The 70,776-nt window shown below is 43.2% G+C and overlaps 6 protein-coding genes across 6 annotated transcripts in view; 5 read left to right on the top strand and 1 right to left on the bottom strand.

The window, feature by feature from the left end:
- LOC124702984 (T-complex protein 1 subunit zeta 1) overlaps window positions 1-1,916 on the top strand; it is a 5,255-nt gene extending 3,339 nt beyond the window's left edge. Inside the window, exons 10-15 of the mRNA XM_047235181.1 lie at window positions 64-268; window positions 349-443; window positions 996-1,064; window positions 1,142-1,249; window positions 1,420-1,538; window positions 1,623-1,916. Coding sequence (XP_047091137.1) covers window positions 64-268; window positions 349-443; window positions 996-1,064; window positions 1,142-1,249; window positions 1,420-1,538; window positions 1,623-1,698 — 672 coding nt within the window. The 3' untranslated portion in view covers window positions 1,699-1,916. The remainder of the gene's footprint in view (window positions 1-63; window positions 269-348; window positions 444-995; window positions 1,065-1,141; window positions 1,250-1,419; window positions 1,539-1,622) is intronic.
- Window positions 1,917-4,542: 2,626 nt separating this feature from the next.
- Window positions 4,543-6,480, top strand: LOC124696048. Its single transcript, XM_047228832.1, has 2 exons — window positions 4,543-4,581; window positions 5,246-6,480. Exon 2 carries the CDS (start codon window positions 5,377-5,379, stop codon window positions 6,478-6,480), a length of 1,104 nt encoding a protein of 367 aa, XP_047084788.1. The 5' UTR covers window positions 4,543-4,581; window positions 5,246-5,376.
- A 473-nt stretch (window positions 6,481-6,953) lies between these two features.
- On the top strand, window positions 6,954-10,228 carry LOC124698959. The gene is made up of 5 exons (XM_047231339.1): window positions 6,954-8,617; window positions 8,754-8,802; window positions 8,886-9,112; window positions 9,338-9,445; window positions 9,531-10,228. Exons 1-5 carry the CDS (start codon window positions 7,002-7,004, stop codon window positions 9,766-9,768), a joined length of 2,238 nt encoding a protein of 745 aa, XP_047087295.1. The 5' UTR covers window positions 6,954-7,001; the 3' UTR covers window positions 9,769-10,228.
- Window positions 10,229-42,408: 32,180 nt separating this feature from the next.
- On the top strand, window positions 42,409-47,423 carry LOC124702983. Its single transcript, XM_047235180.1, has 7 exons — window positions 42,409-42,679; window positions 42,791-42,876; window positions 45,629-45,775; window positions 45,860-45,968; window positions 46,419-46,542; window positions 46,635-46,908; window positions 46,994-47,423. The coding sequence occupies exons 1-7, from the start codon at window positions 42,550-42,552 to the stop codon at window positions 47,093-47,095; spliced, it is 972 nt and encodes a 323-aa protein (XP_047091136.1). The 5' UTR covers window positions 42,409-42,549; the 3' UTR covers window positions 47,096-47,423.
- Window positions 47,424-48,735: 1,312 nt separating this feature from the next.
- On the top strand, window positions 48,736-51,572 carry LOC124698958 (thioredoxin domain-containing protein PLP3B-like). The gene is made up of 8 exons (XM_047231338.1): window positions 48,736-48,964; window positions 50,258-50,332; window positions 50,447-50,494; window positions 50,578-50,720; window positions 50,801-50,873; window positions 50,956-51,017; window positions 51,117-51,214; window positions 51,291-51,572. Exons 1-8 carry the CDS (start codon window positions 48,881-48,883, stop codon window positions 51,398-51,400), a joined length of 693 nt encoding a protein of 230 aa, XP_047087294.1. The 5' UTR covers window positions 48,736-48,880; the 3' UTR covers window positions 51,401-51,572.
- A 222-nt stretch (window positions 51,573-51,794) lies between these two features.
- On the bottom strand, window positions 51,795-56,356 carry LOC124702982 (acyl-coenzyme A oxidase 2, peroxisomal-like). Its single transcript, XM_047235179.1, has 7 exons — window positions 55,891-56,356; window positions 54,622-54,737; window positions 53,545-54,428; window positions 53,224-53,403; window positions 52,980-53,146; window positions 52,294-52,417; window positions 51,795-52,178 (listed from the first exon to the last, which is right to left on the bottom strand). Exons 1-7 carry the CDS (start codon window positions 56,352-56,354, stop codon window positions 52,023-52,025), a joined length of 2,091 nt encoding a protein of 696 aa, XP_047091135.1. The 5' UTR covers window positions 56,355-56,356; the 3' UTR covers window positions 51,795-52,022.
- Window positions 56,357-70,776: the final 14,420 nt, after the last annotated feature.

The raw sequence follows: 70,776 nt of genomic DNA, 5'->3' as shown, positions 1-70,776 counted from the left end.
CGGTGACAAGTCTTTGCATGGGAACCTTGTTACATTTTAAGCTCAAGAATTTGCGTGCTGCAGATTATTGCTCTCCGAAGAGCGAAGAGGAGGAACATGGAGAGACTTGTGCTAGCATGTGGAGGTGAAGCCATCAATTCAGTCGATGACTTGACTGAAGACTGTCTTGGCTGGGCTGGGCTTGTCTATGAGCATGTTCTTGGAGAAGAGAAGTACACATTTGTGGAGAATGTAAAAAATCCGCACTCTTGTACTATATTGATTAAAGGTTAGCTCATTCTCGACAAACAGTATGATCTTCTCCAATACTACCTGTGTTGTAAACTCACTATAAATCAACATTTGCAGGACCTAATGACCACACCATTGCACAAATTAAGGATGCTGTTCGAGATGGTCTTAGATCTGTTAAGAACACAGTTGAGGATGAAGCTGTTGTGCTGGTATGATTTGTATCCCCAAGAAAGCATCCAAATAAATGTTTGGCTAAATATGCACATTTGAATATTGATTAGCAGAGGTTCTGCCAAATATATGCGGGTCTGGATTTTCTGAAGGTCATTTACTCTGATTAGGATCTCCTAGTTTTCACGTGGTGCGGGGGTCTTCATGATATACTTCAGCATAGTAATTCTATTATATACATGCACTTTGGGTGTTATCCTAGTGCATTCAACTTGACTTATTTTTTCTCAAAGAAAAACTTGGGGACTTATTTTGAGGTATTCCTTGAGTTGTTTATGGGGTCAGTTATTACGTAATTCATACAGAGATAATAGTTTTGATGTTAGTCTAGATTTTCTGTTACTCTTAATTTATTTTCTGTTGGGCATAGGTGCTATTCCACCGGTTCCTTAAAACATCTTTTTTTATTATTCTTGTGGTCTGTCTTATTTCTTGAGGAGCTTGCTTATTTGCTTTGGATCTTGGTTGACCGTCGGCCAGTTGAGAACACATTCTCATCTTATATTTTCTATTTCATTTGTCAACTGTAGGGTGCTGGAGCGTTTGAGATGGCTGCTAGGAAGCATCTCATGGACAATGTGAAGAAAACCGTTAAAGGAGTAAGTGACAATTTACATGCTCTTTTGTACTGTGGAAACATCAGTATGCTGCTAACTTGGAATGCTAATAACAACAGCGAGCCCAACTTGGGGTGAAGGCATTTGCCGATGCTCTCCTTGTTATACCCAAGACGCTAGCAGAGAATTCGGGTTTAGATACCCAAGACGTCATTGTCGCTCTTGAGGTATGCACTTTCTCTGTTCTGTCTATCTAGAAATGACAAGAGATGCTGACGTGGATGCACTATTCTATTTGGAAATTCGCTAGTAATTCACTAGTTTTATTACAGATGTTCGTCGCTACCTTCTCTTTTTCAAAACTTACAAGTGTAGTAATATCTGATGTTTCGGACAGAACGAGCATGATCGTGGATTGGTTGTGGGACTGAACCATAACTCTGGAGAACCAGTCGACCCCGAGATGGAAGGCATCTACGACAACTACATCGTGAAACGCCAGATCATCAATTCCGGGTATGTGACCAGGCTTATTCTTGAAAAAGAGTGTATAATTGTTTTGTGCTGTGTGTTGACCTTACAAATTTTCTTCCGATGTAGACCCATCATTGCCTCGCAGCTATTGCTTGTGGACGAAGTGATCAGGGCAGGCCGCAACATGAGGAAACCAACCTAACCTAATGCTAGACATTTTTGTTTGTTTGCTTATTTCGGTCCCGTATCACTAGTTTGTCCCATGTACGAGTGACTCTGGGTGGAATGCTTGGGTTGTGGTAGCTGAAAGAGACTGTACTTGTATCGTTCGTTGCGACTGTGTACCCCCTTGGCGATGTGTTTCTGTGCTCATATTTGTATGCGGAGGAATGTTGTCATTGCGATATTTTCCTTTTTTTTTTTCTGCCCTGCCGTCTCTTCTTGATGTAAATTTGTTGGTTCAAGTTTTTTCCAGACTTAAAATGTACTTTTTTGTTTGAGGATGGTGATTGTTTTTATTTGCCGTAGATTCCACAGAACGTGGTGTGTAACTGCAGTTTATAGAAAGCATGTAACTGTAATTTTGTCTTTACTTATGCGAGGTTTGTAGAAAGATTTTCAAGGATGGCCTTGCCAATGCGGAACAGCACACTGAGGCCGTAGGGGATGGAGATGTAGTTCCTGGCAAGAAACATAACCAACAAATTGCTTGGCTTAAGTTTAGTGGACATGCTGAGGAAGGGACAAAGGTGGGGTGCGGGCAATGGCTGTTCCATTCCACTGGCCGGACTGCCGGAGTAGGGTGGTGGCTTGGGTGGCCGGAGATTGAGGTGGTGGTGGCTTGCGTGGTCGGAGATTGAGGTGGTGGTGGCAGATCTAACTCCTTCCTTCGCCGGTGCTGCCTCCTTAGTTGTAAGCTGAGCTCTGAATCTAGAATGGGAAAAATCGGGCGAGTTTTTTTGGTAGTAGAATCTGATCCAGCGGCGTGTCTATAATCAGCCCCAGAAGTAGTAATATAAAGAAAATAAAAATATTGATTTAGATTTAGATTTAGATATACATTTTTTTCTATGATCGTTGACACCCAGGCCAAATTTGGATTTCGATTTGCTTTCTATGATCCTTGACACCAATCCCACATTTTGATTTAGGTTTACAATCTTTTTTTTTTATTTTACCTTGTAATGTTTCCTCGGCTGGCCTACATAAAGCCCCCCGCTGCTGCAGTGCTGCACCAGCATTACAATAGACAAGCACTTCACTACTTCATGGTTCACACCAAGAATACCGTTCGGCTTTCGTGAGTCGCGTAGTACTCGTAGGCGAAGCACCACCGTGTAGAGCAAGAGGCTCCGGTGGCGGAGCAGGCGCCTTCGGTGACGTAGGAGGAGCACTTCGTTTGGTTTCTTTGATGACGACGAAAGAAATATGAAGGGCGACGAAGACGTGGCGACTACGAGACTACGAGCGACGAACACGAGTCGCCGCAGCTACAATGGTGAGAGGTGTTAGAGCGATAGGCAAGGACGAGGAGGAGTTTCTCGAGGAGCAGGAGGTGCTCATGGCGTACTTCGCGTACAAGCACGAGGAAGATAGAGAGCGCACGGAGATAGCCGCCGCTGCCGACATCGTCGTCATCACCGGCGAAGGCGAGTAGATTTACGATCTAAATATATATGTAAATGTATGAATTGTCCTTTTGGTGTCTTATAATTTGTAAATTTATATATATTTAGAAGAACATTTCAATCGTGTGCGATTTTCCTGTTATTTACAGTTTGCGAATATTATCACATCGCACACGCTTTCCAATGGTCAAAATGTGTGTGAAAATATCGCAAACGGTTTCTCCTTTGTGAATGCCGCACACGGTTTTGTCTCAATCCCGTGTGCGATGTTCAGGGCCCGTGACGGCCCAGTTTGTGGAACCCTACCTTATAAAAGGGGACTAGCGATCTCCAGACCACACCACACTCCCCACAACAGCCGCCACTTCCTTTTTTGTGCTTGCTGGCTATACCAAAAGACGGATCTGTTTGGAGCTAACGCCGGCGATGTGTTGAATCGCCGGTGCGATGTACATCCACGTCGGCGACGCGCTGCATCTGTGACATCACGTCTTGTTCATCGACGCATGTGGAGATGCACGGCCTCCCGATCTAGTAGGTACCGGCGCCGCCGCTGCTCCCTCGCAAATCAGGTTGTTAAATCAATCATTCGTCTTTCTTAAATCCTTCAAGTGAATCGGCTGATTTGTTAATTTGTTAGATTTATCCATGTACGGGTTGATTTGTTATTTGTTTTGTAGTTTAGATCTGGCTATGCAGTATATGTGTTGAATATGGTATTTTTTAATTACTTCACATCTATGAATTATTTGTTAACTGAACATAGTTTTGTATGGTTGTGTTAGATCCACATATGAATTAGGCCGACCGTGTATTACCATCTATAATAATGTCTTCCATTCTAAACTTGTATAATAAGGATCTTATTTTGATCTTTTTTATCTCCGTGTTATGCCGATATGTTCCCTAACCATATAACTGTAGATTACAAGATGAAAAATATAAAATAAGCTTTCTCACATTCATGATAATTATGTGCTGAAAGATGAACACACTTTGCGCCACCCTTATTTACCCTTTGGTCGGCTGCCCATGTCTAAGCCGTGACAGGCGCTCGCGCCCCTCCCCGACGTCGTCGCCTCCTTCATCTCTCCACTCTCCCCTTTCTTTTTTCAAGATCTGAAACAAAACTAGAGCAGAAACTGACGAGGAAACAGAGTACTCAGAAATAGAGAATAGTTTGGGCCCGGCCCAGTACGGCCCACGGCCCGGCCCCACACCGCTTAGTGGTCCTCTGCTTTCCGAGCATTGAAAAGTCAAAGCGCACGCTCCCACTTCACTCCGCCTCCTGCTACCTCTGTCGGCCGCTCGGACGCAGCCACCTCTTTCACTCTCCAGCTCCAAAACCCTAGCTCGGGAGCTACCTCCGCCGCGGGGAGCTCGCGGAGGGGCTTCACGCAGCGCCGCCGCTTCGCACCCCGGCCTCCGCCCGCCGCCACCGGTGTCGCCATTGATTGGTAAACCCTATTCCTCCCTAAACCTTACGGTTTCTCGTTTAAGCTTGCGTGGGCGCTCATTTGAGCAGGTTGGCTCTCGGGAGTAGAGATAGGTGGTTAGGTGTGGGTTCTGAAATGCTGAGTTGGGTGGGTGGCGTTAAATCACTCGGCGCGTCTGTATTAGCTCAGGCGGTCGGTCTCTTAGGGTTTTAATTAAGTAGATGCTCGGTTCTTAGCTGCAGCTTCAAGTACCACCTTGCACTTACACTTATGGTTTTGAAATGGTATTCGACTGTGAACTTACTTTTGGTTTTACTGGCTCGCATCATGCATGCTGATTCTTGTTGGTGATAATGGGTAACTGAGTCATGGTCAGTGTAGGAGTGCAAGTATTTTCTAATAAGATACTGAATTCTATCTAGTAACTAATTAGTCCAAATGACCCGATTCAGTTTGGTCCGTATGCTTTTTGCGATGATGATTTAAGTGTGATGTACTGCATGCCGTTGAGGTATGTCCTGGTTGCCGATTTGTGCGTGTACAAATCAACCAAGCTATTGAAATGTTAATAGTTTCAAGGGAAGAAAGCTTATATAAATGCTTTTTATGAAGGGAAACAGATAGTGTTGAACTATGCACCCTCATTTGACCTCAACTAAGATTTGTCTCATGCTTAATGTTTCAGCTGTAGGTACACAATTTCAGGCTCTAAAATTCGACAACACTACTGTCGAGTGGGCACGATAAGTTCTCAACTTGCCGTACGTGTTCACCAGCTAATCAGGCAACCAGTGGTTAATCAGTCAACCAGTGAAGATGCAGTTCCAGTCTAGCAATTCTGCCGAAATGCCGGCTAAAGTAGATGGGTCTGGTGCAAAAGATTTGCCAGTTGACCCAAGTGCATTTGGTTTTCCACAAAATGCAAATCAGGAATATTATAACCGGGCTTTACAGTATGGTTATTCAGTTTCAAGGCAGGGTTTTGAAGATAAAGGTTTTTTACCAAGTGGTCCAAATTTTGTTCTGAATAATGCTTCTGCTCCACTGGGAGAATATCAACAGTTTGACCACTTTTCTAGACCTCTTCAGCCTGCAGAATCTGATGGAATGCAGGTGCAAAATAATCGCACCAGTATCACACATCGCAGTAGACCTTCTGATGTATCCTGCCTTGATCATCTTGAAGAAACAACTTCTCACGATACTGATGGTTATGATGATAGAGCTATCTCATTCGGAAGTAGTTGTAGCACAGGGATTTTGTGTTATCCATATAGCAGCCCTTTGCAAAGTGATAACTGCATTGCTGACAAGCAGGATGGGACTTGGGCTGCGCTTATGCAAATGCAAGAGGCTTTGGAAGCACCTAATGAAGAGTGCAGTGACTTGACTTTCAACAATACAGAACTTTCAGGTGGGAACACCATGCAGCACCAAGTTGTTTGGGACAATGGCTGTTTAGCAAGTCCATCTTTCACCTCAAACTTTTTACCCTTCCCTGGAGAGGCTGAAGCCACTGTCACAAATACCAGCAGAATTTGTAACTTACAAAACTCTGTTGATCTCCCGTATGATAATGATGAAGGCATATCCTCTTTTGGGCTTAATGTGCCTGAATATAACAGGGCAACTCTCTGTGAACGTCGAGATGAAATGCATTCTGCTGACTTGAGGACATATCCTGTCCATGGTGAATCTTTTGATTTGATGCCAGTAACCCAGGGCAGACAGAATGATAAATCACATGAACAGTTCAGTTCATTTGCAAACAGTGTAGATGGATATGTAGATAGTGGAATGAAAAAGTTGCATGGCTTTTATGATTGTGAAGAGCAAATGGAAATTGATTCACTACTTAATTCATTTGGGGCATCAAGTGATACATTTCCACAGACATATGAATTATTTCAGAAAGGGTAAGCTGAAAGCTGCCATCTCATTATATAATTGCTGTGAATAAGTTTTGATGGCACTCTCTTTTTTAAGTTCCAACTAGAAGTTGTTGCACAGAATTGTAGTTGTTGTAGTGATTATATATCCTGAAACTCTTGCTACATGAATATACAGTTATGTGTTCAGTTATTGATGCTCAATTACTAATGCTAGTGCTTGTGGCTCTGCTGGGCAGAAGTAGCAAAATGATTCCTGCAAACACCTAATAACTTACTTAACAAAAAAATTAAGATTTATTTTCATCATACTTTTCTGGTTATGGCATTTTAGATTGGTTTAGTATACTCTGCTAGGAGCACTAGATCAACCAGCAAAATGTTCAAAGTCTATATCTATTATTGAAGTATTTAAAAAGACGGCACATATTTTTTATTTATATTTCTGAATTTATAATATAATTGAATGTGATGAAATGCAGTGAAAACATTATTGACCTTGATAAAAAGGTTATATTAGAGGAAAGCATTTCTGCTACATTCGCCAGCACTATGGCCTCGTATACTGCACAAGCTGAGGCCACTGAGTCAGCTGTATATGATGGATCATCTTGTCAACAGTATCAGTCTACTTCCCAGTCATGTGGTTTGTTATATTCCCCAGCCTGTCAATGGAAAAGCATGCCAAGTTCTGTTTTCCCTTTAGGAGGGTGTCAAAATGGTGTTAGTGTGTCCAATCCAATGACTGCCTTGGGGACTAATGGAAAAGAACTCGGGTTGTACTCTGGCCATTTTTCAGTTCAGCAGCAACAAAATGTATCTAGTGATGCTAAATTGGAATTGGTTGACAATGTTGCTAACCCTTATCAAGAGTTTGCGATGGGTATGGATGGTCAATTTTGTTCGAAAAGGACCAATCCATATCAAAATGAAGTACTGGCAACCCAAGGTATATGGGGGCCTCAACGTGATATGATGATAAATTTTTCAAATCCTACTGGACAATCGGATATGCAGCTGCTCATGATACAGACTCCTCCTGGCCATCTGCCTGCTCCAAGCTTTTTCAAGTACCCCAACTCATCATTTATTGAAGCAGAGCTTAGTAAGGTTGACCAACATCATTCAGATATGCAGCTTCCCATGACAGAGACTTGTCAGGTTCAGCTGTCTGCTACGAGCTTGTCCAAGGACCCTGACACGTCATTAATTGAAGGAACAGAGCTTAAGAAAGTTGAAAAACATGATTCAGATATACAGCTTCCCATGACACAGACTAGTCATGTTCAGCTACCTGCTACGAGCTTGTCCAAGGACCCCAACTCATCTTTACTTGGACGAACAAAGCTTACAAAAGTTGAACAACATGATTCAGATATGCAGCTTCCCGTGACACAGACTAGTCATGCTCATCTGCCTGCTCCGAGCTTGTCCAAGGACCCTGACTCAGCATCTCTTGGAGGAACAGGGCTTAAGAAAGTTGACCAACATGATTCAGATATGCAGCTTCCCATGACATGGACTAGCCATGCTCAGCTGCCTGCTACGAGCTTGTCCAAGGACCCCAACTCACCATTAATTGGACAAACAGAGCTTAAGAAAGCTGAGCAGCATGATTCAGATATGCAGCTTCCCATGACACAAGCAAGTCATGCTCAGCTGCCTGCTCCAAGCTTGTCCAAGGACCCGGACTCAGCATCTCTTGGAGGAATAGAGCTTAAGAAAGTTGACAAGCATGATTCAGATATGCAGCTTCCCCTGGCACATACCAGCCACGTTCAGCTGCCTGCTATGAGCCTGTCGAAGGGCCCCAACTCATCATTAATTGGACGAACAGAGCTTAAGAAAGTTGGGCAACATGATTTAGATATGCAGGTGCCCATGACACAGACTAGTCGTGCTCAGCTGCCTCCTCCAAGCTTGTCCAAGGACCCCGACTCAGCATCTCTTGGAGGAACAGAGCTTAAGAAGGTTGACCAACTTGATGATTATAGCCAGCAAAGTATCCTACTCTCAGCAACCAAACCTTCAAATTCAAGCGGTTCACCAATTAACAAGTTAGATGGCGAGGTGGTTTCGCGACCAATAAAACGGAAAAGATCAACAGCGTATGTTTTAACATCGCATGAACAAGTCATGTCTCGGGGTGGGAAAATGCAATGTCTAAGGTGATTACTTTGAGATAGAAATCGTCTTTATACAAAATCATGGATTTGAGCTCTTCTGTCCGACTTGCTTCTTTGTGTGCTTCTGCACTCTACATTTTAAAGTGCGTAATGCATGTTCTGTCTTTTCTCAATGCAGCGGCCCTGAGTTGGATTGTGCTAACGCCACTGAAAGATTGCCTGAGAAGGTTGTATACCTCATATTGCATGAAAACCGTTCCTATTGCCACATCAATTTCATATAGACTGACAAGCTTACCATTCATAACAGGTAGATGGTGAAAATGCAACTTTTGCGGAGAATAGTACCGTCGTTTCTCGAGCTCAGAGAAGACTTGATTTAACGACTAGCTTGATTCAGTATGTCCTTCCTGTTCCGCCAGCGAGACTTCTTGCAGCAAATGTCACGAATTCCAGTGAAACTGTTGTGTACCACATTTCTAAATTGGTGGTTAGTGATATGTATCGCACGGATAATGCCATGCAAAGTGAATACATGTAAGCACATTTTAATTTTTGAATGTTACCCATATTTAGCATACCAGCTAACCTCCTAACTCTAAGTACCTTAGGAGTAGGCTATGCTGCAATCTGGGTGATAAAAAAACCCGAGTTCATCAAAGTGCTATAACTATTTCATAACCAGATAGTTTCTTCCTGTTGTCTATGGAGCGTTATATTGTGTTGGCCTTGATAGTCTTCATCTTGTGTGTATTTGGTCAGGCCACCGAACGAGACCAGCACCTCTGGAAAGGAAGACAATAATATTGTATCTGAAGTTCTGGAAACCTTTAATACGAGGTTTGACGAGCTGGAACGCTCCGTGTCAAGGTATGATATTCCAGTTACAGCTCAGAATCAATACCATGAACTGTTTCGAAAAATTCTGTTTTAACGCCCTTCCTTTGCATTTCAGAGCTGAAAAGGCACTCACTTTCCAAGATTTCGCATCCGAGGTCCGGGACATCGAGCGGTGGTCCATTCTCCATCGTTTCGTGAAGCTGCGGATGTTGCAGGAGTACAGGAGACTGCATGCGGGTGGCAGCTTGGATTCTACGCCGCACCCCTTCAGCACAAGCATCTTGAAGCATCATGAAGATCCATCCATGCCGTTAGACTCGCTGAACAGGGTCCGGTGTCGCCTGCTGAAGTAGTTGCTTCCTCGGTCAAGAAGAAAGTAGAATTGCCCAGTGATTAGAGAATATATGTAGCCGTACTAATGTAGTGATTAGAGAATATATGTAGCCGTACTAATGTACTGGTGTCGCCTTGTGCTAGTAGCCTAGTAGGAGAGTAGGTGTTCACTTATTCTCCTTATTTTACTCTATCCGTCCCAAGAAGTATGTCTCAGCTTTGTCTAGATTTGTATGTATGTACACACTAAAATATGTTCTAGATGCATTGATATCTAAATAAAGCTGAGACATCAGAGGGAGTAATATATTTTAGGCAAAGTTGAGACAACAGCGGGAGTAGTATATTTTAGGATGAGGTGCTGGGAGGGACGTGTAGATTTTTGCAGACACAGCAATAATATGTGCTTTGGAACTGTATGCATGGGCGGAGCCAGCACCCGGCAACCAAAACCGATATTTAAGAAATCGTTAATTTTAACTTATCTATCATTATTTATCAGTCTTAAAATAAAGATTAATCGTTTACCGACCGATTAATTTATTTTATCGATCTGCCATTTATCAATTTTTTTTTTATAAATCCTAATTTTCGACACTAAATTTTCTATTATATGTTATGCAAAAAATAATATTAGAGTATTGCACAAGTATTACCTTGATTTCTTGCATTTGAATCAATAAAAAATGGAAAATTTGAGCTAATTCTACGAAACCATAGGATGAAAATATCGACTGCCATAAAAATTTTCATTGAAATTTTCACTGATAATTGGCCGAAATATCAGCCATGAGAGTGAAAATCAGGCGAAATATCGGCCATGAGAGTGAAAATCGGGCGAAATATCGGTGACGCGATAAATTAGTCGATATGATGAAATCTTATCGGTTACCACCCGATTCACGATAAATCGGCATGTCGGCCAATTATTTGAACAGTGACCAAAACATAGTCAGAACCAGCGAAGATTGGCGGGGAAAACTCCATCGGGGCCACCTTTGGAGGGATCTCCACCTTCTCCAAAATCTACACCATCATCACCATGATAAAGAGGGAGTAGTCCACCATGATGAAGAGGAAGTAGTCCACCTCTAAACTATGGGTTTGTGGAAGTAGCTTGATCTATTTCTTTCATGTTTTTCATAGATGTAGTATCATATGAGCTGGCCAACATGATTATAGTCATATATGTAATTCTTATGTGGTGGATCTTTATTCTATGATATTGATATATGAGATTGAAACCTATTATGTGTAAGATGCATTGATAGATGTATATCATGTACCCTGTTCTTAAGTACTTGTTCTGATCCAACTTGTATGCAAGACCATGTGTGGGAAGAAGTGTGTATCATATGGAGTAGCATGGTGGTAGTAATGGATTAGTTACAACAAATTCAAGATCTACTATGGTATTTACCTTTCTTTGCTGCCCCACTAGGGACAAAGTGAATAAATGTGCTATAATTATCATGCGACAATGTGATAATCTTGTTTATCAAGGTAACATATCTGATATTCAAACATTATATCCAATTACTTAAGGCTATACTCTGTTGATTCTTAATTCAAGATTGCTTGGAGTTTTCCCTTTCTTGAGGAGTATAAGAGAGATGTGTTGCATCATCTCTATGTTAGGATGTAATGCCCATGTGAATGCTTATCAAACACATGTTGAACTTCCACCAATATTATTTCATTGATGAATTGTTTGTGTTCACTACAACTTAAAAGGAGATTAGACAAGTGAACCAATGGACCCGGTCCATTTTGAATCATTAGAAACACTTTTATAACACTATCACCACACTTTACATTCATTGTTATTATTTAATCTGAAAATACCAAAATGCTTTCTCCACATACACATCCACAAAACCCAAATACCATTAGCCTTAATTTATTTGTTTTTATTTAGTTTGCTTAGTTTTTTTACTTTACTGTTTACTTGTATTTTCTATTACTAATACGAAATCTTGTGCTTGACAACCACATAGTGAAGTTGGGGTCACAAGGAAAGAACTTTATTTTGCAGGTTGCTAGAAGAAGAGAGGAAGAATTTAGCTTCTAATCCAATTCCCGAGAGTTCTATATAAACCCTCGAGTCATCCTTATGGAGAAAAGACGCTTGCTATAACACTTTGCACTTGGAGTCCCAACGAGTTGGTACACACATAGTTGTTACCATCAGTTATCATGTAAAAGCTTCGAATGTGCATATATGTTAGAGGAGAACATTAGGCCGCCAACTGAAGCCATGCCTAATCATGGTGGAAGTTTGCGGCATGTACATCCCCAATCATCTTTCATAAGTTAAAAGTACTATTCATGCAGGACAAATGACTTAAGAGTCATGAAATCCTAAACCCTCAAGTTGGATTTACATTCAAGATTATAAAGTATTATGATTCCTTGTCTTATTAAGTAAAGGTGTTATTTAATACTCTTCCAAAGAAGAAATGAAAAATTCATTAAAGACATCAAGCTCGATTTGTCGTTTTGAAAAATTTAAAGGGTTGACTACATTTATGTAGCGTTGCTTGAGTCATAAGGATTTAACTGGCAATGATTTCAATTATGAGAATTGATGAAAGATTAATAAAACTGCATCTCCTTCGAATACTTGAATTCAAGAAGAGTTGTAAATGTACAACTAGCAGATTTTGTAAATCATATGAATGCTAGTATATCGTAGAAGAAATTCTCCATTTGATGATCGATCAAATGATTTTGGAATTAACCGAAATAAAGAGAAGACCTGTAGTTGCATAAAATTGAGTGGGAGATTAAATAGATTTCTTAGGTCTCATATGTGATGACATATTTTGAGTGGGAGCTATATGTAGAACCTCCGTCATATATGAGTTGACATGTTTTGAGTGGGAGCTTAAACAAAATGCTTTAATATGTAGATGCCATATTGTGAGCATAAGGTACCATAATTATTTAAGAAAATAAATGATGTTGAAACGTATTAAAACATCGAAGGGGTCTATCAATAGATCTAATATGTTTAAAAATCATTAAGTCAGAATTACCGTCCTAAATAAGATTCTGAAGAAGTTCGTTAAACTTGAGAAGCCACCGTGATGGAAGCTAGCCTGATCTTGTTGCGACTTGCTACGCGATTTGACGTACATGAGTCTACCGCTTTTTGGAGAATCTGGTGCTTAAAAAACCTGTTTGGTTTAGATACTACGGTGGTAACCCGTAAGTCGGTTCCATAAGCTCAACCAAACACACCCTAATTTTACATTTTTTTGGTCAATTTTATATAGTTCATTGTTTGAATTGTTAGGTCTGCATGGTCACTGGAGATAACCTTCAAACTTCCAGAGCCATGGCCTTTAAATGTGGAATACTTATTGATCCCACGGTATTGGAGACAATCATGATTAAATGAAAGACATTTCGGGCCTTGTCAGCTTTAGAGACGGAGGAAGCTGCTGAAAAAATTTGTGTACATGTATTCTCCTTGACTTACTGGATTATGTTGATCAAAACTTATTTTGAGTGAATATGGACGTAGACACTAATGTTTTGGTCTATAATATGTATATAACCTATGAAATATTATACCAATCCAGAACTTTTCGGTCATGTAGAAAAAACCAAAGAGTATTGTGTGTTGTTTGTAAAGTTTCTTGTTCTCTATGACTCACTACTAGAAAACAATGCTTATGTTTGGAGCTGCCCGGAACATTAGCACTAATTTGGCTACGAACCCAGACTAAAGGGTGCATTAGCACTGGTTCGAGGGGCTAGGATGTTGCAGGAAACCCGCAGGGCTTTAGCACCGGTTTGAGCCTAGTGGCAGGCGCAAACCCTTTAGCACCGGTTCGTGGCTCAAACCGGTGCTAAAGGTCCTCATTTTTGCACCGGTTCGTGGATCAAACCGGGACTAAAAGGTAGTGAACTTTAGTAGGTTCGTGCCTCCTTTTTCCTTTGACAAAATAAACAAAAATGATAAAAACTTCAAATTTCAAAATCCTTTGACATGCATGTACACCACGCAACCATATTTTAGAGAAAATTTGAATTTTAATATTTTTTGCAAAAAAAGTTTGTTCCAAATTAAAAAGGCTATAGCTTTTGCGTACGGACTAAAAAAACTGTAATATATAAGAAACTATGTACGCAAAATATTACAGCCGATTTCAACCTCCGTAGGCTGTTTGCACAAAATATTGCTTCTCAAAATTCCAAAGACAAATATGAAAGCAGGAAGATTTTAGATTTTATCAAAAAACAAGAAAATTTTATTTTTTAAAATTTTGGAATTTATTTTGTTGATTATATAAGTTTTTAATTATTTTTGAATGTTTCACATTATTTTTGAATTTTTTTGAATTTTTATTTTTTTGAAATATTTCGAGTTTTTAATTAATAATTGAATTATGCATAAAGATTATTTGAAATCCATTGTTGCTTATTATTACTTAATCATTGTTTCTTATTTTTAAAATTATTTGGAATTCAAAAAATAAAATCATGTGTTATCAAAGTCTAAGGGTTAATACAATCCATAGCATACTATTATCAGGGAGTTTCGAGCGCACTATTAGAAGCGTGTAGGGAAGAATGGAGAAGTTAAGCGTGCTAAGGGTGGAGCAGTGTGAGGATGGGTGGGAAGTTTGACCATAAGTATGTACTGTGACATGAGAATAGAGAATAGAGTGGAAACGGTCAAACAATTCAAATATCAAAAAATAGAGAAATAAAAAAATCCATTTTTTAAAAAAAATTTCTATCGAAAATTTTACTGAACCTTTAGTATCGCTTCATGGCTCAAACCGGTGCTAAAGGGTCCTCCAGACGCAGGACATGACCCGGGCCACGTGAAACCCCTTTAGCACCGGTTCGCAGCATAACCGGGTGCTAAATAGGAAGGCTTTAGTGCCGATTCCTTTACACCGGTTGGACAACCGGTGCAAAATGGGACTAACAAACTGGCTAATGCCCCACTTTCTACTAGTGATGATAGTTGGACATGGAAGGAGAGATGTGTGAAACCAAATGCCAAGGAAAATGATCCAAGCGGTATCAGGTAGTGCAGATGGCCCTAAATAATTTTCTCTTCGCTTATAAATTTGGCACAAATTATCAACTTACGACGCTGTTAAGAAAAGGAATACATGAGTTAAAGTGGAACAAAATAATCTAGCCAAAGCAAAAAAAAAATTTAACTGTTGTTTCCTTTCTTCCCGTGATAACTCTCATTTTGTTTATAAATCTCGGTGATAATTCTCTCTCCGTTTATGAATGTGGCATAGATACTGCTTACCAACTTACGCTGTTGCTAACACTAGTTAGCTAGAAAAATGCAAAAAGTTTATACAAAATCTGGTGTATATGGGATTTGTTCCCACTGCACACCCGGAGATGAACTAGGGCCTAGGCCTCTAGGGCCTCTTCGCTTATAAATCTGGCACAAATTATCAGCCTACGATGTTGCAAAAAAAAAACATGAGTCAAGGTGGAACAAAATAATCTGGCCAACGAAAATGCAATTCTTTAAATTCAAACTGTTGTTTCCTTCCTTCCCGTGATAATTGTTTTTATAAATCTTCGTTTAAATATGTGGCATATATATTGCTTACAAACCTACGCTGTTGCTAATTCGCAGAAAAAAAATACCCTACACTGTTGCTAAAAAAAGGAAAACATTAGTCAGCTGAAACAATGCAAAATGTTTTATACATATTAACTAGATGAACCTATTTATTAAATTGTTGTTTCCTTCCCGTAATAATTTAGCTGTTGCTAAAAAAACATTAAGTGAGCTGGAAAAATTGCTGTTGCTAAAACAAAGAAAACATTTAGTCAGCTGAGAAAATTCAAACTGTTGTTTCCTTCCTTCCCGTGATAATTGTTTTTATAAATCTTCGTTTAAATATGTGGCATATATATTGCTTACAAACCTACGCTGTTGCTAATTCGCGAGAAAAAAATACCCTACACTGTTGCTAAAAAAGGAAAACATTAGTCAGCTGAAACAATGCAAAATGTTTTATACATATTAACTAGATGAACCTATTTATTAAATTGTTGTTTCCTTCCCGTAATAATTTAGCTGTTGCTAAAAAAACATTAAGTGAGCTGGAAAAATTGCTGTTGCTAAAACAAAGAAAACATTTAGTCAGCTGAGAAAATTCAAACTGTTGTTTCCTTCCTTCCCGTGATAATTGTTTTTATAAATCTTCGTTTAAATATGTGGCATATATATTGCTTACAAACCTACGCTGTTGCTAATTCGCAGAAAAAAAATACCCTACACTGTTGCTAAAAAAGGAAAACATTAGTCAGCTGAAACAATGCAAAATGTTTTATACATATTAACTAGATGAACCTATTTATTAAATTGTTGTTTCCTTCCCGTAATAATTTAGCTGTTGCTAAAAAACATTAAGTGAGCTGGAAAAATTGCTGTTGCTAAAACAAAGAAAACATTTAGTCAGCTGAGAAAATTCAAACTGTTGTTTCCTTCCTTCCCGTGATAATTGTTTTTATAAATCTTCGTTTAAATATGTGGCATATATATTGCTTACAAACCTACGCTGTTGCTAATTCGCAGAAAAAAAATACCCTACACTGTTGCTAAAAAAAGGAAAACATTAGTCAGCTGAAACAATGCAAAATGTTTTATACATATTAACTAGATGAACCTATTTATTAAATTGTTGTTTCCTTCCCGTAATAATTTAGCTGTTGCTAAAAAAACATTAAGTGAGCTGGAAAAATTGCTGTTGCTAAAACAAAGAAAACATTTAGTCAGCTGAGAAAATTCAAACTGTTGTTTCCTTCCTTCCCGTGATAATTGTTTTTATAAATCTTTGTTTAAATATGTGGCATATATATTGCTTACAAACCCTACACTGTTGCTAAAAAAAGGAAAAATTAGTCAGCTGAAAAAATGCAAAATGTTTCATACATATTAACTAGATGAATCCATTTATTAAATTGCTATTTCCTTCCTTCCCCTAATAATTTTGATGTTACTAAAAATAATAATAAGTGAGCTGGAAAAATTCGCTGTTGCTAAAACAAAGAAAACATTTAGTCAGCTAACTGAGAAAATGCAAAAAGTTTAATGCAGAATCTGGTGTATATGGATTTAGTTCCCACTGCACACCCGAAGATGAACTAGGGTTACAGGACGGCGCGACTGGACCCAACAAACCCCACCAGATTCTGCCCACGGTCTCGGGCTACCGAGCTTGCGAGAGCGAACAAGGGCGTGGAGTATATAAATCACTTCCCGCGCGTGTCGGTTGCCGAGGTGGGACTAAACGACTCCACTCCGTTGCTCTCTGCGCGCCGACCGAGCTAGCACAGCCTCGTGCGCGCACCCAATTTCCTCGTTCCTCTCCTCTCCCCGCACGCCGTACTCCATGGCGGCCGCCGCGTCGTCCTCCCCGGCGTTCAGCTCCACAGCAGATCTCCTCCGTGCCCACATCCTTCCACGGCTGGACTCGTGTCGGGGTTCATCTCGGAGGTATTCGGCGTCGACCCCGCCGACCTCTTGCTCCGGCGGCTTCGAGCGCGGGCCCTCGCCGCACGGAGGCCTCGTCCTCCGCCCTCCCTCGGATCACAGAGCTGATCAAAGACCATCTGCTGCCTCGCCTTTTGCTTCCGGTCAGAGGCCGCTGGCCGGATTCCTTCATCCATGACGCGGACGTGTACGACGACGTCCCAGCCGAGCTCACCACCAAGTTTATTGCTCGAGCGGGAGGGAAAGATTGGTACTTTTTCTCACCACTGCACTGCACCGCAAGGATTCTGGCAAGAGGAGGAAGAGGACCTTGTCAATGTCAGATGGATGGTGGCACTCTGATCACCCTCCCAAGCAGGTCACCATGCGGGGACGGGGCCACATAGAGGTAGTGATCAGGTACGAGCAGACACTGGCGTTTTGCACCAGGAACACTGATGGCAAAGTGGAGCGCTTCGGGTGGCTACTCAAGGAGCTGACTGCTGATCCGGGACGGTGTGGCCAATGTGGCGATTTGCAAGTTACATAAACAGGCTGCAAGGAGGAGGCCAGCAGAGGGTGGAACTTCATAGAGGAGGAGACAATGAGAAGCGGCGAGCCAAGAGTGGTGGAGGATGTCTGCAGGCCAAGAGAGGTGGAGGGTATGGAGGTGAACCCCAATGCCAAGCACTTGATGCATGCTGGCTTCTTCCCTAAATTTTGATTTCCATGCACAACCCACGGATGCAGAGCTGATCACAGACTACCTAGGACCTCGAGCATCATCGGGCTCACCTTTGCATAATGTCCATTTCATCCATGAAGTTCCAGACATCTACCGCACCCATCCACAGATCATGTGCTCGAGTTTTGCATCGGCGTTTTCAGCCGAATGGAAATGATATTTGGTATTTCTTCAATACTTCGAAGAAGATGGGGAAAACAGGGAGAAGGAAAGATAAAAGCATATCTTCTCGTCAACAGCACTGGAAATCCAATACTGGATTAACTAAGATATGCAAAGATACAGTTATACCATCGGGCATCGCCAGCTCTTCACTTCATGGAAAGTAGAGGCAAAGAGAGAAACAGTTGGCGAATGGTAAAGTTCACCTTACATCAGGGGCAAGGAGGGGGCATAGGGGCCTCAGCCGATGAGATTGTTCTTTCTAAAGTTCATTGCAAAAGCACGAAAAGAGCTGATGGGAGAGAAAGGGCAGGGGCAGCCAAGGGCGTTTGCTCACGGTGCGGCCTTGGCGTGATGATGGCTAAGGCTGAGGCAGGTGAAGACGAGACACGAGAGTACTGGGAGGGTGCACGCTACATTTGGGGAACAAACTGAGGAGTTACTCACAGCATCGACACGCCTACCGGCTATTTAGACATGTGAACGTGCATGCTGATGTACTTCCGTCGTCGCCGATGGAAAGACAACCTAAATGGAATTCAAGATAGTCATGCATGCTCATTCAAGCTTGATGAAGCCTTGAGCTTTGCCATGATAGTTGGCATCAACATACTATGATTACTACTATTAATTAATCAAATCAAACAGTAATTAAACAAAAAGAATGAGGCTAAAACCTAGCGCCGACAAAGGTAATAGGGGCACTAATTTTGTGCCGTGCACGTAGTTGCATAGGAATACACAACTAATAGTGCCGGTCCACATACACAAGGCACGACACGTATGGTGTGCCGCCTGACATTTTGTGCCGTACATGCGCTAGCTCGGCATATCACGAAATGAGGAGCGAGAAAAAGTATTGGCTCTGTAGTTTTTCGGGAGCAATTATCTGTGACAGCTTTGCTTTGCCGAGCTAGCACGAGTGCGGCAATTACGGGTGGGCCTCAACGTTAAAGCTGTCGTGGCCCGTATGTCGTGTTGTGGTGTTTCTAAATTGTTTACTCGTATAACTTGATTTTCTTTAATGAAATATGCGGTTTCTCTAAAAAAAGACTCTAGTGGATGGAGCAAGATGCTCTAACTTAGAGCATCTCCACTCGTTGGCGCTCCCCAGACCGAAATCCGGCGCTAATTGGCGTCGGATGGATGAATTTTCGGCCTAGGGAGGCCCAGATTCCCAGTGGCGTGCCTAGGGATACGTGGCAATTTTTTTGAAATGCTAACGAAATTTGAAAGAACATAACAAAATTAGGCTAAATTTGTACATATTAGCCGAGTTCGAAGTTTTTTCGTCGAATTCTTATATACATATGAATTTGACGTGCATACGATAGATAAAAACGAAACAAAAAAGCGGCATCTACATGCCAAAATGGCGCTAGAACGCCGTGTAGTCGCCGCCGCCGTCCTTCGGCGGTGACGCCTGCGGCTGCTGCTCTAGCCTAGGGCCCAGACGCGTCGAGGCGGAAGCGACGACACTCCCCCGTCCTCGTCGCTGTCGTCGGGGACGACTAGGCGGCGGGCGCGGCGTCTGAAAGGACACGGATGTCGCCTAGAGGGGTGAATAGGCGGTTTAAAACTTTTACGAGATGAGCTTAACAAATACAGAATAAAACTAGCGTTTACTTTGTCAAGCCCAAAACCTATATATTATGCTTCGCTTATGTGCGCTAAGCAAAACAAGCAACTATGTGATGGCAAGATATATATAACTTCAAGCACGAAGGCTATCACAAAGTAAAGTGCATAAGTAAAGAGCTCGGGTATAGAGATAACTGGGGCACGCAGGAGACGGTGATTTATCCCAAAGTTCACACTCTTGCGAGTGCTAATCTCTGTTGGAGAGGTGCGGTGGCTTAGTGCTCCCGAACACCACAAGAGGCCTCACCTTAAGGTGTGGTTGCTCGATGCACACCAACGCCACAAAGACCTCACCCAAAGATGCAGTAGTCACACCACACACCAAGCGCCACGAAGGCCTCACCTTATTCTCCGGTGACCCTCACCACAAAGGCCTAGGTCATGGTTCCACTAAGGGATTTCATTCGAGGCTCCCAAGAAATCGCCACAAAGGCCTAAAAGTCTTCTAGGGTTCCAAGAACCCAAGAGTAACAAGCTCCTCACTTCCACTTCCACGAATCACCGTGGAAAGCTCAAACCGATGCACCAAAAGCAATGGAAAGAACATCACAAAGATGCTCCAATCCTTCACTCTCAAATTCCAACAAAGCTACTAAAGCTATTGGGGGAATAAGAGATGAAGAATAAATGAAATACACAAAAAAACTCCAAATTTCTCCAAGATCTAGATCTAGGTAGTTCCTCTCACAAAGAGAGGGATTTGATTGGTGAAGATATAGATCTAGATCTCCTCTATCTTTTCTCTCAAATGGATGCAACATTCATTGGGGGAGAGGGAGATAGCAAGCTCAAAGAAGGTCAACAATTAGGGCAAAAACGAGCTCAAAAGTCCTTTGGGGAAGAAGACGTGCCTGACCGGCAATGTTGGGGTGCTCTTGGCGGCAGTGCCGGGGTGGGTGCACCCAGCGGCAGTACCGGCGTCCCTGAGAAAACCCAAACACCCGATACGAAAACTTAAGAACTTTTGTGTCCGGACTCCGATTTTGATGATCTTGGGCTCGCTGAAATCACAACAACAAGCCCTAAAACAATATGCATAGAAACATCATAGTCCAGAAATGGAGGATAAAAACAAATGAATAAAGTTTTTACCTATCTATAAAAGACAAACCGGTAAAATCTCCAATATGAAAAATGCAACAACTTGAGTTAGGAAACTCGGATTTAGGTGAAACCAATTTTGTTGTAAAGAGGATGACAAGAGCTACCCCCACAAAGAGAGAAAAACTTATGAACAAGTGGGGTATATTTTTATATGTATTTTAGAGTGAAACCTCTCAATACGAGAAACTGAGAAAAACTCCAATATCGAAAATGCAACAAGTGATTTATGCAAAATCCATTTTTGATGGATTAGAGCTTTCTATGGAAATAACCACAAGCTCTAAATCACCAAATGAATAAGATCCAAATAACAACCAAGAAAGATGATGCAAGAATGCAAATGTTTGAGCTCGCTCCGAACATACGATCGAGTTACTCACTCGAGAGCCCTCTTAATAGTACGGTAACAAACCTATAATCCGGTCTACCAACTAAACCACGAGACCAGTAAGAAAGAAAACCTATCAAGGAAAAAACCTTAACCTTGCGCATTCCACTTGAGCTCGATGATCACAATGTTGACCGTGGAAAGATGGAACGCATTTCTTGATTGTGCTTGCTTGATGAAGTCTTGCGGATTGCTCCCCTATACACCACTAAGGGAGAGCTTCTTCTTCAGCGCATCTTCACATATCCATGATCACCATATGGATGCAATCTTAAAGCATATGATATCTTTGAGTTGGCTCATCTTGAACTTGCACTTCATTTCTTCATCCTTCATCATGTTGATGTCTTGAAGTTAAACTTGAGGGCTCACTTCATCTTCATCTTCAATACATACTTGACACTTGATATTCTCCATCAATTTCTTTGTATTGCAACCTTGAAGCCAACATATGGTTGAAGCATTTCCTATGGACAACTCCTACAAATATAACTCAATGCAAACATTGGTCCATATGGATTGTCATTAATTACCAAAACCACACATGGGGCTCCATGCACTTTCAATATCCCCCATTTTGGTAATTGATGACAATCTCTTTGAGAGGGTTTATACAAGGAATTTAAGTAACAAACAAGTTGAATACATAGAGCAAATTCCCCCATAATATATGCATGTGTGAATGAACTTGAATTTCATTGCATACATTGGCATTCAAAGCCTAGTGGAGTTTCCTCTAATTATTCAACTATGAAAAGCAACAAGATGCAATGCAAGAAAGGCACATGCTTAAGCACAAAGCAAAGACATAACCAAATTCCCTTAAACCCTCCAAACTTCTCCCCCATTGGCACCAATTGCCGAAATGGGTGAAAAATTTAGAAGGCCAATATAGTGAGAGTTCCTCCATACTATGTACATCTCTCATAATTTGAGTGGAATCAAATGCACGTATCCAATGACGAATATTCCGAAGGAACCACACTATAGAGAGGATCAAAGATTGCAAAAAGATAACAAAGTCAAGAAGCTTGAACAAATGAAGCAAGCAACCAAATGAACCACAAAGAAGATACCAAAATAAAGATAGATATTATGATAAGATCAAGAAGATTTCTCTAAATAATATGAGGAAGCTCCCCAAGGTTTGTGCACAAAACTAGACAATTTGCATTGGAGTATAAAGTGCACAAACATGGAATCATCACTCCCATAATATCATTCAAACGAAAGATACCAAGTGAATTAAACTCTAATGATGACCATAAAATAGTACTTTAAATAAAATGAGGAAGCTCCCCAAGGAACATGCATAAATTAAAATGTTGCATTTGAATACAATATTCATAACATGGAATCCTCACTCCTCATTACCATTTTAAAGCACAAACACTTGCAATAGATCATAGATAGAAAATTAAGCGTAACACTTGCAACAAACAAATGGTTGAGCAAAGATGCACCATAATAAAAGGCTCAACCAAGAGGATATGTGAAAGGCATGACAAAACATATTATAAGACTATTACAAGGATGAGCAAAAAGCATCATCATAGTCTTTAATGAATTATATTTCTTAGCATGACCAATCAACACACAACAAATAAATAAGATATCAAATGGAGATGTATCATATCTTATGTGTATACGTTTCTATAAGTGGGCAATATCACGAAGATGTTTATCCACAATGAAACATGTGCACACAAAATAGATACACAAGAAATATAGCATGATATCCAAGATGAAGTCATGCAATATACCAATAAGATTTTTTGCTTAATAGCATGGCCAAAGGCTCAATTTTATCTTATTGTATATTCATAAACTTCAACCACAAACACATAAAATACATCAGAAATATCAAAAAGGTATAGAAGATAGTTGGGATGATTTGAGAAAGGCAACAAGTATCACAAACGAGGATACCAAGAGAAATAGCTCAATTTTCACTTTCATCTATATTGCACATGTGAGAGGCTTGAGGAATTGATATGCAATAAAATTGCTAGATAGGCATAGTTGGGATGGATGAATCATGAGCATGATTTTATATACTTCCCAACATATGTACTCATCTCAATTTACTCACATTTGCAATAAAGAGGTTTCATTAAAATCTTTGCAAGAACCATAATATTTGCAAATCAAGAGATTCGTGCCAAGATGCAACCAAATGATTGGATGCTAGAAAAATATGCATGAGAAGATACTTGTTACCAAGATAGCATTGGTGTGGATGTATTAGATATGAGTTCGTTGACCATCCTAGCTTGCCTCAAATTACCATTGAGTCACTAATTCTTCCTAAGAGTGAGACAAGCATCGAATGCATCTCCATTGTACCTAACACAAAGATAAGTAAAATATGGTCCCCAAACTAATTGGTTCCGAAGTAGTTAGACACACTACAACATATAGGACAAACTCCACATAACTATGTACATATAGATATCAAATTGAATTTCATGCACATCTTAGCTATATTAGGATTTGATGGAGTTTGCCCAATATATTGGATCAAAGAAAGTAACACATGTCATAAGATATACATATATTAAATATGCGTGCACAATACTTTCAAGAATCAAAGAAAGATACTATTTGGACAAAACATCGATTAAATCAAGAAACAATGGTTGTCCAAATTATATCAAAGAATCAAATTAACACAAGATTGACTCCAAAAACTTATCTCATTATAAGAAGCTAATTAAACTCAAAAACAAAGGAATGTGATAACCAACTCCCAAGAGAGCAAGGTTCCAACAAATAAACCGAACCCTCAACACTTTTTATAATGGCGCAAAGTACCAAAAAAGAAAAGGTTTGTCTTACAATATCAATTACTTGATAATGATCAAGAGATGTTAAGAATTCTAACAAATATAGGAGAGATCCCCCAAGATTAGTGCATTATCTAGGATTTTGCATTTGAATACAAAATGTACAAAACTTGGATCATCACGCTACCTATATCTACTAAAACACTAAGAAAGTTTAAATAGACAAATTAGATCCATAAGATGCAAGGAAGACAAATGGGAGTCAAAGTACAACAAATTCATGGAAATAAATAAAGAAATTAAACACAAGAGCCAATGTAAATAAGATCCATCTAGCGATAATTAATGGACATTAGAATTTGAATTTCTCATGAGGATGACATACCACATAGACACTAGATAATCTTGCAATATCAATGCTAAGTGGCATTCCTCATGTACACACATTCTTAGGGATGCAAAGGAATATCACTCCACCAAAATAGGATAGACCATTAATCATTCACAAGAGCAATATAAGATACAACAAGATGCAAAGAGGCTCCAACACAAACACAAATACATGGTGTGCAACCCAACATACATAGACTTGATTTCTCAAGAAAGGCAAGTAGGAAGCACAACATATACAAATACATGCTAGGAACAAAACTAACACATGCAAAGGGGCGAGTAACTTTCAATATAAATGAGTTGAGCACATGTTACCGCAAGGAGGAACATTGGATATATGATAGAAGCAAGATAACCAAAAGACTTGGCTCGAGATAATATAAATGATGAAGATACCTTAATTCTTCATGATGTATCCAAGTCTCCAATGCCCTCAAACAACCACCTACTGATCAAGTTTTGGCTTGTTGGTCCCCAACCAAGTTGGGTCCTAAGAGGTTAGTCACAATAGGCTTGGCAACCCAAATGGTTCTTTTCTTGACACCACTTGGAGCACCAACATATTTGGCAAACACATTGCCAACATCATCCTTGCGAAGAGAATAAACATCATCAATGATGGTAGGGTTGGATGAGGTACCAATAGTGCACAAGGAGGAGATGTGGTCGTTCTCACAACATATGTAGCACGTTCTTCTCTTCTCCTTCTTCTCACTAGATTTCTCCACAATGGAAGCATTGGCTTGATTCTTCTTGGGAAGTGGCCTTTCTTAAACTTGAGGTTGAGTATGAGTTTGAGCTTGAAGCCGCTTCCATTTTTTGCTTCTTATTCAAAAGGAAAGATCTAACACGATGCCCTTCAATTTTGCACTTGAAGCAAACAATCTTGGCCGGGTCTTTGAGTTGTAATTGGCCTTTCTTATTCTTATTGTTCTTGGACTTGTTCTTGTTGTTGGAGTTGAATCAAGTCCACTCTTGTCATTGGGGGATTGTTGCACGCTCAACATCTTGTCAAGTTTGCATTTTCCTTCATGACTCTTTACCAAGTCGTTCTTCAAAGAAGTTAATTGGGCCTTGAGCTCTTTGATTTCCTCTACATGGTTAGTAACAACACAAGTACTAGAGGAAGTAGAACCTTCTTTGTTAAAACAACAGGGCAAGGAAGATAATTCATCACAAGATTTAGCAATACTATGAGTGGATGAATTACTAGGACTAGCACATGACAATGTAGCATTCTGAGTAGTAGTGCTAGTGTCCACACGAGGCTCACAAGATTTTACCTTTGACATAAAAACCTCATGAGCTAACATTAGCCTATCGTGGGAAGCTAGAAGATCCCGATGGGAGTGAGAAAGCTTTCCATTATTTTCTTCCAATTTCTCATAATTTCTAGTTAGCAATTAAAGTTGAGCCCTTAGCTTAACATTCTCCTTCAAAATCGATGCTTCACAAGAGGTAGAGTTAGTAGCACAAGCATCATCATTAATAGAAATAGGAGAAGTCAAGTTGGAATGCTCTTTTAGATAAGAAGCTTTAAGTTGCTCATGCGACTCAGTGAGTTTGGTGAGCGCGCTCTCAATGACCCTTGAGCCCTTTTTGAGTTGCTAAAAATCCTCAAGGAGTTTAGCATTAACAAACACAAGCTTATCATTCTTTAGCTTTAGCTCATTTGCCACCTCAAGAGCTCTATCATGGTTTTCCTTTTCTCTAGACAATTCTAGAGGAAAGGTCTCCTCATGAGCTTCCTTGGTGGTTTGTTCTTTTTCAAGTTCATCATTTAGGGATGCCACATCATTGGCATACTCACGTTCAAGAGCAATTTTATCAATGGTGTTCTCACGCATCCAAATTAGTTTTTGGCTCTCAATGGCAATAGTCAAGATTTCAAAGAAGTGAGAGCAAGCAATTTTATCTTTGCGAAGAACACTATAGACGAGCTTACCCTTATCCCGTAGAGAGGCAACCCAATCCTCTTCTTCATAATCATCCTCATCCTTATCAACACGAGGGATATTAAGATACCGTGGAACCATTGGCGATAAGGCATATATGAGAACCGTGAGATAAAAATGAAGAGTTACTTGAGGCTCGAATCAAGATCTTGTCGAATCTTCAGTTTCCTCTACATTGTTAGTCTCAACAACTAGAGGAAATAGAAGCATTTTTTATCATGGCCACAAGACAAAGCAAGCATATCATCATGAGATTTGTTCAAGCAATTTACACATGGTATGCAAGGACTATCAACACAAGCATGTATGCCATTTGTAGTGCTAGAAGTGTTTAAGTCCGAAAATGAAGCATTGCAATGAGATAGATATGAAGGATCATCAATGGTAAGCTCAATATCAACATTGAAATTTTCATCACCACTCAACATATCATTACCTTGTGTCTTGCCACACATTGTGGTATTCTCCTTTGATGATTTATTGCGTTGACTTGGTGCATGCTTATAACATGTTATGACTATAACCAGTCAACTAAAGCCTCTATGATCATTTATTTTTTGATTTGTAATATCACTTTATGCTTTTATTGATAATGTTTTGTGGCTATGCATGATTATGACCATTATTGCTCTCTTAGTTGGTCGCTTCCAGTCTTTTTGCTAGCCATCACTTGTACTGAGTATGAGCTCTACTCGTGCATCCAACCACCAAAAACCAAAGTTGCCAATTGTGTCCACCATATCTACCTATATGTGGTATTTCACCGCCACTCCAAAGTAAATTGCTTGTGTGCTACCTTTAAACCTTCAAAAATAATCACATGTTTTGTGTAAATTATAGCTCATGGGAAAGTTGTCTAAAAACTATTGTGACAAGTATTATGTCTTATGCATTTTTAGTTCTTATAAGTTCCTTGTTGTGTGATAACCATGTTGTCATGGGGAACACCATCAATATGCTTTTGTTGAATATCATGTGAATTACTATGCATGCTCATCTTGTTTGAAGTAAGGGAGATTTACCATGAGTTGCAAAGATTTGAGTATGCATATTGTTAGAGAGGAACATTGGGCCGCCAACTAAAGCCATGTTCACATGGTGGAAGTTTCAGCTGGACAAAAGTCCAAATATCTGTTGTCCTTACTTTCCCGGTATGGATGTCCAAAAAAGTTGAGATTCATAAAAATTGAGAAATCAAATGATATCCATCTCCTAAGGACCTTTGTACAGGAGGCAAGGAGGTACCCCTTTGTGAAACTTGGTTAAAACATATGTATGCGATGAAAATCCATGGAAGTCCAAGCTAATTAGGACAAGGTGTGAGCACTATTAGTATATTATGCATGAGGCAAGCAAAGTTATAGGAAGTAATTATGCATAAGTCATACTATTTATCACTACCGTTGACATAAGTAGCACCTTTCAAAATAAATATTTTCAACACTCCTATTGCTTTCAAAATAAAAAGCTCTAGCACATGGGTAATCCATGCTTCCCTCTACGAAGGGCCTTTCTTTTACTTTTATGTTGAGTCTTCATCTTGTACCTTATGCACCGATTAAGAGAGCATAGTTGTCATTTTTAGTGCAATGTGCATAGTCCCAAAATTATTATTGATTGATTCATGATTGTGCTATTGCTTGCTCTCAAATTACTTGTATCTAGTCACCCTTTGAACTTTGAAGGTGTCCTTGCATTTATGTTTTGCTATTCCATAAGGACATGTTGAGTACCACTTTATTATGTTTACTCTATAATCATAAACACACAATTGCTTTTAATGCACTATTATTCATGATCCTTTGTTTGAATTACTATTCTTGTTATAACATAGTTGCTAAGTTCAATTGAATTATATCTATCATGCTTATGTTAGAGTACTTAGATCCCAGCTCACAATGCTTTACATGCTTGATCAATATTGTATTGGCTTCATGTCACCTCAAAAATTATTTTGTTATCACTTACCTACTCGAGGACGAGCGGGAGTTAAGCTTGGGGATGCTGATACGTCTCAAACGTATCTATATTTTTTGATGCTCCATGATTGTTTTACACCAATTCATATGTGTTTTGTTTACACTTCGTTGCACTTTTACATGATTTCCGACACTAACCTATTAACAAGATGCCACAGTGCCAGTTCCTGTTTTCTGCTGTTTTTGTATTTCAGAAAAGTTGTACATGAAATATTCTCGAAATTGGACGAAACAAAAGCCAAAGTCAATATTTTACCGAAACAAAGACGAAGTTCGGAGGGGGGACGAAGAGGCGCACTAGGGCGCCCACACCACCCCCAGGCGCGGCCTATGGCTGGCCCGCGCCTAGGGTAGGTGTGGGGCCCACAGATGCCCCACCGACCTGAATCCTCCGCCTATTTATACATCTTCTCGGGAAAACCCTAGATACCCGAGCCTCCATCCATGAAAAGTTCTGTCGCGGCCGCCATCGCCGAACCCATCTCGGGGGTTATGAAGCTCTTCCCAGCACCCTGTCGGAGGGGGAAATCATCACCGGAGGCATCTACATCACCGTGCTCGCCTCCGAAGTGATGCGTGAGTAGTTCATCCCTGGACTATGGGTCCATAGTAGTAGCTAGATGGTTGTCTTCTCCACCATGTGCTTCATGTATCAATCCTGCGAGCTACCCTACATGATCAAGATCATCTTTATGTAATCCTCTATGTTTGGTTTGCTGGGATCCGATGAATATTGTGTACTATGTTGAGACTGATTATATATTAATGTCATATGGTATTTGTGATCTTGCATGCTCTCCGTAGCTAGTAGAAACTCTAGCCAAGTGGACACTTGTGACTCCAAGAGGGGGTATTTATGCTCGATAGTAGGGTCATGCCTCTAGTTTTTGGGAGAGTGACTTTATAACTTCTAAGGTTGTAGATGTGTTATTGCTACTACGGATAACCCAACAATGTTTTATCCAAGGGTAATTCTATTGTTTAGTTTACACACATTGCTTAATGTGATAGTCTGTTGCTTGCAACTTTATACTGGAAGGGGTGCGGACGCTAACCTGAAGGTGGATTATTAGTCATAGACGCAGTTGGATTACGGTCTATGTATTATGTTCTAATGCCCAATACCAAATTATCGTAGTAATCATCTTGTCATGCATCGATCGATATTATGTCAGTTGCCCAGCTGTAATTTGTTCACCCAACATGCTATTTCTTTATGGAGTGACACCTCGAGTGAACTGTGGACCCCGGTCCTATTTCCTTTACTGATAAATTCAACTCCAATCCTGTTCTGTTTACTTTCTGCAAACATCTCCTTCCATTTGATACACCTAATCCTTTGTGTTCAGCAAACTGGTGAGATTGACAACCTCACTGTAAGGTGGGGCAAAGTACTTTGGTTGTGTTGTGTGCAGGTTCCACGTTGTTGCTGATGCCGGTTGTGCGCCCTGCCATTAGTCAGCTAGCAACACCTTCAGAAGTCACGCCTTTCTCCTACTGATCGATTAAACCTTGGTTTTGTACTGAGGGAAAACTTATTGTTGTGCTTATCACACCTTTCTTTTGGGGTTCCCAACAGCGTGTCTGCATACGACAAGCACACGCCATCAACCGGCAGTGCCGGGGTGCGGTGCACCCAGCGGCAGTGCCGGCGTCCTTGAGAAAACCTAGACACCCGTTACGAAAAACTTAAGAACTTTTGCGTTTGGAATCCGATTTCGGTGATCTTCCGCTCGTTCAAATCACAACAACAAGATCTACAACAATATGCATAGAAAAATCATAGTACATAAATGGAGGATAGAAACGATTTAATAAAGGTTTTACCTATCTATAAAAGACAAACCGGTAAGACCTCTAATACAGAAAATGCAACAACTTGAGTTAGGAAACTCGGATTTAGGTGAAACTAATTTTGTTGTAAAGAGGATGACAAGAGATACCCCATAAAGAGAGAAAAACTTAAGAACAAGTAGGTTAAATTTTTCTATGGATTTTAGAGTGAAATCTCTCAATACGAGAAACCGAGAAAAACTCCAATATCGAAATGCAACAAGTGATTTATGTGGAATACGTTTTCGATGAACTAGAGCTTGTTATGCCACAAGCTCTAAATCACCACATGGATAAGATCCAAATAACAACCAAGAAATATGATGCAATGATGTAAAGGTTTGAGCTCTCTCCGAACGATATGATCGAGTTTCTCACTCGAGAGCCCTCTTGATAGTACGGTAAGTAACCTATAATTCGGTCTCCCAACTAAACCATGAGACCGGTAAGAAAAAAAACCTATCAATGAAAAACCTTAACCTTGCGCATTCCACTTGAGCTCGATGATGAAAACGTTGACCGCGGCAAGATGGAACGCATTTCTTGATTGTGCTTGCTTGATGAAGTCTTGCGGATTGCTCCCCCATACACCACTATGGGAAAGCTTCTTCTTCGGCCCATCTTCACGTATCCATGATCACCATATAGATGGCAAGCTTCACGCATATGATCTCTTCGAGTTGGCTCATCTTGAACTTGCACTTCATTTCTTCATTCTTCACCATGTTGACGTCTTAAAGTTAAACTTGAGGGTTCACTTCATCTGCATCTTCAAGACATACTGGACACTTGATATTCTTCATCAATTTCTTCTTATTGCAACCTTGAAGCCAACAGATGGTTCAAGCATTGCCTATGGACAACACCTACAAATATAACTCAAAGCAAACAATAGTCCGTAGGAATTGTCATTAATTACCAAAACCACACATGGGGTCCATGCACTTTCAGCGCCGCGCGGCCTCCTCGAGCAGCCGCTGCTGGCGCTCCGATCTCCCACTCCGCCTTGGACCATTAATGGCCGTGTGGCGCGCAGAAGACGAGGAGACGACGATAACTCCACCGTGTGTCCACTCACCTGCCGCTCCGGCAAGTAATGGCGAGCAGAAGCCGAGGAGACGATGATAACTCCGCCGCATGTCCACTGGCATGCCGCTCCGGCGAGTAACGCTGTGTGTCGCTGACCGAACGGGGCCACTGGCAGGGCGGGATTTTTCGCACGTCTTCTCGTCTCTTCGTGCCCTATTCTCTCCACCCGGCGCTCGCATGCGCTCCCTGGGTAGTTGGGTTCGGTCGAAGATCTTCGGATGAATAAACGGCCCAATCCAGCAAATTTTAGGCTCCTATGACCGCGGCTGGGAGATTTAGGTCCATCTGGCGATGAAATTCGGCCTGGGGAAGGGGTGCTGCGGAGCTGAGTGGAGGTGTTGTTAGCTCATACCAAGTCAGGAGCCTAATTTAGTCAATATCGACCGCTCAAAACTCATCCAAGGACTCTTATGTACTAAGTAGACAAGTCTGAATACATTTTCAATGTCTGACAGAACTTAGCAATCCAGTAAACCAAAGTAGTTAAACAAAATGCCACCTTCAAAAATTAAAATAATTTGTTTCAAATAAATAAATCCAAATAGTTGCATCGCTGCTTGGAAAATCTGCCACAGGTATAGATGTTCATCGAGAAAAAATCAGAGAAAAAAGGCAGAAAAGAACAGTGAAGTTGAATGACTTCAACACTAATAAAAGACGGAAAAACGATACAGAGCAAACTTTAGAGGAAGAAAACTTATGCAAATTTCACTGCTGAGCCCTTCATTGGAGAACATATAATCTAATCAAGTAAACCATGAAGCTATTTTGTTTAACTTTTTGTATACTTGTTGCTGATTTTCCAAGCAGCAATGAAGCCATTTTAATTTCTAAATTGTTTATTTTTTAACTATCTTGCTTCACTGGACTTTAGTCCAGTCAGTCTTCGAGAATGCATTCAGGCTTGTCTTTACATTTGCACTGCGTTTAGATGCACAAAATTTGGCCGTAGAATTGGAATTTGGAGAGAATAGGCACAATTTGACTATTTGGGCGGCCTTAGAACATCTTCAGCCACGTCCCACAAAGCGTTCCCCAAAGGGATCTGGGGCGCGCCGAACAAAAAAAACGTTCCCAGCCGCGTGTCCCAAAGCCTCTTTTTTCCGGCGCGACCCAATATGGTGTTCGGCGTCCCGAGCCCGTCCCCGCTACACATGGAACGCTTCGGGCATGCCGGACACAACGAAAAGCGAGACGAGGCGTGGCGGGACCGACACGTCAGCGACACATTCAAGTTTGAACCTAACCGTCGCATACCTCGCAACGGAAGTTATTGGCGCGCTGTAACACACGAACGAAGCGTCGCAACATTGCCTTAATGGCGACGGAGGGGCAGGCGAGAAGTCTCGTCGGTGCTGCACATCCTCCACGCGTTGCCGGCGTTCGCACGTCACCGCGCGTTCCCGCGCTTTCTTCCTGCCGCTTCTGGCCTCTTCCCGCGCTATCTTCCCACCAGCGTCTATAAAAGCCCCCCACCCCCCCGGCTCAATGGCAGCCATCACAGCCGCCAGCACCCCTTTTTCCGCCGCAAGCACAACCCTCGTTGCTCCACCACTGCGCAATGATGAACCGTCCCGGCGCCGGCCAGTTCCCTCCACCACCGTCTCCACCACCACCTCCACCACCGGAAGCACCGCAGTTCGACATCGACGCCGCCGCGGAGGAAGAGTCGCGGCGGCGCCGAGCGGAGCGGTGGCGTGCAGAGCGGCGGCATCGGCGGGAGGCAATCGAGCAGCGGGAGTGTCAGCAGCGGGAGACCCCGAAGCTGAGGAGAACGTGGCGTGGGAGGAGGCGGCGCTGGCGGACACCATTGCAGCGTTCGACACCGCCACGGCGAAAGAGGCATGGCGGCACTGGACGGAGGAGATGGCCGAGCGGTGGTGTGCAAAGCGGCAGCGCCAGCGCATGGAGCGGGAGCTCCAGTACCGTGAACGGAGGGAGGCGATCGAGCGGCGGCGTCGGGAGGCAGTGGAGCGTCAGCAGTGGCAGGCGGCGGAGGAGCGTCAGCAGCGGGAGGCGGCGCTGGCGGCAACGGAGGCGGCCTGGGGGGTGCAGGTGGATGTGTTTGTCGCGGAGGCCGATGCATTGGCGGCGCAACTGGAGGCGCAAATTGAGGAGGAGGAGGACGAGGCGGAGCAGGAGGACAAGGACGACGACGACAACTTCGAGTGGTCCGACGACGACGGGCCACACCCGGACGAGGCGGCGGATCAGCAACGAGCGCTCGTGCCCGCGGATATGCGCAGATTCGCCGTGCCGTCGAGCTCTCCCTCTAGGTGGCGTAGCAGGGGAGGGCAGACGACGACGCGCTGCTGAAGCAGCGGCGTCTGGCCTCCGCCCTACGCATGGAGAGGCGGCGCGCGCAGCAGGAGCTGCGGCGGAGGGGAGGCGACGACGGGGTGGGGCCGTCGAACGCACCGCCGGGCGGCCAGTAGGCAAGGGTTTAGATGAAATCTAGCCGTTTTCATTCAAATTTTGTAATATATAATCAAATTTGAATGAAAACCTTTATTGTCGTGCACTTATATTTATTTGGGGTGGGTGTTTGGGGGACGTGGCTGGAGAGCGACGTCCCCCAAACGCGGCACGAATGAAACACGTCTCCCAAATGCTCGGTCCAGCGCCGTTTGGGGGATACTTTGGGGGACGCGGCTGGAGATGCTCTTAAAATTGAGGCTTTTCCGCGAGCGTACCGTTTCACTTGGACAATTTCCGAGCTCATGGCCTTAGAAAGGCGTGGAATCGCATACCCCTTCGTCACCGTGCGACAGAGCACATGACGCTCGGGAGCTCGGCCTACACTGCCCGCCAGTGATGCGTACGTTCCCGACGGCGGCGTCTTCGGCTCCGGTAAGCCACGCTACCCTCACTCATTTTGCGCCCTCCTCACCCCATCTCGCCCCCACGTGAACTCCTTCTGGATATACGTTGTACGGCTCCATTGCATCAATTACATCATGGCCTCGACTCGGCTATGCCGCCAAATTCTGCTAGACTAAACTACTGCGGAAACTAGCCAAGTGAAGAAGAATTGATTAGAAGATTTGCCACCAAGTTGATTACCTGTTGCTTTGCATGAATCAAAGGAAACACATTAATTCCTGAGAAGGATATAATGAGCTGCTACGTCTCATACCAGCAAGAATCATTCGAGTATTATTTCACAAAAAAAGAAGTTTGGTCATGGGAAGCTTTACTACACTACCGTTCAAGCCAAGGAGGAAAGAGAAAACAACAATATGAAGGCCGAGTCGCATGTCTCCTCGCATGAATTTAGGGGCCAACATGCTAGTTGCATGCATAAGCGTCAACTAAAGTGCTACCACGGTATCGTACAAAGAGAAGGAAAAAGCAATCAGCAAAGCTAATCTCTATGGACCATGGAGCAGTCATTCATTAAGGAGAAGTTGGGTCACGGCAAGCTATGCTGATTCACCATGCATGGATGCTCAATGTCGACTCTTCCCTAGTGCCTCAGGGAGCCACGCACGTTTCTCGAGACAAGGTCGCACACCACAAGTTTTTGATTGTAAGCACTAGTTGTTACTACTTCACGAGCAAAGGAAACAACAGAGAATCTATCAAGCTACTTTCAAGCAACCTTTGTCTTTGTTGCGACTGCCAAACGATTTCAAGTGCGGGCAACTTCATCACCATCAACTTCATAGAAGTCGACAACGCCTTCGACTCTGGCAAGATCGACATTGTCATTAGCCAATGAGGCAGCATCCTCTCTGCAAAACGAGTCAGAATTGACTCGGGGGCTCGACGACGACTTTGTTCTTGGTCATAATTGCAATAGGATGTCTAAGCAGTGATTACGACATCGCCCCAATAACACTCGGGGGCTCGGCGGATTCTTCATCAATGACTTGGCGGCCTTCACATACGTTACTTGCAGTTTCTAGTTCGACACTAATTCTTTGTTGTGCCCGACAACTTCATCGACTCCGCCATAGCAATTGCGTCTGCCGCATCGACCGCATTTTCCGCATGATCTGCTTCTTCATCGACTCTGTCGTATCCAATAAGGTAAGTATTCCTCTAGCCACAATGGATTATTATTTACTTTAGCCGTACCCGACACTCGGGGGCAGCGCTAAATAACTCACCCTACACATCTTCGACTCAAAGCGTTTATCACTTCACCCGATGATAATTTTCTTCAAAGAAAAAATACGACAAAATAGAGATGGAAAAATCTTTGAGTCGGCAGACTTATCATTTATTCCTATCAAGAGCGATGATCACGTACTCGACGAATCACAAAAAAAATAATGAGATGGAAAAATCTTCTGGTCCATTGCATCGTCATTTATTCCCATCGAAAGCACCGGCGGTGTACCCGACAACAATATAAAAGAACTCAATACATTCGGCTATCGCATCACGCCCGAGAAAAATATAGAAGAACCCGAAAAATGGGTCGTTCCATCAGTCGAACAAAGGCACTCGACAATATATTCTCAAAGCGCGTCCACCGCGGTAAAAACTCTGAATGTTGTGACTTGTAAAAGGGTCACGAAGGTAAGACCCCAGGATCAGTCCTGTGTGGCATGGTCACCACACCTGAATGCGCCCTACCACTTGTATCCATATCAACGATGTGAAGAAAAATCCTAGCGGACACGTTAGGTAACCCGATAACTTAGTTGGAATTCAGTTTCGGTTTGTTCTAAAGCGGCACATTCTGAATTACGCAAGTATCTCGAATTCGAGTCTAGGGATTCGGGTTTGAAGTAGGTTTATCCGGATTTGCCACAAGAGCAATTAACTGATTCCTGATCCGCTAGAAGCACCAACCCCATTTACCAATATCCATGTACAATATGGATGTCGAATAAAAATAGCAATGGCCTGGAGTCAAAAAAATCAAGAAGAAAAGTCAGGGTTCAGAGATTCAACCCGATTCTGTGATCCAATATCTCCATCGTAAATAAATCAAGGTTTGTAGACTCAACTCGACTCTGCGACTCAAGTGGAGCCTACTCCCATCGGGAGCATATGGATTTCATCAAGTCCTCAAACATGACTCGACAATTATATCAAGTCCTCCAGCAGGAGTCGATAAAAAGGGGGGCTGCGCCAGGAATATTGTCAAGTTCTTCATCGAGTAGTACAACTTGAGTCTATGCCCAGGTGCAAACACCTTCCCATAGACTCGGGGCCTACTCCCATCGGAAGCGCTAGTCGCACAACCGATAGAAAAATAACTTCGAAAATCATCGACAGCGTATACGCTACACATGATGTACCACATTAACCTGATGTATTTCCGTATCAATGGTCTCTCCTTGTATTTCTTCGACTTCGGAGATGATTATGATTGGAATCTCTACGCAAATCTGCGACTTCCCTAGACACTCAGGGGCTACTCTCATGGGCTACCATTCGGGTACCAATTATTACCATATCCGGCTCGGCTCAATTTGGAGAAGGCCTAAGAAGGCAACCCGAAGACGTAGTCGACTAGGACTCTTGTAAAACGCTAGGCTGATTGCATATATAAAGCCAGCCAGGGCACCCATATAGAAGGGGGAACAATATAGAGAAGATAGACAACATATTCCGTCTATGGCGCCCCCTGTAACATACTTGTGATCATATACTAGATTGCTAGCGGCACGTAGGGATCCTCCACCGAGGGGCCCGAAGCTAGGTATATCGTGTGCCCAATCTCGCTCCCGGAATCTTCATCGTCGCTCTTACCCGAAACCCAAGTCTAAAATATGTAGGCATTGGCGAGGTGATCCCTCGTCATTGGCCAACTCCTCTTTGGACCTAATTGCTTTTTTTCCTTTTTATGTGTAAGGGGTTATTTGTAAAATTTGTGTTCCTTCTCAAATTTGGCAATCCAATTATACGAGGGGTCCCAAAGCATAATTTGACTTGGATTGCCAAACCTTCTCTCTCCCTTTTTTTTTTTGAAAAAAACAACCTTCTCTCTCCTCTTGCTAACCAGTTTTTAGCAATTCACTAGGACACGTGCCCGTGCGTTGCACTGGGAGTGACAATTTCAACTACAATTTGTTCAGTGCCGGTGATGGTGAATTTGGCCGGAACAAAGCTCACCCCCAACGATTTGATTCGTGTCGATGTTGGAGATTTTGGCCGGAACCAAGCTCACACTACGGAACACAGCCAAATCGGGGATCGAGCCTGGAGGGCAGCAGTTGGCTGCTCGCTATTTCCTCCCGCTGCCAAAGGGCGGCAGGCACCGCGGCTCAAGCCCAGGAAAGGAGCCTGGAAATCACTCGGGGAGGGGAGAAACAGAAAGAAGGAACCTATACGGTCGCAGTTTGCAGTATAATGTAATTTGGTGGAAGGGCAAAACGGTTCAAAAAAAGTGGTGATGAATTTTTTTGACAGAAATTTTAACTCCTTTATTATTAGGTATAGATAGGAAAAATGCCCGTGCGTTGCACCGGAAGATCGAAAAAATAGCATCGTGAAAGAAAGTTTTCTTATTGATTTGAAATTGCTTAGGTGCAAACTTGGTTCAGCACCTAGAGAAAAAAATCAAAGTAAACCTGCTAGGGGGCTTCTTCTGCGGGAGCCAAGGAGGTTGTGCTTGTCAGGTCCAGGGGTGTGCCAGGTCGCAATCATGCTTAATCTGCTCCACGTGTAGCAATATTTCACCTACCACGGCATTCCGGGGTGCACAAGCTCTATGCTATGAAGCACATGATGAAAATATTTATTTCTTTACCTATCATACTCGGCAGTCTGCACTGTTTTCATCTACTACCGAACTATAGTTGTATGAGATTAGAACAATGCGAGGTAATCTGCTTAAAAAATGCAGAATTTGTAGAGTTGAACTAAGACGACGGTGATATGGCAAAACCAACTAACCCGATTCATGGCCGGCATCTTATGCTAAGCTGCGTGAGATAGCCGGTGATGTTCCCTCTGGCGATGGCTGCCCCTTCCACCGCTGGCACACGCAGCCCCATGATCCTATTAGTGACACCGTCCATGGCAAACTTGTCGCCAGACCTGCACTCCCGATCCGAGCGTCCGAGGCGTCGACGGTTGCCTTGATCTGGACCTGATAATCATATTCCTAGATATATAGACCTTAGATCAATAATTCAAGTCAGGCTCTACTCTAAACCGACGGAAATAATTGGACACTAACGTAGTAGTTATACACTAATCAAGGAAACTAATTAACTTGTACCTAATCAAAGTAGCAGCTGCTGGAACCGGCTAAGCAAATTTTAAATCCTCTCATGTCAAGTGGTGCCCAAGCTTTTGCTGGATGAGAAGTTTGAGAAGGTTATTTCTGATGACCAGATATTTGCAAGTGTAGAATTCACTGCTGCATTACGTTTTCCGAGCAGAGTCCAAGCAGAATGAGGTAAAAGCTCCAAACTCCATCTTATCCTCAAAGTTCCGTGGAGCACTCTCTAATCAATAATCAGCCAGATAATTTCAGAAATAAATTGCAAGTGTAGAATTCACTGCTGCATTACGTTTTCCCAACAGATTCCAAGCAGAATGAGGTAAAAGCTCCAAACTCCATCTTGTCCTCAAAGTTCCGTGGAGCACTCTCTAATCAATAATCAGCCAGATAATTTCAGAAATAAATGGCATGGGATGCTAAACACGAGTATGGTGCTATGGGCACGAGCTAATACTGTGATACTGAACATAGAACGCTGGGTGTTTCTGAACCATTGCCCTGCTTGAGATTCTCTTGCTCTCGCTGGGAGATTCTCTAGAATCCATCGACGAAAGAGCAGCAACAAGCACTCTCTTCTTCTTCACTTAGTTCCTCGCGAAAATCACCACGAACAGGGCATCCATCACCATGCTCTCTTCGTACGCAGAGACCTGACTGCCCAGCTCCATCCCCATCGTCTCCCACATCAGCTTGCTGCACGGCCACCTCTCTCCTTCAGCAAGACGACGGCCGCCGCTGCTTACCCTTGCCACGCCAGCACGCCCGCCTCTCTCCCTCCCTTGCATCAAAAGTAGCATCTGGCCGTTGCCGGCGGCGCACAGCTCTCTGAATTAATTTCTCCCCGGCGACGGGAGAGTGGGCAAACTGGGAATCCAGGGTAACGATTCTTGGTGGCGCGGGCTAGATGTTGAACTCAGAGCAAGGGTGGTCTGGACTCTGGAGTTCCCCGACTTTCTCCGGATTATGGCCGGAGATGAGGGATCAGCGCCGCTTTCCGCGTCTTCCTCGATAGTCATTGTCTTCCGGGGAGGTGCGGTACAACGACGTCGAGAGGAGCTCCTCCGGCAGGCGCTCTGGGGATTTTCGTGAGGAGAGGGTAAGAAATCTGGATCTCGATTTAGGGTTCGAGTTTGGCATGAACTGTTCTTGTTTGACTGCGGGATGGCTGGACGAACGCTCGTATGAATCGGTAGGATGGCATTGGTGCGTTGTATTTATTTTGGTGGGAGGGCAAAACAGTCATAGAAAAAGTTGGACGAAAATTTTGGCAGAAACCTTAGCTCCTTTATTATTAGGTATAGATATAGATTACAAAGGCTGTTGGAGATGGACTCTAACCACTAGCAGCCGATTTGGAAGCTTCCAAGTCAATTTCCACCGAGCGCTGCTATACACACGACGTTTTACGTCCGATATTCGTACGATCTGGACGACCCTGTGTACCTACAAATCCAGGCAAGGACAAATCCAAATATCATAGCCTAAGACAAAATCCATCTTCTCCATCTGCATTTCTTCTCGTTGCGACTCTAAGGGCATCTCCAACAGGTGACGCATTTCAGCATCCGAAAATGTTCGCGCATATCCGTTTGCATCGGCTTAAATGGTCGAAATCGACCGCGCGTTCGTTTGCATCAGGGTGGCTCCAGCGGCACGACACATTTTTTTCTCGATTTTTCATTTTTTATAACATGAAAACATAATTTATATAGTAAAAAAAGGAAAATAAAAACCCTAAGAACGTATGCGCCTACTGGTTCTTATCGTCGCTGTCGATCACAATGAGCTTCGGTACCACCCACGGCCAGATGGAAAGCAGCGGAACATACGCCGGTACCGCCAACGGTGGTGGAGGTGGCGGAGCCTAGGCCGATGGTGGAGGTGGAGGGGCCCACGCCCATTGAAGGCGGCGCAGAAGCCCAGCCGCCGCCCGCCAGTGCGCACGCAGAAGAGACAGCCACGACATTGATGGTGAAGGCCGCGACACACACGCGGAAGCGCTGACCGTGGAAGCGATGGCCGCGGAAGCGCTGACCGTGGAAGCGATGGCCGCGGAAGCGACGCCCTCGATACAGCCTCGCTACCAGGCGAGCCCGGTGGAGAAACGAGCGGTCACTTAGGGCGTCCGCGCAACATCCGCCGCGACGCCATTCCAGGCGCAAATATGCACCGGGTTTGCGTCGCTGCGGACGGTCCGGTCACGATGCGTCGCCCGGCTGAAGCATGTTCCTGACGCATTTTCGGCCCGGACGGACGCAACGGTCGCTCAACATCCATTTGTGTCGCCCCGTTGGAGATGCCCTAAAGACATCTCCAGCGGTCCCATGTATTCTAGATGCTAAAAATGACCGCGCGCATCCGTTTGCATCAAATAGCGGACGCGGAAATAGTTTTCGGACTACGATTTTTCCGTTTGTGTCTAGAGGTGCTCCGAGCGGTCCGGCGTATTTTTTTTTATTATTTTTCATTGATGAGATAAAGATACATAACGGTCTGAAGTATTTATTTTTTATTTTTTATTGATTAGATAGAGATGCAAAGTGTGCAAAAAACATACCAAATCTAATAACACAACGAAGTCTACACGAGTCTAGTCGTCACTGGTGAGGTCGATGGCCTCCGTCATCTCCCATGGCATGTGGGACACTAGTGGTCGCCGGCCTCCTCGTTGCCGACGAGAGCCTAGAAGAGTTACTGGCGTGCCTTACCTTCAATGCTCTGGCGCAAAAGCCGTAGCGTTGCCGGCAGAGCGCCACCGGCCGGAATGGGCGCCTACCAGCCCGGAGTTGCGCCGCGTCTTCCAGGAGGAGCACGATGTCAAGGTCGCTAGGTCCGGCGGCCCTGACGCTGACGTAGAACCTGGTGGGATGACCGCGACGTCGACGGGACACTCGCGGCGTACGGCTACCGCCCACGGATCTACGGCGTCGACCCACCTCGCTGGCCCGTCTACTTACCGCAGGCGCAACACATGCCGTCGCCGCCGCCTATGCACGCACCGAGACATGCGGCGTCGGGAAGCTCACGCTCCGGTTCCGGGATCCGGTGGCTGGTAGGTCTCCGTGCCGTACGCGAGGCCATCCGGCGGCGTTGTCATCCGCGACGGACCGTGAGGCGTGAGGCAGCTCCTCCGCACCGACCCTGAAGGATGGTGCCGGTGAAGAAGGAGGTTAAGAAGGAAGCGCCGGGCTCGCTTCCTCGCAGGCGCCTCTACCTTCGCCGCCCCAAGGTGGAATCACGTGGGAGGCGGAGTTGTGGTCCGCCAAGGACTACATCAATTTTGTTGACCTCGCCGCTCCTTCTCTGCCACCGGCGCCAAAAGAGGCGGAGGAGGACTAGGAGTTCTCCGGGGTTAGCGACGGCGCGGACAACCTTCCCCAAATAGAGGAAGGCGTGTCGGTGGCCCCGATAGTGCACTGCCGGCGGTAGTACCTACACCTATTTGAGAGGCGCCGATGAAGGTGCTCTGAAAGATTATATTCCATGAGAAGTCGATACCTTAAATCCATCAGCTTTGTGCAGAACTGCAGATCAAAGAACTCAGCGGAAATAACGTTGGATCATACTTGTGAGCCTTGATAGATGTAGTGATGCTGAAGAAGCCAACGCTAGTACTTGTATATGGCAGCGGCTGATGGGATGATTAGTTAGTGGTGGTGGATCCAGTGGAAAATTAGCACTGTGAAAAAGCATTGTCGGACAGAGATCGTACAAAGATTGTCGTGTGTGGAGCACTTCCGATTTCCACCCGCACTGACCTACCCACCTACCCTACCGTGCTGCCTGCGCCGGGGCCCGCGCCCCATAGACCAGCTCGTACGCACGCACACGTCTCGTTGCAAAAGTTTGCGGGCCCACGTATACCTCGCTTCAGTTCTTCGCTTCGCACCTAGTCTAGTCTAGTCTATTCCCCCAACAACTCGACTCCAACCTCCGTCCTCCTCCTCCTCGCCCCCGTCGAATCCATCGAGGTGAGGAAAAACAGGAGAGGCTGTTAGGGTTCCGGATGGACGGGCCCAGAACCTTCTAGAACCGCAGTCTTGCTCGGGGTGCGGCGCGGCGGGCGATGGAGGACGAGAAGGCGAGGGGGCTGTCCTCGGCGGCGTCGCCGCTCATCCCGCCAAAGTCCTCCGAGATCGACCTCGAGGCCGGCGCCGGGGACCAGCTCCAGTGCCGGATCTGCCTCGAGACCGACGGTACGTGCGCCCGGATCCGCCACGCCGCGAGCTGTTGCTGCCGCTGCACGCCGTTATCCTTGGGTTCTATTTTGGCAGGGGTTGACTGCCTCTCTCCGTGTCCGTGTGCAGGGAGGGACTTCATCGCGCCCTGCAAGTGCAAGGGCACCTCCAAGTACGTGCACCGCGACTGCCTCGACCACTGGAGAGCCGTCAAGGTACGCCGCTTTCACTACTCTCTCTTGATGCATGCTCCGCTCAAATGTTGATTGTCTCATGGATCCATTCACGGTTACAGGCAGCTATTGTTTTCTTAGCTTGTTATAATCGCTGAATGACTGGAAGCTGTACCTCGTGCCTGATTGTTATGCTTAGATGTAGTAATTGTAGCCATTTTAGGCATGATTCACTTCCATTCTAGCGGTCAACCAATTCATAGATCATCTAGAGTTGAATAGAAATGGGAGACCCAGTAAGTTCCCTTTTCTCCATGGATATCTTCTTATGTTTATGCGCCACGTGTAACCAACTAATCTGCCCAAGTTGAATATGGCGGTTATAGTAAGTCACCATTTCAAATTCAGCCCTATTTCGCGGGCTTGGAAAGTGCATTTGGATGACAACCTCCCAATTAATTGCCTAGCCTTTGAGTACCTGTTTGGAATGCTCGCGCCAAAGAATTTGGCTCGCCAATGATCCTGGCCGTCCAGTCCACCCGTTTAAATCTGGCCAATCTGAGGGCGAGTCCAGGGCGCGCGAAACCCCAAGCCCAAAAAAATTGGCGTCGCGACACCCTCCCTCTCTCTAGGTGGGTCCCATGTGTTTTTTTTTCCAATTGTTTCTTAGTGGGTGCAGGCAGTTGTTTTAATTCTTGGCTAGTAATTTGTCGGTCCTACACGATTACCAAGTGAGTGCACCACACTATTGCGCGCGTGTATCAAATATTTTGGGCAAGTGAGTGCACCACACTATTGCGCGCGTGTATCAAATATTTTGGGCAAGTGAGTGCACCAGCATGTTAGTATTCTTCTACTTATCCTCTCAAATTTAGATGATAGATGTGTCAAATTTTTTCAATACTATTGTACTTCAGTTGGTTACAAACCAAATGCGGGATTATTTTGCCAAAATTTTGGGCAGTACAACGGCTACAATCCAAACAACAACACCTTACCAAAAGTTTGGTCATGCTAAAATTATGGTGAGGCTTGTTGGAGCTCAACATACGCGAATTAGCTGCTGAGTTGCTAGCGGAGTCGATATGAATATGTTCCTATGTTTGGTCCATGTCTGAAAAACTGCAGCTGTATTTTCATTCCCATTGGAATTATCATGCGTGAAATTTATTCAAGGTGCATTGCATATTGGCATGGTTTTACTGCTACCTAACCTCTGAAAGACAAAAGTTAATTTTGTGTTGAGCCCAATTGACAGAATGCTAGCAGTTGTATTTGATTCATCGGGTTGCTATTTCGATGGATTTTCTTGCAACATTGTTTGGCTGTCTGATACATGTCATCAATTGTATCTGTGATTTGTGGACTATGAGTACTATGATCAACAACCTCAGTTTTCAAAAACAATATCAGTCCACCTTCTCTTTCTTTTCTATTTTGTTAAAGATCTTCTCTATCGATTAGTGCTTCCTGTGACAGCCCTGTTTTTTGTGCATGACAACCCTGTTTGTGTTTACTCTATGCCAATTCACGATCGTTATGTAGAGACGAAAGAGCATTCATATGTGACTACAGTTCTACACATACAAGTTAACACTAGAGCATTCATGTGTGACTAGGTCCATACATAGCAAATTTATCAAAAATTACAGGTCAACTTTGTTGGGAGACTTAACAGTATTATTTAAAAAAAACTTGTACAATCATTTTTTAAAGAAATTGCACAATCATTTTGAACCACAATTGACATGACATTGCTTAAGTTGTGAAAAGAGACATGTTATTTTTAGATGCATTCATCAAGTCTTGTATTGCTTGAATGCCAGTAAATACCACCTGTAACCGTAAGCACTCCATCTTCATTAAATATAGAGAAAAGTCCACTTTACATTGTACAACCCTAAAGGTGGGAGTTCACTTTCAAACCCTAAATTCTAAAGCCGTTTGAATTGCAGCCTCAGAATACTGAAATAGCCCAGTTTCAAACCCTAAATTCCAAAGCTGTTTTAACTGAAAGTTTGAGGCGCAAACGGTTGCAGAAATGGGTTTTAAGTTTAACTGAAAGTGGGCAATTTCGTAAAAGAGTAAAATTGGATGGCATGCACCGATGTGGCATTGAGATGACATCTTTGTGGCTTCCACATCAGTTAAAACCACTTCTGCAACAGCTTGAGCTTGAAAAGTGGACATGTTGAAAGGTGCACTGTTTGAGTGTTTCAGTAGTGAACTTTGGCCATAGTTCAGGGTTTAAAAGTGGACTGCTCACCCTCCCCCTTTCCTTGATTGAATCTTCAAATTTAGTTGCAGTGGTAGGTGAGATTACTTTCCTTGGATAACAATGTACTCTTCCTTTGACTTTACTTAGAATATGGGTGTTCCAGTTTGTTGGGCAGATGTTCCCAGGTCCAGTTTTGGTAGTTAGTATTGGAAAATCTGCTTTCTGTTAGGATGTTGGGATGTCTGCATCAAAATGAAGTTTTGCTGTTTGGTAAGGGTAGATGGAAGCTGAGTTGGTGTTGGAGGTTCAGATTACGACATAAAGCGTATTGCTTCTGAGGATGGATCCAATAGATTAGAGTAGAAATGATGTATGGTACATATTATTTTCTCTTTTGACTCAGAAATATGAATTCTCTTTCTTCAGCAAAAAGTAAAAACAAAAAATCCTGTTGCAGTGGTCTGACTCTTTGCATTTTGTTGCCTACTTGTCTTAGCTATTAGAAGTTTGCCTTTGTAATGAAGCTGTGTCTTTCTTGCTTAAAACTGACAGCGTTTGATGCTTTGTCATATACAGGAGGGATTTGCATTTTCTCATTGCACCACCTGCAAGGCTCCTTATTACTTGAGGGTTCATGTCCACACTGACAGGAAATGGCGAACAATGAAGTTTCGTTTCTTTGTTACTAGAGATATATTATTCATCTTTGCTCTAGTCCAGTTTGTAAGTCTTCAAGAATCCGTGTCATTTTTCTTTTGTGTATATGTTGCGTTGAGTGATAAGAGTATATCTTACTCGTTTGTTCAGGTCATCTCTGCATTGGCTTATTTGGTACATTTTATTGATGGGTACCAGCAATATTGGTTGAGGACGTCCTGGGGTTTTGATAATGAAGTTAGTTTTTATTATATATGTGGTAAGCTACTTAATCATTTGCACCTTCTGTTATCACCTGTATGGTGTACCTGTATTTGCATGATTTCTATATTTGAATTTATACCTTATGCCCTTGTCTAATCCCTGCTTACGCAAGTCTGTTCATCCTCAACATTAGTTGTATGGGATCTGTACCTTATACAAATTGAAATAGGCAATTAGTGTGTATTCTGTCCGGTCAGCCTCTCCTATACAAGAGTGCAGTAGTGTAGAAAAGAAAACACGAGAGGAAATGTATTTTGTTTTCGACATCAGAGGAATGAACGTTGAATAGAAAACAGTTAGTTTTATTTCCCAATTACATATTTGTAATAGCAATGATTAAAGTTGTTTTTTCCTTCCTGCGGGATGCATTCATTCATCTCTGTGTTTATGCTGAACATATGGTTTAAGTTCTGAACTGAGTCGAACATCTTTATTCTATTTACAGGAGCTTTGTTGTTCTTTGCTTTGCTTGGGTTATCGGGATGCTTCATAACGTGTTATGACCGAAGAGTACGGAGTGACTTGGCTCAGCCTTGTCGAGAACTTTGTCTCTGTTGCTGCCAACCAGGGTAGACATTCAGTGACTTAATTGGTTAAGTTGTTAATGCTACATTCTTGGTTCATCTGTATGCTGTACACTCACTGTTTGGTCTTGTTTCAGGATGTGTGCAGATTGTCATCTTCCTGGCACCCTTTGCATGTGGACCGACTGCACCACATGCTTTGAAGGCTGTGCAACAACAGCTGGGGAGTGCGGCGGTTGCTTGGGAGGCGCAGGGGAAGCAGGGCTACCATTGCTCCTCATAATGGGAGTGATCGTGCTGGGGCTGTTCACAGTCGTCGGCATCTTCTACAGCGTACTGGTGGCAACTATGGTAGGGCAGAGGATCTGGCAAAGGCACTACCACATCCTCGCCAAACGAATGCTAACAAAGGTGAGCATTTCTCTTCACTCATCCTTTAGAACTTATCGGTCATGGTGCTTCCTCCTGTTTATAACCCCAATTTGGTGTTCTCCAGGAATATGTTGTGGAAGATGTTGACGGTGAACGCGCAGATTGGTCTCCGCCACCGCTCCCTGCTGAGCATGTCCAGCAGCTCAAGTCCCTGGGACTCCTATAGCCCATGCCATCGAGTTGATGGCTGTTGACGATGACCTAAGTTCAGGACCAGCGCGGCGCGACACTGCCCCAGCTGTACAGGAAGCAAATACCAAGCTGATGGCAGGGCGTTTCTTGTATCCGCACTTCCGCAGCCCAACGTGGCGTGTGATACCGTCGGTCTTTTTTGTACATTGTAACAGGGAAAATGACAACACCTTGATTTTATACAAATGAGTGGTTTACTCAACTGAGTTCAGATCATGCATGTCTTGCATAAAAGCTACTGCGTTTAGTGATTCATCGTGCTGCAGCTCTCAATCATTTTATCTGTTTATCCTTTTGATCTATCCCATATTCAAGTACATAAAACTTGCAATTTAGCAGGCAATACTCTCTCTGGATGTTTTCCCAAGTATTAAAGTTGTAACCTTCATTCGAAAATGTAAGCCTTTTTAGAAAGCTAAGGTAATACTATAATTTTATACTTCGGTTAACTTTGTGTTTTCGTTGCACAAGATTTTTTGTCTAACAAACAATCTCGTGAGTTATTGCGTGCACCATCACCCCTTTTCACAGCCTTAGGCTGCTCATAGTGGGGAGTAACATAAGGTAGTGTCATGCATAAGTTACTAGTTCATGTTACTACCTTTATAGTGGAAAGTAACTTAGAGATGGTATCATGCAAAGTCTCATTTATTAGTTTGTAGACTCATTTTATCTTGGGGTGTGTGATGTTATGGTAACATAGCTAGTTACCACCTCCCTCTGTTTCTTCATTTATTGCTATGCCATGTCACCAAAACACCTTGAAATGTGTGATGTTACTACTCCCTCCGTCCCAGTTCGCAAGGCAACGTTTTTAAATATCTTGGCCCAAGGTGAATTCTCATTGGCTCTAAATTTCCAAGTAAAAACATTAACATCGGCGCTGCAATTAATTGGGAAATTAAAAAGAACTTTATTTTCTACCCTTTAATTCATTTTTACTCCCACATTAAATGCAAATGGTGCATGCAAAGTACTAATGAGCCTCGTTTCACACAGTGGAATACGAAAGGAGGAGTCTTTTGCATGCAATAATGAATCAGTTTTACTCCCACCTTAAATACATATGTGCCTAGGAGGTGAGGCATTTTGGGACAAATATTTTTTGGAACTTTGCCTTGCGAACTGGGACGGAGGGAGTACCTAAGTTACTCCCACTATGAGCAGTCTTAACCACTCCGAACTAACCACTAACAAAAAAAATTCTGCCTACTGTGAACAAAGCACATTGTGTTTAAATCAGAGGCGAATGCATAACTTGGTGAACTCATTCATATGTGCAAATTAAGCTGCCCAAATCGATTATGCCATTGCTGAAGTTGGCATCACCAGACACCAGTCACCAATTATGATGCATGATGTTGTGCCAACTGATGAACTGAAGCATTATCATGCGAAATGCATGTCATTATCTTTATTCATGTGTGTTAATTATTTGAATCTTTAATTACTCATCGTGTAGCCAATGCGAAAGGGCCCCCTTTGGCTCGTTACACAAAAGTACAAAAATCTGCGAAATTTAGTACAGTACTCCAGTAGTAGGCCTGATGGGCCGTATTCCGCAGAGGAAAGTATAAATTTGTTGCTCGCTGAGGCTGCACTGCTACACAAGTACACAACACAATCGCGCTCCCTCAAAAAAGAAAGAAAAAACACTCCCCAATCGCCACCTGCACCGAAGCGGAACAAATCTCCGGCGAGCTCGAGCCGAAGCGGCGGAGGAGGAAGGCGCCGGCGCCAGTTCGAGGGCGGAGGTGAGATGGATCCGGACGAGGTGAAGTCCAAACTCCAAGGCCTGGCCTTCGGCAACGTCCTTGCCGCCGCCGCCCGCGACTACAAGAAGGTGACTCTCGCTCCGCCGCTGCGCCCCCTCCTTCCCTCTTACTAGGATTCCACGTCTTGCGCGTCGCCGTTACCGCGCCTCCGTTCTGATCTGATCGGAATCGGCCGAGGAGCTAGCGACGCCGGCGTCGTGGTCCTCCTGGATCTTGGGGCAAGTTCCTTCTCGCGGTTGCTGTTCTTCGCCTTACAACGGGTGCTAATTCGGCGAGTAGGCTATCTTATCTCTGTTCTGGGATCCAGCAAAGTAGTTACTACTGCATCTATAATGCTTGAGGGAAGTTGGGAGATGTTTATTTGGAATGCATCTTATTTTGGTTAACGGAATCCCCATTTCCACGTAACAAGAACACTCCAATCGCGCTCCTTAAGAAAAGAAACACTCCTATCGCCACCCGCACCACAAATCTCGGGCTAGCGAGAGCTGAAGTGGTGGAGGTGTAAGGTGCCGGCATGACTGGGAGGGTGGAGGACAGATGGATCCGGACGAGGTGAAGTCGAAACTCCACGGCCTGGCCGTCAACAACGTCCTGGCTGCCGCCGCCCGTGACTACAAGAAGGCGACTCTCGCTCCCGCCGCTATGCTCCATCATTCTCCACCTATAAGATTTCATGCCTTACCTGTTGCCATTATATACTGCGCTCCGGTCTGATCCGGTGGTCGGATCGCGTCATCGGCTGGCTGAGGAGCCAGCAGTGCCGGCTTCGTGGCCCTCCTAGATCTTGGGAGAAGTTCCTTCTTGTGGTTACATACAGTTATTTGCCTTGGGAATGAAACGACAGATGCTAAAAGCCTAAGATTCGGCGAGTAGTTCCCTCATGTGCAACGGGGCAGCTCTGTTCTGAGAATCTAGCAAAATCGTTTACATCTAGCTAGGAGATGTTTATTTGGAATTGATTTTATTTTTGGGCCTAGGTACCACTGTATTCCATTTCTGCATATACACCGAACCTCTAAAGATGGCTGGAGTTGCGTAAATATGGCAGGTCTGTGATCACAGTAGTGTTGGTCACTGTGTTTATCTGGATTGATTGGATTTGCAATAAACCCCTAAAAAGTGCAATTTTTTGGGTTCAAGCCGTCTGTTGCTTATGCTCGTAGAGTCGTAGGCCAGTGAACTGATTGTATTCTCACATGTAGTTTATTTTCATGACTTCCATGCTGTAAGCTGCTGGCATCTGTGTTAAGTTGATTTGAACTTGTGCTTTTATTAAATATACTGTTGGAGCAAGAATAGCACTGTTTTTTTCATTATGAGTTCTCTTTTTTGCAATACTGACACAGACACCATGTTAGGAAGTTATAGCTAAAGAGAAGGCTCACGCAGCACCTGCAATCCATGATGAAGTTGATCTTGATGAATTATTGGATGTGAGTTAAACTTTACAGCATCTCTTTATGTTCTCTTATATTTATCTTTAGTGTAAAGTACCACGAATTTTCGTATCTGTCCCACAACCATTACACTGCGGAACTGATTTCTAGGACCCAGAGCTTGAGAGATTGCATGCGGAAAGAATTGCTGCTATGAAGGTACTGATCTGAATCTTACACTTGTGAAGCTTGTGTAAGTGTCGTATCATGTACTAAGCATTTCAGTTTTCTCTATGCAACAGAGAGAGGTTGAGAAGCGTGAAGTGCTTAAGAGGCAAGGTCATGGTGAATACAGGGAAATAACTGAAGGAGACTTCCTAGCGGAGGTCACTCGCGGTGACAAGGTCATCTGTCATTTCTACCATCGTGAATTTTACCGCTGCAAGTAAGCCATGACTCCTTTTTACGGAATTGCTTAACTCTTGCTCCTGATGATTCAGTGAAGGATGTCTAATTTTTTGGTAGGATCATGGATAAGCATTTGAAGGCACTTGCGCCAGTCTATTTGGGGACTAAATTCGTCAAGCTTGATGCTGAGGTCGGTATGCTATCGCTATTAGCTTTAAGTTACTTCTGCTTTTACTGCATCGATGATGCTAATTTGTTGATGATTATTTCAGAATGCTCCCTTCTTTGTGACTAAACTGGCAATTAAAATGTTGCCATGTGTTATATTGTTCAAGTAAGTGCATAAACTGTTCACGGCTTCTACCTATTTTATATTCCAATGTCATAAGTTATTATACTAATATACTGTGTTCATGGTACTTTTCTACATCAGGAAGGGTATTGCTGTTGATCGGTTAGTTGGATTTGAAGACCTTGGAGGTAAAGATGATTTTTCTACCAGGGCATTGGAAAATATTCTGAAGAGGAAAGGTAGAGACAGCTGCTCCATACAGCATTCATTCACAATTTGGAATGACAAATATGCTAACACCCAAAAAAAATGTAGGTATCATTGAGGAAAAGAAGAAAGATGAGGACGATGAAGATGATGAGACTGACATGTCAAAAAATAGGAGGATTAGATCATCAACTGCTCGGGATTCTGATTCAGACTGACATTGAGTTTTTATGTTTTGTACTAGTCCTTAAAAGCTCTTTATGATTATGTGCATGTATTGTATTGAAACAAGAGAACTGGATATGCTGTGGCTGGATGTAGAAGTGGTTTGTTTATAGCTCCAGTTTTATGTGAGCTGGGATATATGTTTGACTAAGAGTTACTGCTGCAGTTCTTCTTTGTTGGGCATTTCAGCTGGCCTATTAATCACTGGCTTTCGTTTCATCACATCAGTGCCTTTTCACGATGGTTCCATCTATGATGTTCTCAACCTACAGATTAGTAGCCACGTCATGTTTATCACGTGAATGAAGAGATATTATTCATCGGACACTGTAATTACAGTCTGTCACGTGTGAGCTTTATTCACAGCAGTGCTGTCAAAACACAATCTGACAAAAAAATAATTCACGATGTTACCACTTATACATTGTCACTCGTCTAAAATAATTCACGATGTTACCACTTATACATTGTCCCTCGTCTATTATTTACCTTATTATACACTTTATTTGACCTGCTATTATATTGGATATATGACAGAAGTTTGTTTTCAGAGAACTTCGTCTAGTAACTGTCTGAACTTCGTAGTGGAATGCTATTCCTGTGTTGTTTATTTGTCTAGAAGCCGATACACTGCGTATACTGAGAGTAGGCCTCCGATTGCATGCCGATTGGGGCACGGATGATTTGATCTGGAATATCGAAGGCATCGACGAGTTCTCGGGCCACAAGCCTGACTTGGTAACTGAGGTAGTCTGCCAGTTTATGGATAGCCTGCAAGTATAAAGGGGAGCATCAGGTCTTAGTTCTGGTTTGAAGCTAGGAACTGAAATTGCATACTTGCAGTATTGGAGGAGGGGAAAGGGGGGCGGGATAAGCAGAAATGTACCTTCGCTTTGTTTGGCGCGACGTAGTCTACGTTCCGATATGTCCCAATGTCATTCCAGATCCTATCGAGCGCGTAAAGGTCGCACACTAGCTTCAGTACTTCACGTGTTTTTTCGTCAGGGCAACTGCATGGATGCATCATTAGTCATTGTTGTCATATTAACATTCTTACCATATGCAACTCAAAAGGGAGGCAAATAACATCTGAATGGTGAGTAGGCTTCTATGCTTTGATCGTCAACATTAATTTTTATTCATGGTTCAGCTAAAGAACAATATGAGGGCAAGGGCTCGAACACAGGAAGGAGTTCTCAGTCGCACAAGTACTATCTGTTAGTCATTTGGTGGCTCAACTACTTAAGCACCAGTAATCGTGATGGAAACTGGTAGGAGTATGCTGTCAGGGCAACAGGAATATTTTTCAATTCTTCCACAAATAGCATTTAGTTGCTGATGCCCCTTTTCAGGGGATCATGCTGGACACTGTACTTGTTTATCCCAAGTCTCAACCAAACAAATAAAATATTAAGAACTACTAAAAAGATCTACCTTCTTAAGAGCCAATCTATTAGTGAGCTTCAATTTATAAGAATTTTTTCACTAGAGAGCTTCATATTCTAAAAGAAAAACTACTAGTGAGAACCAATGGTAAGAACAGTTTAACCGAGGACGAGCACAAAACTATACCTTTTCACAGCTTCTATAAACCTAGCAAGAATGACAGACTCAATGTGTGACTCTGCAAGTGTGAGCAGATGGTTTAAACATCTGTTCCACGCACCAAACCCTCCAAGCGTCTTCATATGCTTCTGGAGTCGAGCAGCAACACTATGCAGTAATCGTGATGTTCGGTACTGATAAGAGGGTTTATCCAATCAGTGCGGGAATGTTAGCCAACTTGTACTGAGATTATTATGTAGATATGACTTACTCTGAATGCATCCAGCTGAAAGTTAGGATCCCTTAGATGATCTTCCCCTTCCCATCGAGCAGTGACGGGATTTGGCTGAGACAAGTAGGTGCTCATGGAGTCTCTCAAGTAGTTCCAGGTGACTGAGAGTGTCCCTCCCTTAAACTTTTGCTGATATTGCTTCAGGAGATCTCCAGCAACCTACAATACCATCATGATAGGAGGTACATTATTTGATGTATGAGTGACTTTATCACATTAAATGACTCGCCCAAACTTCATTTCATCAACAATATGTAATTAACTGTGTGCTCTGGCTTTGTAAAGGATGCTTATTTATACCTGCTGTAAAAGAACTGTATTGTCTCCTTCAAATGTTTGAAATATATCATGGTCATTCCGCAGACCACCAAAACGATTTACAGCAGCATACCCATGCCCACCACACGATTCTCGGCAGATGCTAATAGCTTTTGCTGTGTATGAGGTTATGTAGGATTTCAACCCAGATGAAAGCACATGGACATCGGCGCTAAGATCCTCATCTTCGGTTTTCTTCATTTCCGAGTACTTATCTACCAAATACGCTCTGGCAAAGTGAAATGCATAAGCTGATGCCAACATAGGCATTAGTTTGTGCTGGTGAGATTGGTAATCCAGAACACTGATTTCAGGCTCCTTAGGAGGACCAAATTGTTGACGCAATAGAGCATATCTTACAGCAATGGTTACTGCAACTTTCAGTACCCCCACAGAACTATATGCAAGCCCAACTCGTCCACCAACAAGCTCGCCAAGGGTTGCTGCAAATCTTCTGTTAATCGTGGGGAGGCTGCTCGTATATTTTCCATCTCGCGCCACATCACCAAATCTGTTCAGAAGATTGTCTCGGGGTATTCTAACTGAACAGAACCTCAGGGCACCATTATCTACACCATTTAGGCCAATCTTGTGCCCACAATCATTGATCTCAATTCCAGGAAGAACAGCATGGGTTTCAAGGTCCCGAATCGGGACAATAAATGCATGAATTCCCATGTCAGCAGGTTCCCCTCCTTTGCCCTGAAGTGGTAAAATTAGCCTGGCAAAAACAGTAGCGAATTTTCCATGAAGAGCTGCGTTGCCAATCCACCACTTAATGGCTCCATCATTTGGGGTATCAATAATGAACTCATCAGTAACTGGATCAAATGTAGCAGTAGTCTGTAGGGCTTGAACGTTGGATCCTGCCAAAAAGCAACAAACGAAAAGAAGATAACCTTTTAAATTATTGTGAACAGCGTTTTAGGTACTGGGTACAAGTCCCAGTGCCCATTCAAAAGATACGGAAAAAGATTGATTGAGACAGTTCAATTGCAGATCAAAGTACCAAACAGGCAATCGGAAATACTGATGAAATAAGTAAATAAACTTTCTAACCATGATGCAGTTCTGTCATAGCAAAACAGCCTGGGTATTCCAAATTGTCGATTCTGTCGAAGTACTTTTCTTTGTGCTTCTTGGTTCCTAAATTTATTATCGAACCACCCCAAAGACTGCATTAACAGCAGGCAAGTTAGTTGATCAGTAATAACAGACATATAAGGCAAAAGATAGTATATAAAGCAAGTACACAGTAACAAACTGTCAAATGTTGTGTTACTGTCCTGCTAAGATCACCAAATTACATATAAGCCACAAAATAGTTTGGCATAAGCCACTGATGGAGTTTTGCAAGAATTCAAGTACTGCTGTGCTAGAGGTTGCAGGAGCCACCAGCCAAACTCCTGATGCATATATACCCTAAACAATCCCAATTAAGACTCGAAACAGAATTGTAGTGACTAGAAAAATGGGCAAATAAAGTACCTGGCATTTCACAAACAGGTAATCATTCTTTAGGGAAGGTAATCGAACAGTACAGCTCGCAAAAAACCCATAACCAAAGCTCTTTACCCACCAACCATCGTAATCGAGAATCAATGTGGCTTCTGTTGTTATCAATAATTGTTAAATTAGGCCCACACTATTGCAGCCAAAGGTCATCATGCATTAGCAAGCAGAGCAGAATACAAAACCATGTGCATTCATACTGAAACTCTGTTTCACAGTCCCTGTCACTCATAACTCCTAAGTACTTGTCCCAAAAGAGTGCAATTGCAACCTTAGCCGTACACGGAGTAGGATGCAGTTAAGCTATCAAGAGACCCAAGCCCCACCCCCGCCCCGCCATGCTAGAATCTTCGCGAATGCAATAATCAGTATGGTAAGTAACTCAGGATCTCAAAGAGCAGGGGTGCTCACTACTCCTGATTTATGTTACAGCACTCACATTCAGAAGAGCAAAGTAAAAAATGATTTTGAGGTTAGCATGCAGACAGGTATTATCGCACTGATCCTGGAAGCGTGTTAATCCATTAAAACCATTTGCACTATCTACCCCTGCTTAGTTACTGATACGGAAAAGGATGTGAAATTACTAATTGACCCATAGATGAAGTAGTTCGCAGTTCCCATCGTATCCATTGCTCGTGCAATTATGTAAGCCCTCTCGTTAACTACCAACTAACAATCCCCATCTGAAACATATACTGGAAGTGTCAAGTTCTAGTTGCGTACTGTGCACTTTAATTGTGCAGAAATTACTACTCAATTGCAAGTTAATCAATTAAACTAATGCACGCAGTAAACCAAAAAAGGCGCACCAACCTGTACTGTACCCCGACCTTGATGGCGAGGGATATGTCGAGTCCGCCGACGGCCTCCATGACGGCGAAGTACTCGGCGGGGTCGGACGCCATGAGGGTGAGCGGCCGCACCCCGGCCTCCCGCACGAGCGCGGACATCTGCCGGAAGCAGAGCTCGCGGTGCGCGGCCGTGGGCAGCTCCACGGGCGTCTGGAGCTCCGGGCGCGCGACGTAGAACTCGTATACCCGCGCCTGCATCGCCCGGTGCCGCCCGCGCAGGTACGCCGTGAGCGCTGCGGCGTCCGCGTCCAAACCCCCCGCGCGCCGCTTCCCCGCGCACGCCGCGGCGACCAGAGAATTGGGCCCCTCGGGAGCGGGCCGATCGGAGGGCTGCAGGAGGTGGAGGGAGAGGCGCCGGAGGCGGCGCATGGCCGGCGTCGAGTCCTCGTCGTCGGGGGCGGAGCCGGAGCGGGACGTGGTGGCCATGGCGACGGCGGTGAAGGTGTTCGACGAGACGTGTTCGGGCGGGGCGGGAGTGGGAAAGCGTAGGCGAGGTTAGTTGGTGCCGTTACGTTAGGACGTTGCTTTAATGGACGGTCCGTCGGGAGGCGCATCTTACATTCGGCCCCCATTTACTTATGCATATTACTTATACCTCCCGAATCCATCTACTAGAAAAGAAATAATTGGTGTTAATTAGACACCCAAAATGTGTGCTAGCTCCATCCCACTCACAATACATGTTGAAATTCATTCTTGTTATGAATCTTATTAAGAAGAAAAGCTCAATGCAATATGCAATGTCACGGGCATATTTGGAAGAGTGGTAGTACTAATTCTTCTTTTGGCCTACTCCATAATATCAACTTTTAGTAAAAATGGGATCAGTTGCATGCCTAGTGTTTTTTCGGAACTATGCCAAGGCTTACCATGGTCACACACTATTAAAATTTCCATTTCCCTTACAACCCCCTAAATTTTTTTAGTAGTCATTATTTATTCATGAACATTTTCTTAAAGTGTGAATTTCAACTTATACCCCTACATTCAAATCTTTGATATAGATTGCCGTGTTCATGAGCTTTTCACCTAGAGTAGCTCAGTTAGCGCGGGTTTTGCTAGTTTTACCCTTTTTAATGTATTGCTAGCAATATGTCGGGTGAGTCCTAAATATCAGCTTCGTGTGGTGTGCTAGGTTGTGGTTTTTGTCCTGGTTTTTTTTATAGACATGACTTTGTTTTTCTTGTGTCTAAATGTAGGGGTATATTGACGCGCATGCTCTAACACATACCGGCCCCGAATGAGCCTTGCACCACTTCATTCGGATTGGTTTGGGCAAGGGAAGCGAGCTCGTTCATGGGCGAGCGATGGAAATTAGGAAGTGGCATGCCATGTGTATCTAAATACCAAATGTTGTAAGGTGTAAAAAACTCTCATAACCTTGAGTTGACGAGCTAGGCCGGATAATAAGTTACTAATGGAGCAAGAGTTGATATTTAGTGCACATGGGCACTAGTGATCTCGTTTTAAAAAAAAAAATCAGAAATTATATTTTTGAGTTTCAAAAAATCTTGATAAAAAACCCGCATATAGTAACTGATGTATCCCACAAACGTGCAAAATATTAATTTCACATAGTTTATTTATATTCTTAGCTACATGTCTAGCACAAAACAAAAAGAAATTCGGTTCGAGATTTTCCATGATTGTGAAATGTATCACTGCCAATCTTTAGAATTATTTTAGATTTTTTAATAACTTGTAAAATTCTTTTTATTTTTTAAACTGTCGAGAGGATTGGAACTCTAGAGCCAAAATCATTTTCCGATGGAGCAATTCATATATATAAATGTGGAAGTTGTGGGTAAAACTGAAATCCGCTTTTTTTAAAAAAAAATGTCAGGTGTTTTCTCTACTAGTAAACAAAAGTTCAAAAGGAAGTGGGCATCTATCCACCATACAGAACATCTGGTGAAGTGAAAACCATTAATTGTTGTGGATGGTATACGCTTGACACATTTTTTAGGAAGAAACGACGGTGCCATTGTTTAGCTGCAGGGCATAATTTGATACTGCAAGGAGTCAAAGGCCACATGGGCATGCAAATCTTGAAAATCGAATAAAAGAAACCTCGACGTGTGCTCAACGTTTGGTTGCGATCGTCGACTCGTCGATCGTTGTCATCAACTCGTCAAGCGAACTGTAGTTGTCCGTAATGAATGTAGGGAGTATTTGGGACTATATTCTGATTCGTGGCAAAATCCCCATATCTTTCGACCTGCAGTGTCGTGTGCCGGTGAGTGATCGTGATGTCCTCGCACGTAGACGTAGCTTTGCTGTGGAGCTTTCGTATTTAGCGGTTACGCAGGGGGGCGAGACGTGATGTTTGCTCTAGTCGGACCAGACGAGCTGGGACGGCGAGGCCGCGAAGGCAAGGAACCGGAGAAGGAGATATAGCGGTGACGTGTAAGCGACGGGACGGTGATGTGGCGATAAGGTTCGGTTGCCCTCACGTGCAAGCTTCCCCGTGCTGGCCTAGTGCCACTGACAGGTGAGGTCGGGTACTGGGCCGTGCTCCTCGGCCCCACGTGTCAGTGAGCGTAGGGGTGATGTGGCGCTAGGCAGCCTTGCTCCGTTTCTGTTATGGTGGCGACTTTTCGTAGCACCTTCTCCGACGGAGGAGATGAGGATGGTGACGCGGGAACTCCCACACCGTTCCCGTTCCGTTCTGTTCCATGCTGAGATATAATTATTGTTGTTTCAAGTGAGATTTTGTCGCGCTCCACGTGATTCTACTTCGGATGTACTCGCTCTGTTCCTGATTGCATTGCATACGCATCTCAATTTCATTAGCAACTTAGCCCGTACGTTATAGGAGTACATGCTATGAAAAATAGGTTACTCACTCTTATCTAAATTAACCCAATTTCTATTAAGTGCCTGGGCACCATCGTGTGTTAGCCAGTGCCCCCCCTTTTTCACCGTTCGATCCACGTGAGGTTGTCCATGGGAGACAGTCAGTTGGGGCCCACCACGAGCGAGTTATCTCCTCCATCTCCTCCACTTACTTTTCCCCATCTTTCCCATCGAGATAGTGGTGGTACCGACGGATCTCCACGAGGGCGCCGCCACCCTCGCGAGCGCGCCGCCGCCGGCGGCCACCACCTGCACCAGTGCCTTCGCCCGTCGGGGAAGGGACTTCGCCTCGCCGTCGGCCGCCACCTTCGCGAGCGCGCCACCGCCTGTCGCCGCCTTCGCTAGCGCGCCGCCGCCGGCCGTCACCTCCACCAGTGCACCTCGCTGTCCCTGTCGCGACCCCGGAGGTCAGGGCTAGACAAAACTAAATATCACATATGGCATAAGCCTAACCTAGATCTCTAGGGCCTACAGGGTGAGAATCGGTAACACAACAGTGACTCTACGACTGAAAGCAAATATATTACAACTCTTAGCAGAGTTAAGATCCAAATTTATTACACGCAGAGGTCACTGACCATAATTCAACAAGCAACGGAAAGTAAATTATGTTATCTAGATAACAAGACTGCAAAGGGCCTAAGAGACCATAACATAAGGCGACGTCCCAGCCCATAAGTCTCAGGCTGCCGCCTGAGGAACTCCGAACTACTCGTCAACGTCAAGGTAGAAGCCACCATCAGTTGGAAGGACTTCGTCTGAAACAAAGCATGCAAGGCTTAGTACAGGGACTCAGCAAGACTTAGTACAACCTTTTAGCAAAGCGGGTATGCGAGGCTTTATGTGGAGCTTATTTTGCGGAAAGCCAGTTTTTCTTTGTAAACAGGAGGGAGTAGAAGTTTGTCTATTCAGACCATTTTCAAAAGGGATAAGAGAGCGATATCAACTCTAGCTCTAAGATCATCATGTTGAATCCACCGAATCTTCATCATCACCTGAACCTATCACCTAGGATCACCCCCTCGACAACCTGATAAGGGATCCTTATTCACACATAGATATCAAGTTTTACGATCGGATTCAAGTTGTCTATGATCACACGTTCTTTCCCAAGTCGTCCTTAACCGTGGACACGGCTTTTCGAAAAGATTTACCCTGCAGGGGTGTACAACTTTACCCACACGCGCCGACCGACTCTTAATGCCACTATAGATTAACACACTTCCTTGGTGTGCTGGCATAGGGTGGTCGACCAAAACCTTTCCCTTACTTCGCCTATTCCATGAGTCAAGCTAACTGGGGAGCTCCGTCATCGTAGGTAGCCATTCTCCGAGGCGGTCCCGGTTATTGTGTGCAGGGGATCCAGTTCAATGCCTCCAACATCCTTCACCCCGGCCACGCCCTGTATGGTGCACTTTGAAAACCTTTTCAACCTTTCCCTCATGCGTATGGCAAATGGAACTCGCAAACTAATTGACTCATGGGTAAGCTAGGCAAGTTCAGGCCAAGGGGTTCCCATGGGCCCCGTGTGGTTGTACGCTCAGTCTTGGTTCCGAAGGCGAGAACTCAGGTCCTAGTATCGACGAGAACGAGTCAAAACACCACATCCCCATGTGGCGGCCCATCCAAGCCTTTAGCATGTTTATTAACATCATCACTGATCTTACCACGTCATCTTGTCAAACTAGGTTCATTCATAGCTCTGATTCATCAACCGGATGGATCAGACTTCAACAGCCTAAGCATGGCTAAGCATAACACATATACGGCTCTAGCGATGCGAACAAGCTCGGACCTAGTTTTGTTGGGAGCGGTGGATCGATAACTCCGGGCTACAAGGATGGAATTATGCACACATAGGATATCTACAACTCGCCGATAAAACATATTTGAAGCGGATGCAATATGTAAGAACCAGAAGTAAAGCATTTCAAAACCATATATGAACCAGGTTAGGGCTTGCCTTGTCCCTCGTTGTTCTGGTGCTGCTCTTCGGTGGCGTTGGTCTCAGGTTCGCGTTCAGTCCCTATCGAGAAGAACCAAATACCGGAAAGGAAGAGCACAATCAATACAAGCTACAATGCAATGGACATACAGTATGATGACATGTCATATTAAAGGGGTTGGGTAAATCCTAGGTGCATTCGACAGAAATTAAAGGGGGTTCGGCATCGATCCCGACATAAGGGGGTCGATTTAGGGTTTCTACTAAGGCTCCACATTTAATTGGTTCAAGAATGTATGAAACATGGATAAACAATTAGGTAATGTTTTTCTGATCATTTTGATATCTTATTTGCATTTTTCTGATTTAAAATGAATTAGTTATGAATTTCCAAAGTTTAATTCATTTTAAATCAATTTCTGGAAATTATATAAAAATAATAAAAGTTTAACAATTTGGACCCACATGTCATAATTTTATTCTTTTCTAACTATTTCTGAAATTAATAAAATCCTGACAGATGGGGTCCACCTATCATTATTTTCTATTTACAGTACGTAAAAATAATATAAGAAAATAAGAAAAAGAATTATGGCGTCAGCATGATGTCATGCTGACGTTAGCCGGCCATGAGCTCGAAATTGAGCTCTGGTTGGCCTCCAATCGGAGGCTCCCTGGGCGGGAGGACGCGCGAGAGGGGGCAATAGACGCGGGGCGACGCGCTGGGCCGTTTGGTGGCGGCGCCGCCCGCTATTGGCCACCGGAGCACGGCCACCGGCGACGAGCGGCGGAGGCCGGGGCAGTAGCCCGTGGCGGTGATGATACAGAGGGGGAGGAGGCGAGCTGAGGGTACCCGGCGGGAGCGGAGCTCACCGCTAGCACGAGGGCTTGGTCGGTGACTGCCGGGGAGCCTCGCTGGCGCCGGAATCGGGCGGAGGCCGGCCGTTCCTGCGAGTTAGGGTTAGGTCTGAGGGAGGCGCGGGAGAGCACGGGGAAGGGGGAGAATGGGGACTAGGGTTCCAGGCCGCGGCGGCGATCTTTTGTAGGTCGCCAGGGGCGGCGGGGCACATCCTGGCCGGCCGGAGCATCGGGTGGTCGGCGTGCTGCCAGCGACCAGCTTCGGTCGGTGGGGAAGACATGCACTTTTGCACAAAACCCCCTACGGGGTGGTTGGGCTGGTGGGGTGTGGCTGTTGGGCCACTTGGGCCGAGCCAGAGAGAAAGGAAGGGGAAAAAGAGATGGGCTGCGCCCAGGGAGAGAAGAGAAGGGGTGGGTTTCTCCTTTTTTTCCATTCCTGGTTTTTTTATTTCTCTTTTCAAATTGCAAATTCAAACTATTTTGAATTTTGTTTGAAACTAAATTTTGCCAAAGAATATTAGGACATACATGACTTATTGAATAGCAACAAGTCCATGTTGCCTAATAAGAAAAACTTGAGAGATTTTGAATGGAGAAGAAACAGAGAGGGATTTGCATAATTGAAAATTATTAAACTTTGATGCAAAACTTTACTCAAATGCAAACTACATGCATGAGATGCACATGATCACTCATTTATTTATAAACACAAGGTTGGGATGTTACAACTCTACCCCCCTTACAAGAATCTCGTCCTCGAGATTCCTAGATTTTAGAAAAGAAGGAAGGGTACTCAGATCGTAAACGATCTTCTTGTTCCCAGGTTGCTTCTTGCTCATAATGATTGGACCACTAAACTTTCAGGAACTTGATGCTCTGACGTCGAGTTTTACGCTCGGCTTCATCAAGGATACGAACAGGATGTTCTCGATATGTTAGATCCTCTTGGAGGTCAAGAGTCTCGTGATCAACACCACGGATAGGATCTTTGAAGCAACGCTTGAGTTGGGACACATGGGAGTGATAACGCGTGAAGCACACGTCCGTTGGGAACCCCAAGAGGAAGGTGTGATGCGTACAGCAGCAAGTTTTCCCTCAGTAAGAAACCAAGGTTATCGAACCAGTAGGAGATGAAGGCCACATGAAGGTTGTTGGTGAAGGAGTGTAGTGCGGCGCAACACCAGGGATTCCGGCGCCAATGTGGAACCTGCACAACACAATCAAAATACTTTGCTCCAACTTAACAGTGAGGTTGTCAATCTCACCGGCTTGCTGTAAACAAAGGATTAAACGTATGGTGTGGAGAATGATGTTTGTTTGTGATACGTCTCCAACGTATCTATAATTTCTGATGTTCCATGCTAATTTTATGACAATACCTACATGTTTTGCTCACACTTTATAATGATTTTATGCATTTTCCGGAACTAACCTATTAACAAGATGCCGAAGTGCCAGTTCCTGTTTTGTGTTGTTTTTGATTTTATGCATTTTCCGGAACTAACCTATTAACAAGATGCAGAAGTGCCAGTTCCTGTTTTGTGCTGTTTTTGGTTCCAGAAAGGCTGTTCGGGCAATATTCTCGGAATTCGACGAAACAAAAGCCCAAGGCCTTATTTTCCCCGGAATGTTCCGAACACCGAAGGAGAGCCGGAGGGGGGCCAAGGGGACCCACACCATAGGGGGGCGCGGGTCCCACCCTGGCCGCACCGCCATGTGGTGAGGGAGCCCTGTTGCCCCTCCGACTCCGCCTCTTCGCCTATAAAATCCCTCGCGACGTAAAAACCCTACACCAATTGACGAAACTCCAGAAAGACTCCAGGGACGCCGCCGCCATCGCGAAACTCCGTTTCGGGGACAGAAGTCTCTGTTCCGGCACGCCGCCAGGACGGGGAATTGCCCCCGAAGTCATCTCCATCGACACCACCGCCATCTTCATCGCCATCGCTTGTCTCCCATGATGAGGAGGGAGTAGTTCTCCCCCGAGGGCCGAGGGCTCTACCGGTAGCTATGTGGTTCATCTCTCTCTCCCATGGTGTGATCTTTATGTGATCATGAGCTTTGTATCACTATTAATCTATGTGCTACTCTAGTGATGTTATTAAAGTAGTCTATTCCTCCTCCATGATGTAAAGGTGACGGTGTGTGCATCATGTAGTACTTGGCGTAGGTTATGATTGTAATCTCTTGGAGATTATGAAGTTAACTATTACTATGCACTCTAGAGGTTACTTTAATATGAACTCCGGAATTACTCTCCACGATGTGACGGTGACGAAGTGTGCGCATCGTGTGTGATTCCTTTATGAAGTTGTGGAGCTTGTTTACTCCGGCTTGAGGGTGCTCTTGTAGCCCTACACAATGAATGGTGTTTGTTATCCAACAAGAGAGTGTTTGAAAGTAGCACAAGTGAAGAGAAGTCATTTATTTATGTGATCATTGTTGAGAGTGTCCACTAGTGAAAGTATGATCCTAGGCCTTGTTTCTAAGCATTGAAACACCGTTTCCAATAAGTTCTGTTACATGTTTGTTTGCTGCCATCTTTATTTCAGATTGCAATTACTACTTACAATCATCCATATTACTTGCATTTCACTATCTCTTCGCCGAACTAGTGCACCTATACATCTGACAAGTGTATTAGGTGTGTTGGGGACACAAGAGACTTCTTGTATCGTAATTGCGGGGTTGCTTGAGAGGGATATCTTTGACCTCTACCTCCCCGAGTTCGATAAACCTTGGGTGATTCACTTAAGGGAAAGTTGGCTGCTGTTCTACAAACCTCTGCTCTTGGAGGCCCAACACTGTCTATAGGAATAGAAGCGTGCGTAGACATCAAGCTATTTTCTGGCGCCGTTGTCGGGGAGGTAAGGTAAAAGGTATTCACATCCTCCGACTACTAAGCTATTTCCTAGCATTGTTGCCGGTGTGTGAGTACTCGAAGCTATTTCCTTTAGATCCTGCAATTGCATCTTTTTGTTTCTTGTTTTCACTAGTTAGTCTTAATGGAAAACAACAAAAATATTAGAGATCTTTATTGTATTTATCTTGAGTTAGGACATGAGGTGTTTGAAGAGAGAATTAAAAAAACCCATGGAACTTTGTTTGCAAAATAGCAATGTTATTAGCATGAACTCTTTGAACACTATTATTGCTAATGCTATGGAAGAATTTAATCTTGGGGAAGCTGGTTTTGATGAGCATGATATTTTTAGTCCCCCAAGCATGGAGGAGAAATTTTCTTTGATGATACTTTGCCTCCCATTTATGATGATTATAATGATAGTGGTATTTTGGTGCCACCTACTATGGAGGATAAAGTTTATTATGATTATACTATGCCTCCTATATTTGATTATTATGGTGATGAGAATAATAATGATAGCTACTTTGTTGAATTTGCTCCCACTACAATTAATAAAATTGATTATGCTTATGTGGAGAGTAATGATACTTTTATGCATGTGAATAAGAATGTTCCAGGTGATAGTTATATTGTTGAGTTTGTTCATGATGGTACTGAAAGTTATTATGAGAGAGGGAAACATGGTTATATGCATCTTAATAATATTAAGTTTCCCCTCTTTATGTTGAGAATCTTGAAGTTGCGCTTGTGTTGCCTTCCTATGCTTGTCACTTTGCTCCTCATGAATTTATTTGTGTACAAGATTCATTTTCATAGGAAGTGGGCTAGACTTAAAAGTGTTTCTTATTTGCTCTTGATGCTCCCTTTTGCTTCAACTCTTATTACTTGCGAGAGCATCATTAAAATTACTGAGCCCATCTTAATGGCTATAAAGAAAGCACTTCTTGGGAGATAACACATGTTTTATTTTGCTACTGTTTTGTTGTGTATTGGAAGTTGTTACTACTGCAGCAACCTCTCCTTATCTTTATTTTATCGCATTGTTGTGCCAAGTAAAGTCTTTGATAGTAAGGTTGATACTAGATTTGGATTCCTGCGCTGAAACAGATTTCTTGCTGTCACGAATTTGAGTAGGCCTCTCTGTAGGTAACTCAGAAAAATCTGCCAATTTTCGTGTTTGATCCTCAGATATGTACGCAACTTTCATTCAATTTGAGCTTTTTCATCTGAGCATGTTAAGTGCCTCTAAAAAATTCGTCTTTACGGACTGTTCTGTTTTGACAGATTCTGCCTTTTATTTCGCATTGCCTCTTTTGCTATGTTCAATGGATTTCTTTGTTCCATTAACTTTCAGTAGCTTTGTGCAATGTCCAGAAGTGTTAAGAATGATTATGTCACCTCTGAATATGTGAATTTTTGATTATGCACTAAACCTCTAATGAGTTTGTTTTGAGTTTGGTGTCGAGGAAGTTTTCAAGGATCAAGAGAGGAGGATGATACAATATGATCAAGAAGAGTGAAAAGTCTAAGCTTGGGGATGCCCCCGTGGTTCATCCCTTCATATTTCAAGAAGACTCAAGCATCTAAGCTTGGAGATGCCCAAGGCATCCCCTTCTTCATCAACAACTTATCAGGTCACCTCTAGTGAAACTATATTTTTATTCCGTCACATCTTATGTGCTTTACTTGGAGCGTCTGTGTGCTTCTATTTTCGTTTTGTTATTTTCATTCTCTGAATAAATTCATGCTTGTGTGGGAGAGAGACACGCTCCGCTCGTTCATATGAACACTGGTGTTCTTAGCGTTACTTTTAATGTTCATGGCGAAGGTTGAAAACTGCTTCGTTCATTGCTATTTGGTTGGAAACAGAAAATGCTCCATGTGGTAATTGGTATATTGTCTTGAATAATTTGATACTTGGAAATTGTTTTGAGCTCTCAAATAGATAATGTTTAAGCTCTTGCATCATGTACTTTGCACCTATTAGTGGAGAATTACTGTAGAGCTTGTTGAAATTTGGTTTGCATGATTGGTCTCTCTAAAGTCTAGATATTTTCTGGTGAAGTGTTTGAACAACAAGGAAGATAGTGTAGAGTCTTATAATGCTTGCAATATGTTCTTATGTAAGTTTTGCTGCACCGGTTCATACTTGTGTTTGCTTCAAACAACCTTGCTAGCCAAAGCCTTGTACTGAGAGGGAATTCTTCTTGTGCATCCAAATCCTTGAGCCAAAACCTATGCCATTTGTGTCCACCATACCTACCTACTATGTAGTATTTCTCTGCCATTCCAAAGTAAATTACTTGAGTGCTACCTTTAAAATTTCATTCTTTGTCTTTGCAATACATAGCTCATGGGAAAATAGCTTAAAAACTATTGTGGTAAAGAATATGTAGCTTATGTATCTTATTTCTTATAAGTTGCTTGTTGAGCGGTAACCATGTTTCGGGGACGCCATCAACTATTACACTTTTGTTGAATATCATGTGAGTTGCTATGCATGTTCGTCTTGTCCGAAGTAAGGGTGATTTATCATGATCAAATGGTTTGAGTATGCATATTGTTAGAGAAGAACATTGGGCCACTAACTAAAGCCATGAATCATGGTGGAAGTTTCGGTTTGGACATTAATCCTCAATCTCTTATGAGAATATTATCTCGTTGTTGAATGCTTATGCATTAAAGAGGAGTCCATTATCTGTTTTCTATGTTGTCCCGGTATGGATGTCCTTAGTTGAGATCTATCAAAAACGAGAAATCAAATGCGATCTATCTCCTTGGACCTTTGTACAGGCGGCATAGAGGTACCCCTTTGTGAAAAGTCTAAGCTTGGGGATGCTCCCGTGGTTCATCCCTCCATATTTTAAGAAGACTCAAGCATCTAAGCTTGGGGATGCCCAAGGCATCCCTTCTTCATCGACAACTTATCAGGTCACCTCTAGTGAAACTGTATTTTTATTCCGTCACATCTTATGTGCTTTACTTGGAGCGTCTGTTTTTTTTTTGTTTTTGTTTGAATAAAATCGGACCCTGCATTCTTTGTTTGGGAGAGAGACGCGCTCCGCTGTTTCGTATGAACACATATTTTCTTAGCTTTACTTTTAATGTTCATGGCGAAGGTTGAAACTGCTTCGTTCATTGTTATATGGTTGGAAACAGAAAATGCTTCATGTGGTAATTGGTATAATGTCTTGAATAATTTGATACTTGGCAATTGTTGTGCTCATATAGATCATGTTTAAGCTCTTTCATCATGTACTTTGTACCTATTAATGAAGAACTACATAGAGCTTGTTAAAATTTGGTTTGCATGATTAGTTTCTCTAGAGTCTAGATATTTTCTGGTAAAGGTGTTTGAACAACAAGGAGACAGCGTAGAGTCTTATAATGCTTGCAATATGTTCTTATGTAAGTTTTGCTGTACCGTTTTATACTTGAGTTTGCTTCAAACAACCTTGCTAGCCAAAGCCTTGTATTAAGAGGAATTCTTCTCGTGCATCCAAATCCTTGAGCCAAAAACTATGCCATTTGTGTCCACCATACCTACCTACTACATGGTATTTCTCTGCCATTCCAAAGTAAATTACTTGAGTGCTACCTTTAAAATTCTATCCTTTGCCTTTGCAATATATAGCTCATGGGAAAATAGCCTTAAAAACTATTGTGGTGAAGAATATGTACTTATGTATCTTATTTCTTAATAAGTTGCTTGTTGAGCGGTAACCATGCTTCTGGGGACGCCATCAACTATTACACCTTTGTTGAATATCATGTGAGTTGCTATGCATGTTCGTCTTGTCTGAAGTAAGGGTGATTTACCATGATCAAATGGTTTGAGTATGCATATTGTTAGAGAAGAACATTGAGCCGCTAACTAAAGCCATGATCTATGGTGGAAGTTTCAGTTTGGACAATCAATCCTCAATCTCTTATGAGAATATTATCTGTTGATTGAATGCTTATGCATTAAAGAGGAGTCCATTATCTGTTGTCTATGTTGTCCCGGTATGGATGTCTAAGTTGAGAATAATCAAAAATGAGAAATCAAATGCGATCTTTCTCCTTAGACCTTTGTACGAGCGGCATAGAGGTACCCCTTTGTGACACTTGGTTGAAACATATGTTATGCAATGATAATCCATGTAAATCCAAGCTAATTAGGACAAGGTGCGAGCACTATTGGTAATCTATGCATGAGGCTTGCAACTTATAAGATGTCTTATACATAACACATATGATTTATTAGTACCGTTGACAAAATTGTTTCTATGTTTTCAAAATGAAAAGCTCTAGCACAAAAATAGTAATCCATGCTTCCCTCTGCGAAGGGCCATTCTTTTACTTTATGTTGAGTCAGTTTACCTACTTCTTTCTATCTTAGAAGCAAACACTTGTGTCAAGCTGTGTGCATTGATTCCTACATACTTGCTTATTTGCATTCATCATATTACTTTGTGTTGACAATTATCCATGAGATATACATGTTGAAGTTGAAAGCAACTGCTGAAACTTATATCTTCTTTTGTGTTGCTTCAAAACTTTCTACTAAGAATCTATGGCTTTATGAGTTAAATCCTATGCAAGTCTTATTGATGCTTATCTCGAAAGTACTATTCATGAAAAGTCTTTGCTTTATGATTCAGTTGTTTAGTCATTATCTTTACCATTGCTTTGAATCACTTCATTCATCTCATATGCTTTACAATAGTATGCAAGATTATGTTAGTAGCATGTCACTTCAGAAATTATTCTTTTTATCGTTTACCTACTCGAGGGCGAGTAGGAACTAAGCTTGGGGATGCTTGATACGTCTCCAATGTATCTATAATTTCTGATGTTCCATGCTAGTTTTATGACAATACCTACATGTTTTGCTCACACTTTATAATGATTTTATGCATTTTACGGAACTAACCTATTAACAAGATGCCGAAGTGCCAGTTCCTGTTTTGTGATGTTTTTGGTTCCAGAAAGGTTGTTCGGGCAATATTCTCGGAATTCGACGAAACAAAAGCCCAAGGCCTTATTTTCCTTGGAATGTTCCAGAACACCGAAGGAGAGCCGGAGGGGGGCCAAGGGGGACCCACACCATTGGGGGGTGCGGGTCCCACCCTGGCCGCGCCGCCATGTGGTGAGGGAGCCCTGTTGCCCCTCCGACTCCGCCTCTTCGCCTATAAAATCCCTCGCGACGTAAAAACCCTACACCAATTGACGAAACTCCAGAAAGACTCCAGGGACTCCTCCGCCATCGCGAAACTCCGTTTCGGGGGACAGAAGTCTCTGTTCCGGCACGCCGCCGGGACGGGGAATTGCCCCCGGAGTCATCTCCATCGACACCACCACCATCTTCATTGCCATCGCTGTCTCCCATGATGAGGAGGGAGTAGTTCTCCCCCGAGGCTGAGGGCTCTACCGGTAGCTATGTGGTTCATCTCTCTCTCCCATGGTGTGATCTTTATGTGATCATGAGCTTTGTATCACTATTAATTTATGTGCTACTCTAGTGATGTTATTAAAGTAGTCTATTCCTCCTCCATGATGCAAATGTGACGGTGTGTGCATCATGTAGTACTTGGCGTAGGTTATGATTGTAATCTCTTGGAGATTATGAAGTTAACTATTACTATGCACTCTATAGGTTACTTTAATATGAACTCCGGAATTACTCTCCACGATGTGACGGTGACAGTGTGCGCATCGTGTGTGATTCCTTTATGAAGTTGTGGAGCTTGTTTACTCCGGCTTGAGGGTGCTCTTGTAGCCCTACACAATGAATGGTGTTTGTTATCCAACAAGAGAGTGTTTGAAAGTAGCACAAGTGAAGAGAAGTCATTTATTTATGTGATCATTGTTGAGAGTGTCCACTAGTGAAAGTATGATCCTAGGCCTTGTTTCTAAGCATTGAAACACCGTTTCCAACAAGTTCTGTTACATGTTTGCTTGCTGCCATCTTTATTTCAGATTGCAATTACTACTTACAATCATCCATATTACTTGTATTTCACTATCTCTTCGCCGAACTAGTGCACCTATACATCCGACAAGTGTATTAGGTGTGTTGGGGACACAAGAGACTTCTTGTATCGTAATTGCAGAGTTGCTTGAGAGGGATATCTTTGACCTCTACCTCCCTGAATTCGATAAACCTTGGGTGATTCACTTAAGGGAAACTTGCTGCTGTTCTACAAACCTCTGCTCTTGGAGGCCCAACACTGTCTACAGGAATAGAAGCGTGCGTAGACATCAGTTTGCAAAGAACATCAGAGAACAATGATTGCCGTAGATTGTATTCAGATGTAAAAGAATGGACCGGGGTCCACAGT

The sequence above is a fragment of the Lolium rigidum genome, chromosome 3 (genome assembly GCF_022539505.1).
Source record: "Lolium rigidum isolate FL_2022 chromosome 3, APGP_CSIRO_Lrig_0.1, whole genome shotgun sequence".
In the NCBI taxonomy this organism is placed as follows: domain Eukaryota; kingdom Viridiplantae; phylum Streptophyta; class Magnoliopsida; order Poales; family Poaceae; genus Lolium; species Lolium rigidum.
Note: the sequence above shows the minus strand (reverse complement) of the source record. Positions and strands in the feature narration are given on the sequence as shown.

Bases quoted from the DNA above. Each gene is read 5' to 3' on its own strand.
- LOC124696048 (XM_047228832.1), top strand. From the start codon at position 5,377: ATGCAGTTCCAGTCTAGCAATTCTGCCGAAATGCCGGCTAAAGTAGAT.
- LOC124702982 (XM_047235179.1), bottom strand. From the start codon at position 56,354: ATGGCCACCACGTCCCGCTCCGGCTCCGCCCCCGACGACGAGGACTCG. The intron at 53,147-53,223 runs GTAAGTCATATC...CCCTCTTATCAG, and splicing joins TTCAGCTGGATGCATTCAGA to TACCGAACATCACGATTACT. The intron at 52,418-52,979 runs GTATAGTTTTGT...GCATCCATGCAG, and splicing joins TTTATAGAAGCTGTGAAAAG to TTGCCCTGACGAAAAAACAC.
- LOC124698958 (XM_047231338.1), top strand. From the start codon at position 48,881: ATGGATCCGGACGAGGTGAAGTCCAAACTCCAAGGCCTGGCCTTCGGC. The intron at 50,495-50,577 runs GTACTGATCTGA...TCTATGCAACAG, and splicing joins AAAGAATTGCTGCTATGAAG to AGAGAGGTTGAGAAGCGTGA. The intron at 50,874-50,955 runs GTCGGTATGCTA...TGATTATTTCAG, and splicing joins TCGTCAAGCTTGATGCTGAG to AATGCTCCCTTCTTTGTGAC.
- LOC124698959 (XM_047231339.1), top strand. From the start codon at position 7,002: ATGGCCTCGTATACTGCACAAGCTGAGGCCACTGAGTCAGCTGTATAT. The intron at 8,618-8,753 runs GTGATTACTTTG...TTCTCAATGCAG, and splicing joins GGGAAAATGCAATGTCTAAG to CGGCCCTGAGTTGGATTGTG. The intron at 9,446-9,530 runs GTATGATATTCC...TTTGCATTTCAG, and splicing joins CTGGAACGCTCCGTGTCAAG to AGCTGAAAAGGCACTCACTT.
- LOC124702983 (XM_047235180.1), top strand. From the start codon at position 42,550: ATGGAGGACGAGAAGGCGAGGGGGCTGTCCTCGGCGGCGTCGCCGCTC. The intron at 45,969-46,418 runs GTAAGCTACTTA...TTCTATTTACAG, and splicing joins TAGTTTTTATTATATATGTG to GAGCTTTGTTGTTCTTTGCT. The intron at 46,909-46,993 runs GTGAGCATTTCT...GGTGTTCTCCAG, and splicing joins CCAAACGAATGCTAACAAAG to GAATATGTTGTGGAAGATGT.